Below are 71,284 nucleotides of genomic sequence, written 5' to 3'. Positions count from 1 at the left end.
ATCTCGGCCCATTGGGCCGTGGCAGTTCCCAGCCCACATTCCTGGAAAAGGCTGGACAATGAGTTGAAGACTTGGGCAAGCTTATAAACTAGACACCAAGCCCCTCAACAATCGATGTGAGATTTTTATCCCTTTAACACCTTTTAACACTCCCCCGCACTCGTGGACTGGGTACCAAAGCCCATGACCCAACGAGTGGAAATTTTTTTTATCGGGGACGAGCACACCTGCTCCGATACCATGTAGAAAATCCCACTATGGCACAACCCAAAGCCAGCCTCCCCACCATCTCGGCCCATTGGGCCGTGGTAGTTCCCAGCCCACCTTCCTGGAAAAGGCTGGACAATGAGTTGAAGACTTGGGCAAGCTTATAAACTAGACACCAAACCCCTCAACAATCGATGTGGGATTTTTATCCCTTTAACACCTTTTAACAACTCATTTTCTGCATCATCTTGAGCATGATTGGTTTCTGTTTTTCTGAACAAGGATGGGATAGGGTGTATATAATATATATTCATAATCTATGTTGTGGCAACTCTTGCCAACATAAGCAGAATCACCGACTTCAAGACTCGAATAATATTTAGAGCTCAGATCATAGTATACGGCCATCAGTGTGAAAGGTGCAAGTTGATGTAAAGCAACACAGCATCTCAAATTAGTAAACCTTTCTCATTTTCCTCAATTTAGTGATAAACTCTGAAGTTCTTACTACTTACCAGGCATTTGTGGCAGTGTGAGCGCTTGCCTGTAAAGTCGAGGGATCGATTCTGGCTGTTCCATCTGGGTCTGTGTTTCTTGTCCAACCCATTTCCTTCTCAGGGCCCTGTGAGCCAAACATTGTTTTTCAGGTAATTGTATCTTCTTCCCCTTCTATGGCATCATTTTTCTTCATGCTGTAAAAGGAACAAAAACAGATCATACAAATTGGTAAATCTCTCTCATTCACCATGCCAATAACATACAACATAGTATTAAGCCCTGTAAGGCAAGACAATACATATTCCCATCCAATTAGACTGTCCTTGTTGAAGTACCAGCAATCTACCATATATTAGAAACAGTATGGAAATCACAACAATATCAACTGATACCTTGCAGTTAGACGGCAAGATCATAGCTCCTACAAGTTCTGGATCTTGGGGTTCAGGACTCTTACAGTGGCTTGTGTTCTCTGAGTTAAAAGGGATTAAAGTCCAAGGCAAAGGTATCATTGACGGACAAGGTTCAGTCTGGTGGAATGATTCACCCACATATAATCTCCAGTCAAAGGTAAAGATCCAGGCTAGAAGTACCAAATTTAATAGACAACTTCAACTTTATCTCTCACAACCAACCATGCGCTTCATGCAATTCATGTTCAGGACCCATACAATGAGCTCCGCAGCAAAATGCCAAGCACCAAGCCAACAGTAAGCCTCTTCTTCAAAATGCTAATTTTAACCTTACCACAACGTTTGCAGATGAGATTGATATGCCAATGTTATTTCTGCACGCAGGCACTAAGATTTTATGGAAGTAATGATGTAACAGTCACAGGCATAACACTGCAAAACAGTCCACAGACCCATCTGAAATTTGATGATTGCACAGGTGTCAAGGTTTACAGTACAAGTGTTTCATCTCCTCCTGACAGCCCTAACACAGATGGAATCCACCTACAGAACTCCAAAGATGTGCTCATTTATAGCACCAATCTTGCTTGTGGTAATTCTATAAAAAAAACCAAGTATAACCAGTGAAACCAATATATACATTTTAAACAAAATAGAAGCATACTGCCAGATGCATGATAACATTGTAAAAGACATGAGTTACCTCAAATCTTCACTAAAATTTTAACAGGGGTAATCCAAAAGTACACCTGATATTAAACTTAACAACAATGATAGGAAACAAATTCTATGCATCAACAAAGTTTATGCATTTAGAAACATCGCAGGGTACAGATTTAGAAGCTCAGAACAAGTTATTCAAGAAATCAAAGTTTCCAATTCCATGCATTATAATCAAAGCTACATTAATTCCTATTATATTCTACAGGAGATGATTGTGTATCTATACAGACTGGATGCTCAAACGTATACATACACAATGTCAACTGTGGACCAGGACATGGAATTAGCATTGGGGGGCTAGGCAAAGATAACACAAAGGCTTGTGTTTCAAACATCACTGTCAGAGATGTCACCATGCAGAATACATTAACCGGTGTCAGGATAAAGACGTGGCAGGTATGAACACCATCAACCACTACTTTCATCCTTCTATCTATACAATATACTGCAGAAACCTGTACGTCTATTTCGTCTGCACTTACAGCATATTAGAATCTGAACATTTGCTTGGCGTAAACCATTTAACAGCCTCATTGCTTGACTGCAGGGGGGCTCAGGCTTAGTACAAGGAGTCATGTTCTCTAATATTCAAGTTTCTGAAGTCGAAACTCCAATCATGATTGACCAATACTACTGTGACAAGAGCAAATGCCGTAATGAATCTTCAGCTGTGGCAGTTTCAGGCATAAACTACGCAAATATTAAAGGAACCTACACTGTAAAACCTGTAGACTTCGCTTGCAGTGATAGTGTGCCATGCACAGACATATCTCTAGATACCATACAGCTAAAAGCAGTTCAAGAGAATGAAAATTCCAATAAACCTTTCTGTTGGGAGGTATATGGAGACCTAAGAACTGCAACTGTCCCTCCAATTGACTGTTTAGAGTCAGGCAAGACATCCGTAGCTGGAACTCATAAAACTCAGAACTCCTGCTGAGCTTAGCCAAAGCTTTTATGCATACACTTGATATGAGGATGACACAATTTCTCCAACGCTACACGAAGCATAGCATGTATCAAAGTCTATACCAACTTATGGCGAACCCTAATTGTCTTGACAAAGAGAAATCTTTGCTTGCTAGGGTTGTAGCGGGATAACTATATAAAATAGTAATTTTCAGAAACTATACTACATATGAGAACATTCTAGCAAATTGTGAAACAAATATAAGTCCTGTGGTGCCAAAATTCTCTAGAATGATACTGTGAAAGAAATTTATAACCAATAGGCTTCAAAGGTTCAAGTAACCATATATGAGGCAGCATTCCTAGCTATTTGCTTCCGGATTTTCTTTGGACTGTCTCGTTGTTCCTAGTAGTGTTGGTTTGTTTGTGCCAGACAAAAAAAGAAAAGTAACCATATATGAGGTCATATAAACACCATATATGAGTCTGGCTGAAGGGGATATAACTACACAGTCTTAAATCAAAGTCAAAAAATGAGCACCTAAGAGAGACGTAAATCAAATCCCCCAAATTTTATACAGTTGTTTTCTAATAGGGAAACTTAAATTTGGAAATGCAAGGAGAACAGAGTTACTTATAAGGGCGAAATGTCCTAAGAGACAGCATAAATAAACGAAGTAAAAAACGAATTAGAATTTAGAGCAACTGAACAAACAAGGAGAATAGAAAAACAGAGCCAGTCATGAAGTATGGATCAATTTTCACCAGATAAACTGATGCCAATAATTCAATCGAAGTAATATATAGAGTGAAACTTTGAGGAAGGATTTACTGGTGTTCTGGGAAGCACGGACACTTGCATTGATAGCCAATGGAAGTGTCCGACACTTGATTTTGCACGACGCGTGTCATGCAATTTCTTTTTCTTTTTCAAATTTAAAAATTATTTTGGACACACAATGCATGCGTGTCCGACACTTCAAAACAAATGATCAACTTTGAAGTTGACAATTCCTTGGTCTAACCCTATTGAAAATCAAAACAAATGGTCAACTTTAACGTTGACAATTGCTAACCCTATTGAAAATCGACAAAGAGAAGATTCTAACTTCTAAACACGACGACAATATCAAATGAGTAAACGAAAAACACAAAAGTTTGGATTATATATATTAGCGAAACTTTAAAATATATTAGCTATCTAATTGTAGTGTTTTGTATGTTTGGGTTTTGAATCTTTTGATTGTTATGATGTTATATACTTATATTATTTTGATTTGTAGTTGGATATTTATATAAATTAAATATAAATATTAAAAAATAAATTTGCCGTGTCCTTGATGTGTTGTGTCTTTATAGTTTTGAGAATTGCTGTGTCGGCGTATCTGTCCGTGCTTCCCAGCTGGTGTTCAATCATAGCCAGTAGTATCATAGACGTTAATGGCAGCAATCCCAGCATGGTTCAAGTGATACAATAATGCTCTCAATCTTAAAACGGATATTGAAAATTTTGTTACATCATCCAGTAGAACTTAAAAATGAAACATTAGAGAACTGGCACATGCCCAACAGCAGACAACCAACCATTGATCTAATTATGACTCGCACAGGCAATTAGGTGAATGGTTATAAGTCATAACACGCAAACTCAACTTAAACCTTCAAATCTTTAACTTTGATGTGGAGGAGTTATCAAAATTACTTGGTCATATGATCAAGGAACGGATGCACCAAAAAGGTAAGTAAGACGTGCACAGAAATATATATATAAAGAGAATAGCTTACGAGCAATCCATAAATATCACAATAATGATAAAATTCAGGCCTCTCAGCCAAACCACCACCCCAACAACGGATCATGTTTAAATTCATATCAGCATGAAACTTTATGTCTGTTCTGTGACGAGTATCAGAAAGCCGCAGTAATCCATCTGATAATATCAAATTACCACCACGTATAAAAATAGGCTCCCCATTCACCTTGAACAACCTGTTGATTGGAGATTGACTGTTACCAATGGTAGATGGGAACAAGTTGTTAGGTTAATGACACACTATAACTTGTTCACGGAGCCGTACCTTCCACCAGTGGCACGATCTATATGACTCTCAACAGATTATTGTCACATTGTAAAGGGATTGCTTCCCCATACCATTTGGCCACCATAAATTGGGCTTGTAGAAAAAAAGCTGCCAATTCAGATTGTTAGCACGACAGGAGTATAGGTCACCAAATTAAGTTGATGCAACTTCAAGATGAATGGAACAAATGGATGTATGGAAGACTTGACATTTATTATTACACACAAAAGTTTCTACTTTAGCAGTTTGATGATAGAATTTAATCTAGGCATAATCGTTTATCCTTGTCATCATTTCAGAACTGAAGCACATGCTGCCAAAGAACAACTGTAATAAATCTTAACAATACGTTCTAGGAATATTAGCAATTGAATTTTTTCTAAAAAAGGTGATGAACCTTTTGCAGGTCATGCCCAATATGGGGAACATGTAACTACATAGCTTCCCAAAGACTTTCATCAATTCTCCACGTTATAGCAAAGGCAATCACAATGAAATATACAATTATTTTCAAGATTTTTATTGTTATGAACAATTTGTTTCGGGGATGATAATCGCGAAAAGGCTTAACTTGTTGTCCACGAGCTTGCTTCACATAAGAATAATAGAAAAATCATCAAGAAGGGAAAAAGGTAACACCAAGCAAGTGTTTGCGGCATCTTGTATGGGGTTCCAAACTTAAATGTCCCATACACATACAAAGTGAAGGATTGGGCTTCAAAGCATGACTAACAACCCAGAAATTACTTGTATTTGAGAAAGACAGGGAGCACTAGCTCGAAGCTACCTAAGACTAATGAGACAGAAGATACCCCAAATACAGGTGTTCCAAAAAATTACTCCAGCAAAAGCAAATCATGTGCCACTGTCTTCACATGTTCATGCAATATATAATCCAAATAATAAATTTCATAAACACATGCACATATTACTGAATGGCTTAGATTTCTAAAATACACTACCAACTTGTCGAGTCTCGAGAAATCATTCATCCAAGAAAAATAATGTAGCTTGTATGAGTGGGGTGTATGATGTACAGGAACAACCTTGACAGAATTCACCTATATATGTGTGGGAGTGGGGTCGCTCCTAATGAGAATTTGCGTGAATTCTCAAATAGCACTTATGAATACTGGGATCAACACATGGCCGCAACGTGCTGGCTGTGAAAGCCTATGTTTACACCTGGACTGTCATGTGAGGTGATTTTGGGAGAAGTAACAACTTGAGCCTAAATAGAAACACCCTCTCTTTGCAGCAGCAAAATAGTGAGAAGGCCTTGAGTAGTGGCTCAGGAAGAAGCTGATTATTCAGTAGACAATGGATGCTTGAATGCTTGAAAGCTTTGAACAAAGTTCTCTCTTGATTGCAAATGCTTCTCCAAATGTGAGACGTAAGAGAACCCCTCTTTGGATACAATTGTCTCTTACAAGCTCAGCCGTTGGATTGAACTTAATCTTCAAACTCAGCCATTAATTTGATGCTTACAATCTGGTCCGTTGATGTTACTTGAGAAACAAATCCCACCCTCCATTTAAGTGCCGTTGGGACACCTTCTCAAAGTTGACAACTTTGCTTCTTTGTATAACAGCCATTGGATACACATGAATCTTCAAATTTGATCCTTTAATCCTTCTTTAATTCTCAGCCATGGATGCACATTGTACTATGGCATCTTGTCCCTTCATTTTAGCTCCATGAATCAAGTAAGATCTTCTTTTACTAAGTCTTGTTTGGTTGCAACAAAGGAATCCCCAATAAAGCTCAAGTCTTGAATGAGAGAATGCCAACAAGAAATATAGGTGATGTGACATCTTCTCCTCCAAGTATCTTCATTCTCTCCTTCTTTTCTTGACATTCACGAAAAAGTGCTCCTGCACATGTTTCAATTGATCGGACTTGGTTATCGATTGATTGTTCTCATAAAAGATGAAGTGCTGCCATCCATGTCCGATCGATCGGGAATCCAAACTGATCGATCGGTTTTCTACTCAGGTATAGAATTTTGCACATCTTCATTTCATGCCTTTTTGACTCCAAAGACTGCTTGAATGCCTTCCATATGACCCCAATGCTTAGCCCTAAGCCTCGTTTCGATCATCACTTCGAGTCCTTAGTGGTAAGTTGATGAAAATAGGATTTTCCATAGTTTCCTAGAGCACCAAGCTCATTCTTAGAAACCGGACTTCAAATCTTTTGAACTTACTGAATTCTGAGTTATATGAGGCCACAAAGATGATTAACCTACAAAGATATAGGAGGTAGAACTCTCCAATTGCATGTAAGCTCGAAGAGCTTCATATAGAGTGCATAGGTTAATTACATTTGAAAAACAACCCAGAAAATTCATATTACTACATGATAAATCATTTTATATGTATTAAAATGTCCACATAAAATTTCATAACAATCGGAAATCGTTTGGTCACTCAACCAAGCAAATATGTCACTAATAGTGAAAACCGATATATTCTAATGCTCCATTTGTTTCGAGGAAAATCAATATCTTATGGAAAAGGAAAAACTTATCATGAAAAACAACTAATTTCTAGTGTTTGAACAAAAATGTTGCTAATATTTTCCGGTGTTTATTTGGTGGAAAACATAAATTTAAAAGAAACAAACCAACCGCTACAGCATCATGGATACAAAGTTTACAAACCCTAAAGGTACATATTAGAACTCTAAAATTTGATCAATAAGCAAAAAATATTATATCCAGCATATTAATTAATAAGCACATAAGGTTGCAGTCATGGTGGAAAATACCCTCTTTAAAATGGGATGTTGTTTTCCTTAGGATAGAGTGAATTCTTCATGATGATTTTTAGTTGATTTTCCTTGATCTTATCAATTTCCATCAAACAAACACTGAAAAACGTAAGTACTATTTTTCAAGATTTTATTTTCTGTGAAACAAACGGAGCATAAGTGTAAATTCAATGTCATTTTACAAACTCAGTGTAAATGATAATTTCTCTTGAACTTTACTAAGTCAAATATGTTCATAGTGAATAAACTAAGGTGCACACAAATTTTCATTTAAATTGGAGTTCATTTGGTTCACCACATTCACAAATGAACACATATGCACAAAATTAGGTGAAACCTAGTTTTGGCGGAATTTAAGTATATGACCAAATATATATGTGATGCACTTAATTTCTCATGATTATAGTCCTAGAACATATATTAGACATTCATGTTTCAAGTTTCAAGTCATTTGGACCGAAGTTGGTTAAGATATGATAATTAGAAAATTAATACTCTAACTTAGTCCATTCTAGTTCATTTGCAATTCTGAATTTCCAGCAATATATCAAGCATGAGTACATGTCAAATTCACATAGTATTAGGCAAAAGCCTCATTTAAAGCATGTGATCATGTAAGATAATCAATAAGATATATTCATTTAAATTCTATTAACATAAATCAAATATTGCTTTAATGTTTCAAAATCATTTACAAATGATTTAATATCATCAAAATTAGACATATAGGACCATAGGTCCAACAGAATATTGGTGTATTTTAAAAGATAATTGATAATAAATCATATTTTTAATTTGGATCGACCTATTGCGCGTTCCTGTGGATCCGGGTCGTTCGTGTGCATTACACATGTGGGTGGGTAATTAATGGCATGAGTCGTTATGACTGTTCTGTTACTAGTCATTAGGTGGGATTGTCCATTAGGTGTAATTGATGTACATTTATTGGGCATAATTGATGTGCATTATTGGGACGTTACTACCGTTACAATCTGTAATTGCTAAATCCATTAATAGCCATTAAATGCAACTCAGCCTATATAACCCTCTACCCCAACACTCTAAAAATACACTTCTTACAAAGCTCTCCTCTCTAAGAAAGTCTATCTGGGTAGAGAAAAAGGGTGTTTTTTGTGTGGTGCTTCGCGCTAACCATCCAGTGCAGGTCAAAGTTAGTCATACAACCGAGTCGGGCTGTTGTATCTTAGAGGAGTTGAGCGAAGATAATTCTGCTGCACCATGTTCTGAATCAAAGAACTGTAGAGGGCTCGAATCTCGTTAAAGAGAGCGAGATACCCGTGCCTCAGTCGACTACGTTCGAGTTACATATTCTATATTTTTCTACTATTTGTGTATTCCTACACCAACACCTTGTATTGGTAATTCTCTTGTAATGTTACTGGTTGTAGTCACCATTTCAGTTGGAGCTGCAGTAGCGATTGTTGGACCGGCAACTTATCGTGTTTATGCTGCAAGGAAGAATTCTTCTAGCTGAAGGACTAAATGTGTTGATTGATTGCGCCAAGCTTTTTTTTTTTTTTTTTAATATTTAGCTGCCTTTTTTGTTGGGTTTCTTGGTAAGGCATTTGCGTAATTCAATTTTCCTTTTATTTATGCTGTCATTGACTCTTTATTCATCCCCTGTGTAAGGTTCTAGCCAGTCGGAAATGTTTGTCAAGTTCTGAAAGGAGCTGGGAATAAGTTTCTGTCAATGTTTTATATATATTTAAAATAATATTAATGCATATATTAAACAAGAATTGAAAGGTAGGGCAATGGTTAGAGTTTTGGGAATTGTGCGTTACACCCAAATTCAAATCCCTCTATATTATTATATATGTCAAAAGAGTAAAAATGTACTTTTCATCCTCAATTATAAGACGAATTTCATTTTCCCCTCAACTATTAGAAAATGTCATTTTCGTCCTTCAAGTGAGATTGAGGTGGGAAATGCTTGCGTGACACCTATATGGCACGTCGGAGAAATCTGATCTGACGAACAATAGGATGCCATGTAGGATTCTTCCGTCGTCGAATTTATTCGAGGGACAAATGGGATACTTTCCCATAGTTGGAGGATGAAAAAGGGAGAAAAAAAGCTAAGGGACGGAAATTAAACCTAACCAATAGTTGAGGAATGAAAAGTACCATTTGCCATATCAAAAGATGGATATATTTTTTGTATTGCTGGTAGAGCTGTTTCTTGGAAATCTAAGAAGGAGATTATCCTAGCTCAGTCCACTATGAAGTCTGAACTTATTGCTTTGGCTACTGCTAGTGAAGAAGCTAGTTGGTTGAGAAATTTATTGTCAGATACTCCCTTATGGAAAAGGCCTATGCCGACTGTTCTAATCCACTGTGATAGTACAACGGCTATCTCTAGAGTTCATAATCGATATTACAACGGTAAAAATCGATATATACGTCGAAAACATGACATTGTTAGAGAGTAGCTCTCTACAGGTGTTATAAGAGTGGATTACGTTCAGCCTTGTGAGAATCTTGTCAATCCTTTGACGAAAGGATTAGCATGAGAAAAAGTGTGGAACACTCCGAATGGAATGGGACTAAAGCCAATGGATAAATGAGTCATTAATGATGGTAATCCAATCTGTTGAGTGGAGATCCCACAAAAAGATTCAGTGGAAAAAAAAGTCATTAGTGATATATGTAGAATCATGCAAGTTTATAAGGGATCTTTACTCAAAGTCCATTCCTAGTGCATGATATTGTAGTGATGAAAAAGGTTGAGTTTTTTGAGCTCTTAATGAGGACTATAACAAAAAATTTGTAGAGTGTTTTACTACAGAAACACTCTCGATAGCCTCATCTATGTGTATGTTAATGTGGGCCGCATACTATAAGAATTTGACAAATTCTTTAGAACACACACTAAATTGGGATACAAGAAAACACACACACACACACATATATATATGACGAATCTCTATGAGAGATACAATTTCGAGAAAGACAGAAACAAGTATAACAATTCTTGGTGTTCTTGTGTGTAAAGAATACTTATAGAGGTTGTGTGCTATTTTATCCTGGGGATGATGTTGTCGTATACTGGTAGCACAAAATTCAAAGGCAGAGCCACAAAATTATTTTAAAGAGAGCGAACTAGTTCATGACTCAGCCACATCTCAAATTTGGTTCGATTTTTTTTTATTTGCATATTTTTGGGGTAATATCAATCTGTTTATTGTTACTGCTTCAATAATTTCCGCCTTTAGAATTTTGGTTTTCAATGGAGATCGTGTTGCACCATTCGGGAGAAAACGAAAAATGAAGAATGGAAGTGTGGCTATGCTTTCCTTGAATGGCCATGAAATGAAACTCATAACTCAGCAATTAGTGGTGTCATCTTTGTTCAATCAGCCTCTCTTCCTTGCTTTTTTTAAGCTTAAAGCTAAACTTGCTAAATAATAACCGATAATAAAGTCTTCACTAACAAGTTCTTTAATTTCTCCTATATGAGGCACAAATTAGACCAAATTCTTCTCCATATCCCTTTTTATGATATCAATTACACAAATTATTGTCAATCATGATTTCGGTCGACTTAGATTTAGATATACTTTCAGATCTGTTTGAAGGAGTGTTGAAATGGTATGATATGCTTTGTTCATGTTGTTTTTTCATCTATATTTGTTTAATTCAACGTAGTCCGACAATATCTGATGGAGTTCAGTGTCGTCTGGGGGGTGTGATGAACGATTTTATATTTTTCATTTTTAATTCTCTTTTTGTGGGATGTATTCCATCTTTATGAGTGTCTACGGACCTCAAATTCTATTACCTAATTTATTCGGTAAGAGAATTTTGTCAATTTAGATTCAAGGCTTGCTTTTATTAGATTGCAGTGCAAACGCCGGCCGGCAAATTTGTTCTTTAAACATCAGAGAATTTGGAGGTGTCCACTACTTTTGAGTTGACTCATTTGCAGAAAGAACGTAAATGACGACGATGAAAGTATTTACTGGAAAACCCATTTATTGTCTTCGGGCCCAATGATAGACTAATGGGCCTAACAGGATGTTCTCATTAAATAGACTTCTAATCTTCTACTAATAAGATTTACAAGTGACATACCCACGCTTCGGGCGGTTAGTTTATTATATGCATTATATAATAGAATAATATATGTAATGCTATATTCTTTCAATATTAATTTAAAACGTTCACTTACAATGCTTTTTTTGTACATTTACTTAAATACAAATACGATTATAACATCATGATATTTTTATACATTTACTTAAATATAAATATGATTATAACATCGTCATGATGTGATCTCAGTGCATACCCTTGTATGAAAATTGAATAATAAAGTGTGAGTGTATGAAAATTGAATAATAAAGCTTGAGGTGACCATCAAGGAGACATTTTATTGTTGAATGGATAGAGAGGGTCCTAACTTACCTTTAACATTCTGTTTTGCATATGTCAGGTCATAATAGGGACTTGAGAATTCCACAAAACTTAGAAGCTCTTAATCATACATTCTTATATAAGATGGTTGAAGTAGTGAAAAATGAATTTTGGGTTTTACTATTGACCTCAATTATATAGTATAATTATATCAGATATCGGTCTTAATCAAAAGGCATAATTTTTTTTTAATTTTGTTACTATACAAAATATATATTTAAAGATGGCAAAATATTAGGGCCCTCTCTAATTAGGTATTACATCAATTTTGCATGGCATTATGTAGTTTTTAACCACTTCTGCCTATACAATAACAGCACACCCAAAAGAGCCTTAACATCAATTTTTTATGTCAGCTACATGAATCATTTAGTCAAATACCACATTAAGTACACTAAGCACAGCTCTTTACCATTCAATCATATATAATGCTACACGCCCTACTAATTCTTTTGCAATCCTCGTATATATAATATATGTATGTTGGGGTTTTTTGTCGTCAAGATGAAGAAACGGGGAATACACCAAGAGCATGCTCTAATTTCAATGACATGCACAATCTCAATGAAAATGATTTAGTTGCCAAGCACCAATGACTAATGTATAGGAGCGACAAAGCTGTTGATGACAACATGCTCAATGCCTTGGGCAAAATAATCTGAAACCCCAAATACCTTGCAATGCACAGCAGCAGTCCCGAGATCCTCAGCAGTAACTTCCTCCCCCAGTTGCAGGCTTTAAAAACCTGTCCTTTTAAATATTTATAATATATCCATAAACATTTTTTTTTGAGATCCCTCTTATTGCTTAGGCGAGAAAATAACTCAAGGATTGGGGAAAGAACCCACAATCAATTCATTTTGAATCATATTGACGTGCGTCATAGAGTGATCCTTCAGGTGCAAAAAGCTAACCAATATTGCCGAATATATTCAACTCAACGTTCACTTTGGTCGCCACACTATTATAATCTGATCAGCTGAATATCCAATGTCTAGCAAAACCATTCGTGAAAAGGAAGAAGTTATCTCAAGGAGTATTAATCAGCTATGGAGAGTGAGAGTTCATAATCCCCAGTTGTCCATTCCAAGAGTGAATCAGACAGGAAATTACTCTTTGGAATCAAATTGACATTTGGCAAACACAGTTAAGCTGGAACTTGGAAGAATAAGACCATTCCCTAACACAATTAAAACGAAGAACTTACTATACATAATTAACAAAGCCTAATTAATAAAAAGCCGTCAGTGAAACTTTCCCTAGTGAAACTCGCCATAATTAATGAACTTAACTCGAAGAATTCCTCTACAATTTAAATCATCACCAGCTAATGGTGATAATTTTCATTGACAAATTAATTCGAAAACAAAAATATAACAGTCCTGGTGCAGTTAAACGATTCTATTACAATAATTATAATATATCTCTAGTTGACATACTCTATAAGGTTCAACAAAAGCCATCTATTTTTTTGATATCAAAACTTTATGAGAAGTTACAAACTTATCAATTTTAAAAGGCCTCATCAAAAACACAAGGACCAACGCCAGGTGTGTTTTTTGTTTTTTTGTTTTTTTGTTTTTTTGCACCTGATAAAGGCAAATTAATACCTTAGCCAAGATAATCTGAAACTCCATATGCCTTGCAGCGCACAGAAGCACCCCTGAGATCCTCAGCAGTGACTTCCTCCCAGTTGCAATCTATCAAAACCTATTTTTTTTAAAAGCGGGAAAGCTATTTATAATATCTTCATAAAGATTTTTAAACTTTTGCATGTACATTGTGCAAAGGAAATATACAATAAGCATTTTTTATGACGTTGCAACTCCCTACACAGAGACTCAAGCTTCTCACGAACAACAATAGTCAGAAAAGATAAGAAGAGCGTAAATTTAAGAGTAGCTAATATATTTGTTGAATTATCTAAAAGGATTTAAGAATATCATGTAGTACCTCATAGCAAATAGTTTCTTTTAGAAAAATTAGTGAACTATTAAGTAACATCATCACTGCAGACTGGTATTACTCCAAACCCTTAATCCCAGTACAAACCAATATCAATTCTGCAGCAGAAAAAGTGATCAGAAAGAAACAATTCAGCGTCAGTGTTCACACAAACCGATGGTATAAGTAGGGTAGATATCAACAAAATTAATAATAACAGAATTCCATTTACTAAAATTAAACTCAAATTGTGTAGAGAGAGAATACCTCATTCGAGTTGGTCAGTTGTGAGCTTGTATCGGGCAGAGTAAGAAGACAAAAAACCCTGAAGCAAGGAAAAAACAATGACCACATGCATAGAAAGAAATCAACAAACAACTTATCAACTTATTAGTAACATAAACTAATTGCGATGTATATTCATACAAAAGCAATCCGAGTTGAAGCGGACATCATAGAGACAGAGACGGCAATCAGCGGGTAATAATTGGGATGTAGATTCAAGCTAAGGAAATCCACAAACAAATTACCTTATTATTAATAAGATCACAAAATACCATAATTGGGATCAAGGGCGGAGCCAGGAATTTTGTCCGTCCTGGGCTACCAAGTACCAACCGTATGCACAAAAAATTATCCCACCAAGATCAATCATCAATTCAAAATCATACATAGTAGTAAGGTTCAAAGGTACATAACATATAAGAAAAAAGGAAAACAAAACACACCATTTTAGCTGTAGCCTTCGATGCTTTGTAGAATGGAATTCGTCTATTATTGAATCTGAATCGATATCTTCAACAAGCTCTCGTTCAATGTAAATCATCATGGGATCTGCTAAAAACTCCTCTTCCATTTTATTGCAAAGAGCAGTTTTAACATGCTTCATAACTGAAAATGCTCGTTCTGTCGTGGCAGTGGAAACAAGTAGAGTCAAAACAAGACGAATCAATCTGTCAATCAAATTATAATGCTGCAACTTATTTGTTTCAACTAAATCGCGACACAATTCAGTGATGGTGGACATATTTTGAAAGCTCTTATGATGGAGCACATCAATTTTATAATGCTTTAGCTGACATCTCAAATAATGCATTTCCTGCTCACTGAAATCTTCTGGATAAAATTTCTTGACAAGCTTGCAAATATCATCAACTTTGAATGATTTAAAATTGTCCTTCCACTCTAAAGTAGATCTAAGTATAAAGAGTTCCACTGCTCCATCACTCAATTTGGAATCCCCAAAACCTAAAAGTTCAGAAATTACCTTCAAATTGAAATTCTCAAAACCTAAAAGTAAAGTGAAGTAAAGTTCAGAAATTACCTTCAAATGATCCACTCTCGATGTCGTCGGCGAGCCTTGCTTCCAAGTTCGGAGACTTGGAGTTGTCGAGTTGGTCCGTCGGACGGCTGGAGGACCCACAACAATTGGAGTTGGAGCACGCACTGCAAGTTGCAACAATTAGAGTTGGTGGATCGTGGACATATCATTTGTCCATTTGGGCTCTCTGTTTGTTGGGTTACTTGGGTATTATGTTTTCAGTATTGGGCTGAGCTATTGGAGATATGTAAGTACTAAATATTTGCCAAAAAATTCACCCGGGCTACAGCCCACCCAAGCCCAAACGTGGCTCCGCCCTTGATTGGGATGCATATTCAAAATGATTATAATCACCGATTTACCGTTGCAGACTTTTTCGGCGTTCTCTGCAACACTGGCAGGTATATATGTTTGTTAAATTCATCGTCGACAGACAGCTAAGCTTCGCAGATCCTAAAGCTCTGGAAAATACGCAATATATTTCGTAGATGCATACGCCGAATACACAGTGAACAAATTGCGTATACATTTTCCTTGTTAAATACATTGGTATCCTCCTTCTGTCAATAACAGCCTTAAGAACAACTAAGATTGAATAACAGATCTCCACCAGCGAAGAACTATTTACTCCAATTTATATTTCCCTCAGATCAATAACAAAAGTTTGACAAACAATTGCATAACCTGATTGCTACTACAGTAGAGTTTCAAGACAATTAGGGATCAAGAACTTAATCTAGCATTCATCACAAAGTACATCAATTAGTGTGCACCTTAATCAATGGAACCATGCAATCATATCAATAAATCAGAGAAACATATCATTCAAACAGAAATTGATATTAAAGAATTAAACCAAGTCTCACAAAAACCATAAACCAACTAGAATACCTTGAACCGAACAAAGAAAGTTAGCTGCTCATAGCTTAGGTAAACTCAAGTCTGTAAAAGAAATTCCCCCGAATAAAACCCTTAAAAGACCTATTTATAATACTACCAATAAAAGAATACTCAAAACCCTAGTCTCCAAAAATAGATGAAATTACAAATCTGCCCTTAAAGGGACTGTGCGTAGCCTTAATGCCTGATCCTTGTTGTATATTTAGACGTAAACAATTGTCTAAACGAATGAACACACGTGCGCAGCTACTCTTGATCGACTCCACCAAGTCACTTGTCCATAGCATCTCTATTTAAACACGTAACTTGATGGAAAGAAAACCTCCATAACTTGATTTCCATTCTTTCGCACTCGTCATCTACACAACCTAGGGAATTGATATAACAAGCCATAACTTAGATTAAACACATATAATGCATTACAAATTATGAATAAAATGGCTATTAAAAATAGACATTCAAACAACTATCAAATTCCCCCACACTTAACCTTTGCACGTCCTCGAGCAACTCACTCACAGCTAAACTCAAAGACTCAAATCATAGCAAGAATACCAAGCACAAGTGGTCATGTTAATTTTCAATTAAGCATACCATCCTAACTATCAAAACAAAACACCGGTAGGGTAGACAAGAGTCAGCACATTCATCCCACTTCATCTCAATCCAACGTCATTCTTGATCAGTTATCGTAAACAAGTATTGCACATAACAGATTCATGTATAACTCACCCTTCAACTATCCCCATCGACTATTACAAATTGGGTAACAACCAAAAGTTCTTGCTCTTTGATGTGTCAAATATATACATACATTTGTGCATCGACTAAACCAAAAGTTCATTGCATTTTGAGTTGATTAAGAGTTAATATTGCCTAAGAAAGCTATATTTGCATATTGTAGGTGTCAAGGCAAGAAAGGGAGGAAAAGAGTGCAAAATGAAGACTTGGAGCCCAGGACTAATTTCCGATCGATCGGCCATATTCCCGATCGATCGGACCTGCCAAAACACCTAAAAATATCATCGAGACAGATTGTATTTCCGATCGATCGGACTATTCCCGATCGATCGGACTATTCCCGATCGATCGGAGTACTATTCACAGCACTGCGCAGTTTCGCGAAAAAGACCCGAATTCACGTGTTTCTAAGCCAAAACGACCCCAACTTGTTTTGGAAACGACATAAGAGTTTGAAGAAGTATAAAAGGGCATAAGATAGGGTTTTGGAGGAGAGCTTGGAGGCTGGGGAGCTGGATTTCGTGCTACCTCCATTGGAGAGCTTGGAGGCCACCTTGGAGCTTGGAGAAGAAGAGGATCTACAAGGGGGTTTCCTCTCTCCTTTTCTATCCTAGTTTCTATGGTTGATTTCCTTTGTTTAATGATGTATTTTGCTTCCATGAGTGGCTAGATTTCCTACTAGGGTCTTAATGTAACCAAACCTTGAAGATTCAATAAACTTGATTTCCTTATTTCTTGATTTCTCTTTCTCTCTTGATTGTCTATGGGTGTGATTAATGCTTTTGAGTGTTTGGTCATCATTCAATTGATTTGCTACCTAGATTGAGACCGGAAGGAGATATCTAGGGTTTGCCTCAAGCCATAGATGACATAGGATGCATGAACCATAGGAATATAGGTTTGTGACTTATGCAACCGCTAAATGATTTCCATAGTTCGTAATGGGTTTTTGATATATTAATCCGATTGTTAGGAATAACAGGGATTTATATTGAAAATACGTTTGATGTGTCTAGGAATAGAACATTGAATAGGTTGGGAAATCGATTGTCATTATTGAGAGATGAATTAGGGATTAAGGAATCAAGGGAATTGAATTGGATAGGTGAGGTGAAGTTAAGTACCCTAGTGCTTTCCATCCTTGATTTCATATTTGTGTTTGATTTGTTTTTGTTCTTTTTAATTAGTTTAGTAAAAATCAAAAAACCAATCGCTAATCATTTTCTCCAATTTACATAATTGTAGCTTGTTTGACATTGATTTCTTTTGCCAACACATCCCTAGTGGAAACGATAATTTACTCATCTTTATATTACTTGTGCGATTTGTGCGCTTGCAATTAAATCCATATCAAGTTTTTGGCGCCGTTGCCGGGGATTGAGGCAATTGTTTTTTGTGTCAATTTAGGTTTTAAATTGTGTTAATTGGTTTTTTTTTATTTTTCTGCAGAAATTCTTTCTCTTGTATGAGCTTGGGAACACGTTCTTCTAATCCAGAATTAATTGCTATTGATTTGGAGATTGAAAGAACTCTTCACAATCTTAGACGGGAGCTTATTAATAATCAAATGGAAGACATTGGAGACAACCAAGGAAGGGGGAATGTTGGTGATCTTGGTGGAGCTTTAAATGTGAATGTTGGCAATGGTAATGGTGGAGGTGCTAATGGAAGAAATGGTGGTGATGAAGTTGAAGGCCCTCCTAGGCAATTTGACCCTCGCTCTCTTGAGGATTGTGCTAGGCCTACTTGGGACACAAATCCTTCAAGCATCCGCTATCCTCCTATCAATGCTACTAATTTTGAGATCAAGCCGGCTATCATCAACATTATCTCAAATTCGGTTGTTTTCTATGGTCTTCCTAATGAAGAGCCCAATATCCATCTTCGCTCTTTCTTACATATGTGCACTACTTTTGGGATTAACGGAGCTTCTAAAGATGCTATCTTGTTGAGGTTATTCCCATTTTCTTTGAGGGATAAGGCTAAGGGATGGTTAATGTCCTTGCCTCCCAATTCTATCACCACTTGGGATGAGATGGCGGAGCAATTCTTGACAAAATTCTTTCCTCCGGGCAAGGCGATGCAAATTAGGGCGGATATCATGTCCTTTGCCCAAAAGGATTTTGAATCATTTTATGAGGCTTGGGAGCGCTTTAAAGGAATTATTCGAAGTTGCCCAAATCATGGTCTTCCGGAATGGGTGGTGTACCAAGCTTTCTATAATGGGTTGTGCATGCATACTAAGGAGATTATTGATGCGGCTGCGGGAGGTTCTTTTATGACCAAAAGTCAAGAGGAGGCTAGGGAATTACTTGATAAAGTGGCCAAGACCACTAACTCTTGGTCCTCGGTGAGGGGGAATCCAAAGCAAGGAGGAAGCTTTAGAGATGATGAGGTTATGTCTACCTTGAATATCATGGCGAGGAAGATTGATGCATTGACACTAAATCAAGCTCAAGAAGTACATGCTATGCAAAGCACACCTTCTCATATGTCTTGTGCTTATTGTTGTGGACGCCATCCTACGGGGGAGTGTTTTATTGCTTCTTCATCTAATCCTAGTGAGCAAGTGAATGCCATTGGTGGAGGTAATTTCAATCAACCCGGCAAAGATCCTTATTCCAACTTCTACAATCCGGGATTTAGGAATCACCCCAACTTCTCTTGGAGCAATACTCAAAATGTGCAAAATCCTCAACATCTAGTGCAGCCCCAAGAGAAGAAGAGGGATATTGATGAGATGTTCTCAAAGCTTGCGGGAGGTCTTGATATGCTTACAACGCATACCTCCCAATTTATGACAAGGACGGAGCAATACATGAGTAAAACCGATGCCACTCTACAAGCTCAAGCAACTTTGATGCAAAGCTATGGAACTTCCATCCGGAATCTTGAGGTACAATTGGGGCAAATAGCTAACAATTTGTCATCTAGAGAAAGAGGTACCTTGCCAAGCCAACCGGAATTGAATCCAAGAGGGAAGGATAAAGAGCAATGCATGGCAATCACTCTTCGGACTGGTAAGGTAGCTCAAAATGCTGCTGATCTTGATGCCGAAAAGGCAAAAATTTTGCAGGAAAAGGGGGAGTGCAGCAGAACCAGGGAAAAAGAAGCTGAAAAGTGTTCAGGGGCTATTTCCGATCGATCGGACCCCATCCCGATCGATCGGCCAGCTGCAGTACATGATGAAAAATGCAGAAATGAGAAAGATATGCAGAATCGGTATGCTGTGGAATTGGATTGGCCCGATAGTTCTCTTCCTTCACCTCCAGTCAAACCTTATGTGCCTCCAATTCCATTTCCTCAAAGATTGAAGAGCACTAAGAAGAATGATGATCAATTCTCTAAATTTTTGGAGGTATTCAAGAAGCTTCAAGTGAACATCCCCTTTGCCGAAGCTTTAGAGCAAATTCCTTGCTATGCCAAATTCATGAAGGAGATTTTATCCAAGAAACGGAGATTGAAGGAGCATGAAAAGATACAATTAACCGAAGAGTGTAGTGCCATTGTGCAAAGGAAGCTCCCAATTAAGCAAGATGATCCGGGAAGTTTCACAATTCCGTGCACCATTGGAAGCACCTTGATTGAAAGATCTTTATGTGATCTTGGAGCTAGCATCAATTTGATGCCATTGTCGGTTGCTAAGCAAATTGGGATGAAGGAGATTAGTCCAACCACAGTGTCTTTGCAAATGGCGGATAGATCTATCAAGTATCCTATTGGCATGGTAGAGGATGTCTTAGTGAAGGTGGGTGATCTTATGTTCCCGGTTGATTTTATTATTTTGGATATGGAGGCCAACCCCACTACTCCTATAATCTTGGGAAGACCATTCTTGAGCACTGGGAGAGCTTTGATAGATGTTGAAAAAGGGAAGCTTACTTTGAGAGGTGCGGGAGGTGACCAAATCACTTTTAAAGTGTTTGGAACTAGGAGGCAAGAGGAGATTTCTCAACAATGCCTCCAAGTAGAGCATATTGACATGATCATCCCCGACACTCTTGAGAAGGAAGTTCCATATATTCCGGTGGAAGTTCTTTTAGGCAAAAATTCCAAGGTTGAGCATGAAGTTCCTAAGACAGCCTCCCAAGCTGCAATTGAAGTTCAAAAGCCTCAAATTGAAGATCCCAAGGAGAAGAAAAAGAAGAGCAAGAAAAAGAAGAAGAGGAAGACCAAGAAAATGAAGAAAAATGTCTATCCTAAGGAAATGGTGGTGATGAAAGCTTATTCTCCTTGCATGGAACCTAAGCAATCCAATGTTAATCCTAGGAAGCCATCAAGGGGAGTCTACATCACAACTCTCAAGGATCCCGGTTGAATCCAAAAGGGAAGTCGGGCTGAAGACTTTAAACCAAGCGCTTTTGGGAGGCAACCCAGGTTTTATTGTTCTATCCCTATCTTTTTAGTTTTATTTTCACCTATTCCATGCATTGAGGACATTGCATATTTTAAGTGTGGGGGTGGGAATTTAGGTTTCTAGTTTTTGTTAAATAATAAAATTTTTGACTTCAAATGCCTTATGTCATGCCATTCTTGAGTGTATTTGGATGAATTTTGTGATCCTTGAAGCATTGATGGATCTTGCTATGGACATTCTTTCCAATTGAGTTTTCCTATCTTGAAAATTGTTTTGTCCATTGTGCTTTTGTGAATATGGAACACTTGATTGTGGGGTATGAAATATGACTTGACTTTGGCATTTGTGGTTGTTTGAGATCAATATGATTCTAAGTAGCATTACTTGAGCAATTAAAAAAAAATATAGATATATATATATATATATATATATAAAATAGAAAAGAAAAAAAAAATATTTTGTGTTTGTGAATAAATGATTTCTTTCATAAGTTTTCTGCTGAGTAACCGAGCCTCTTGCCTAGCAAGCAATGAGTTTCGCGTAAAAAGGTAGGAAATGAATGTTAGAGTACCTTGGTGACTAGTTTAACATCGTAGCCTTTTTGACTCGGGTAATTAGATCCGTTGGGGTGTCTTAACACCTAGTGCCCTAAGCCAACTGGATTGGGAGTCATTGGTCGAAAGCTCGTTACATGGGTCATTTAGAAAGCTTAAGGAGGTTGAACATTGCACAAGTCACCTTTGAGAAGAAAAGGAAAGAAAAAATGTGAATAAGAATGAAGTTTGAATAAATGCTCTTTGTATTTGCTTTTTGATTCTTATTGTTCTTGGAAGACTTCATGGCCATTGTTTATGTCACTTTGAAGCCAAATATCAAGTGAAATCCATTATGTGCATCATTTCTTGAATTTATAAGCAAAGTGGATGAGATAAGATTCTTGAAAGAATGCTTTTATTGGTTTGAATGCCCTAATGTTTGGTTTGTTAGTGTGGATAGGGTTGCAATTGTGAGTTCATTTTATACTCTTGTTGATGGCATGAATTTTGGCATTGAAGTTGTTTAATGTTTGTGGGTATCATTCTGGTAAACCCTCAGGAGACACAACTCCTCCTACTAGAGGCACCTAGGGGTTTAAAGGCTTGTGGCACATGCTAAGTGTCATCGTGAGCCCTACGAAAGTGGCATAGATTAGTTGCTTATTTAGAATAGGTCTTAGTTGTTTTATTTTTCATTTGAGCTTAACAGAAAATACTCTTTCCCTCCTTTATTCATTCTCAACTTGCTCGAGGACGAGCAAAGGTTAAGTGTGGGGGTGTTTGATGTGTCAAATATATACATACATTTGTGCATCCTTTACACATAAGTTCATTGCATTTTGAGTTGATTAAGAGTTAATATTGCCTAAGAAAGCTATATTTGCATATTGTAGGTGTCAAGGCAAGAAAGGGAGGAAAAGAGTGCAAAATGAAGACTTGGAGCCCAGGACTAATTTCCGATCGATTGGCCATATTCCCGATCGATTGGACCTGCCAAAACACCTAAAAATATCATCGAGACAGATTGTATTTCCGATCGATCGGACTATTCCCGATCGATCGGAGTACTATTCACAGCACTGCGCAGTTTCGCGGAAAAGACCCGAATTCACGTGTTTCTAAGCCAAAACGACCCCAACTTGTTTTGGAAACGACATAAGAGTTTGAAGAAGTATAAAAGGGCATAAGATAGGGTTTTGGAGGAGAGCTTGGAGGCTGGGGAGCTGGATTTCGTGCTACCTCCATTGGAGAGCTTGGAGGCCACCTTGGAGCTTGGAGAAGAAGAGGATCTACAAGGGGGTTTCCTCTCTCCTTTTCTATCCTAGTTTCTATGGTTGATTTCCTTTGTTTAATGATGTATTTTGCTTCCATGAGTGACTAGATTTCCTACTAGGGTCTTAATGTAACCAAACCTTGAAGATTCAATAAACTTGATTTCCTTATTTCTTGATTTCTCTTTCTCTCTTGATTGTCTATGGGTGTGATTAATGCTTTTGAGTGTTTGGCCATCATTCAATTGATTTGCTACCTAGATTGAGACCGGAAGGAGATATCTAGGGTTTGCCTCAAGCCATAGATGACATAGGATGCATGAACCATAGGAATATAGGTTTGTGACTTATGCAACCGCTAAATGATTTCCATAGTTCGTAATGGGTTTTTGATATATTAATCCGATTGTTAGGAATAACAGAGATTTATATTGAAAATACGTTTGATGTGTCTAGGAATAGAACATTGAATAGGTTGGGAAATCGATTGTCATTATTGAGAGATGAATTAGGGATTAAAGAATCAAGGGAATTGAATTGGATAGGTGAGGTGAAGTTAAGTACCCTAGTGCTTTCCATCCTTGATTTCATATTTGTGTTTGATTTGTTTTTGTTCTTTTTAATTAGTTTAGTAAAAATCAAAAAACCAATCGCTAATCATTTTCTTCAATTTACATAATTGTAGCCTGTTTGACATTGATTTCTTTTGCCAACACATCCCTAGTGGAAACGATAATTTACTCATCTTTATATTACTTGTGCGATTTGTGCGCTTGCAATTAAATCCATATCACTCTTCCGCTTCTTTTTCTTTTCTTCTCTTTTTTTTTCAGCCTTCTTTCCTAAGTTGTCCTAGTCTTTTGACGCGAGAACCAACGTTGGTGATGAAGGTGCCCGGTTACTCAACATAAACAAACTTAGAATGCTTTGCATACTCATAGTTCAAGTCACGGTTTGACGCGAAAATTGACATTGGTGATGAAGATTCCCGGTTACTAAGTAACAACAACTAGCGGAGTAGAATAGGCATAACCAATGCAATTCAAACATAATATCATCATTCAAATAAAAGCATAACCCCAGTTACCTAAACCCAAATTTAGGACTAGTCATAAGGAAAGACAGTCTCTAGATTCATCATACATTCCTTAATCATGCTTTATAACAAGTTTACTCAACTTCGCAAGAAATAATGCTTCAATCGACGAATGGGACTCAATAATGCTCAACTCCATTGTCACCAAACCTATCAACATACTAAGCTAGGTGGTATGCTCAATATCGTTCAAATAAAGACCTCTTGCATGATCGGTATTCAAGCTATGACTCGAAAAATTTTGCTCAAAAACACACACTTTTTTTTTTTAAACAAATATTAACTCCTAAACCACTAAGCCACCAAGCCGCTCCCCCACACTTAAATCATACATTGTCCTCAATGTATAGCACAAGAAATCAAGATAAAAGACAATTAATAATAAAGAGATAAAGAGAGTGAAACAAATCTGGGATGGCATAGTCGTCATTCATGGGTTGCCTCCCACGCAGCGCCTCTTTTTAACGTCGTTGGCCCGACCCAATGATGCTCTTCTAGCTAGAATAAATAGGCTCAACAAGCTGCACCTCTTCAATTGTATAGTCTTGAAATTCAGCATAGAATGGTTTGAGGCGATGTCCATTGACATTGAAAACTTTGTTGGTGGATAAGCTTTTTATTTCAACTGCACCATGAGGAAACACCTTAGTAACTTCAAAAGGTCCAATCCAACGAGAACGTAACTTACCAGGCATTAATTTAAGACGCGAATTGTAAAGAAGCACTTTTTGTCCCACAACAAATTGCTTCCTTGTAATCATCCTATCATGCAATGCCTTGGTCTTGTCCTCATAAATTCGTGAGTTCTCATAGGATTCCAACCGGATTCCCTCCAGCTCTTGCAATTGCAACTTCCTCTCTTGTCCAGCTTTATCCATCTCCATAATGCAGATCTTCACTGCCCAATATGCCTTGTGTTCCAACTCAACAGGCAGATGGCATGGTTTGCCATAGACCAACCTATATGTTTCCTACAGCCATTTGTCTCACCAAAGAAGTTAGATCAGAAATTTGTTTCTCAAGATTAGAAGTACTTACCTCATTCACTTTCTTTGGTGTGTGATCTATTCTCATCCTGAATTGTTGAGAATTTGCAGTCATGTTGGAAATTAATTGTTTCGCAGCAGCTGGTGTTTTGTCAACCAATGCTCCTCCACTAGCTGCATCTATCATACTTCTTTCCATGGGCAGCAATCCTTCATAGAAATATTGAATCAAAATTTGATCACTTATCTGATGGTGTAGGCAGCTATGTTATTTTCTTTTCACTTTAAAAAAAAAAACAAAAGCCTGGTGACTTTGTCCGCTCGAGTGGTACATAGCGATCGAGCGGTTAATTATCAGCCTTCTGGAATAGCAGCTCCGGTTTCTGCCGATCGAGCGGCTACTCCGGGTAAGTGGGTGACATTACTCTACCATATGGGCCTCTCATGGGCCTCGTCCTCTAAAGTTCCCACGCTTGGCCAATTTCCTTCATTCGTACACACACCACAGGCCACCCTGTTCTCCTCTCCTTCACGCACGACACCACCGTCTCCTCCTTGCCGCTATTGTCCTGCACAGCCACTGTTCCCACGGACCAGGTATCGTGTCTTCTTGCCATTGCTTTCTCATGCTACAATCTCTCTGGTATGGCACTGTTCTGTGTATCAATTGGGCATTAGATTTAACTTATGGCATATGAATTCATAGGATTTGAGTACTGATTGTGCAAATGTGTTGCTGTTTCTATACTAGTTTCGCACATCTTTCTCTTCTCTTGTTTTCGCCGAGTGGTGATGCTTCTAATTTGTTTGCTTTCTGTTGCGAATTTTAATTGAGCACAACATGTTTGATAGAATGTCACACCGAACTAGTCTTCATTTTTTATAAGGGATGTTCTCACAATTTATGCACTCACTCTCTAATTTGGAGATTCATTCTTACTAAGTCCTCTTTCGTGTGAAATGTGGTACCTATGCCTTTGTTTTTGGCTACCCAAAGGCCTACCTTGGCTTTGAAATATTTTGCATATTGCATAGCGGAGTGTGCGGGATGGTGTCCATATATGTTGGTGTGCCGTTCAATGTGAGACTTTGTTGATTGTAAATCTATTTTCTTGCTGGTGCTTTATATCAAATGTTCCTTACCGAGCTTGCGTGCTTATGTCATGAGTGGATTTGAAGATTTTTTTGGGGTGTCCGCCACCTCATGTTCTACCTTCCTCGTGATTACTCTCAGGTTGTGTTGTTCCCACTTATGTGCTTTTCTTTGCTTTATCTTTTACGCATTGGGGACACTGTGTTGTTTAAATGCCGGGGGGGGGGGGTGTATTTTTGGATTGCTATTTTATTTCGTTGGACATGTATCCGGATTTCTTATAGTTGTATGTGGTAGTGTCATAGTGTGTTATGTTAATACTTAAAAAAAAATGTGTATTTCGCGGTGTTTTTAGTTCTCCAACTCCTTCACAATGATGAGATTAATTTGAGCTACTTGATTGCTCTAAAGATGATTTGCATGAATTTTTGATTTGGAGAGTAAATAATTCATGAATCGTTAACTTGCATGTGAAGTCGAAAAATTGCATGGTGTCATTCATCACATACAAATTGTGGAGACTTATACCCGGTGAGATTTTGAGCCAATCGATTTATTTTGAGGGATTCTGTTTGTACTCCATGATTTTTTTCTTTTTGTGTTTCAATTTTCTTGAAATATATCTCATATTCCTTGTTTTGATCATTTTACCAAGAATACATCTTTGTGAATTTATGTCTTGATAAGCTTTTCTTATGATGGTCATGTTGATCTTGAGAGATGAAAGTAAGGCCTTCTTTGATTCGTCTGTTTATCCTTCTAGCCTACCGTTACATGTTCCTATCGCTAGTACCCTTTTTGAGCCTCGACACTCACCTTTTTGTTCATAACCCATCAACCTTATCCTATTTGATATAAGGATTCTTTTTACCCAATGATAACTTAATGTTTGTTATCTTTTTGAGAACCATTGGGGGTTTGTGGAATTAAAAGGGAGTTGGTTGTTTGTTGTGTTTTGATAAGTCTATTGGAGTTGTGTTTTGGTTATGACAGAAGGGAGGTTAGTGTGGGATGGTGCAAAGAAGTGAGAGAAAGGAAAAAATGGGAGAAGAAAAAAGAAAAAAAAATTTGCCGAAAGAAGCAAAAGAAAAAAAGAAAAAAAAAACAATGAATCAATGAAGAAAGAATTAAGAGCATGTGTAGAAGAAAAGGGGAAAAAAAAAAGTTTTGTGCTCACATGGTGTAATATTTGGTGATGAGCTTCTAGGAGTTGAACAGTGTCGATGCCATGTAAAATTGGTTGGGAATTAAATATCTGGAGAACGGTCTGGATTGCTATCTGAAACTACTTAGATGGTTCTCTTGAATTTTATGTTCCCTTATTTTTGTTTCACCTACACTATACCCTTCGCCTTACTTTACAAGCCTAAAAAGTCCTACTTGATCTTGAGAATGATTTGGTTTGAATTTGAAGAGTGATTTGAGATATGATTCACAATTCTTGGTAAGTGGTGTCCTTTGACGAGATCTATTTTTTTCGTTTCTTTCATAGCGGTTTTCATTAATTGTATTTGGGATTTTGCTATCTTCCCTACATCATTCCGCCCACATACGCTTGAGAGAGTATTTTTAGCCTACTTCAGTGTGCATTTTATTATGAGTGAATTACTTGTGAGGCTTGAAGTTGAAGCTAAACGTTATGTGATGAATGATTACTTTTGAAATTTTGAGATAGACATGATAGTTCTTGATTCAATTTTTATTGAATTCTCTGAGTTAAGGATTGAGTAGATTGTTTTTGGATGTGATTATAGTTGTATGAATTTCTGAGATAAACGAAGGAATATAAGGACCTACCTTTTTTGTGTTTGATTCTCTCTTGATTTACTCAAGGACGAGCAACAGATAAGTGTGGGGGTATTTGATGTGCATATATTGTACACACTTTTGTGAGTAATTTTCTATTTGTTCTCAATAAATTTAGTGAAATGAGGTTGGTAGTACAATGAATGGTCTGTGTTTTTTATTGTAGGTGAGCTGCACAACAATATGGAGAGATCTGGATGGAATCGCGAGCTAGGAAGGTGCAAAGTGGAGTTGCTATTGTGTAAGGCCACTCGAGCGCTCTTGAAGGATCAAGCGGAAGAGAATTGAGCTGCTCGACCAGAGGCTACTATATTTCTAGATCGTGCGACTATAACCGCTCAAGCGGTACTTGACGGGCAGTCTTCCGAGTTTGACTAAAAGTAAGTTTCTTTTGACTCCTAGGTTTAGTATAAAAGGGAGGCTATGCCTTTAGGGTAAGAAAAAAAATAACAATTTTTCCGTGGTTTCCAAGCAACGGAGCAACTCTTCTCCAAGGCTTTGTAAGGAAGTGAGATTGGAGGCGTGCTATCAACCGGAGTTTCATCAATTCAAGGGGTTTTCATTCATCTCTCTATTTATGTTATCTTTTCCTAGAATTGATTGGATTACTCAAAGAATGAATTGTAACTAAACTCTTTTGCTAGGGCTATGATGTAGCCTAGCTTTTCTCGATTGAAGTCAACGTTTCTATAAATTCCTGAAAATTATTCATTGTTATGTGTTCATGACTATTCTTAATGCTATTAAACATCTGTCCAATGTTTGATTGATTTATTTATCATTGTTTTGTCTGAAAGGAAGTATATGGTAGTGATCGTGTCATGAATACCATAAATTGAATGGATGCCAGACATGGATCCATAATTTATGTAGTGTTTTATTGGTTCTCCACTGATCTTAATGCGCTTTTGATTTCCTAACTCGTGCTTGAAAGAGACGGGTGTTGATTAGAAGTATCCTCTTTTTGTGCCTGTTTGGGAGGGCGTTTAGCCCAGCTTAAGAGCTAGCGAGACCGCTAGCGGTATCATCCCTACCAAACGCGTCATTTAAGCTAGCAATATCGCCCTCAAAACGCCAATGATACCGCTCAAAAAATTATTCTCTAAAACCGAGCTTTTGTCAAGCGGTTTACTTGTTCTTGATAAAGCTGTTTGGCTCAGTTTTTCTCTCTCTCTTCACGCGTTCAACAGATTGAGAAAGCTCGGTTTCTCTCTCTCTCATCACCCACCAGCACAGTTGAGAGGTATTGGTTGTTCGATTTGGGTATTGGTTGTTCGATTTGGGTATTGCTTATTCGATTTGGGTTTGGGATGTTTTTTCCCCTTTGCTTCGATTTGCTTCGATTTTCTTCGATTTCTCTTTTGCTGATCTTGTCTAAAACAAGACACCCAAAAATATCAATCAAAGTGAGATATACTTCTGTCTCCGTCTCTACTCGGGTCAGTATAAAATACAGAACAATCTACTGCTTCTTCTCTCTCTCGCTCTCTCTCATCCTTTAGCGTTCTATTGGATCAATATTGACTCTAAAGTTGTTTTCCTTACTGCTGCATTTTTTTGACCATTTTTTTTTCCTTATTTTGTGTGAATCTTGAAGCCTCTGATATCAAAATTGGATTTATTCATTGGTTTTCATGTCTATTGATCGTCTGTAGTTATTATGCTGAGATGGGTTTTGCTTTTTAGATCATTGCCTGGGAGCTCTATTAACTAGTTTATGGCCATTTATTCTCTTGGATTTTGTGCAACTATTAGTGGCCATTTCTGCAACTGTTATCCATCATATCTATTGTTAGTGTTCCATCAATAACTGTTTTATGTATTTGTTTTATACTTATGTTTTATAACTAATTCTGCATATATGTCATTTTTGCTCTTAATGTAAAAATTTTATGATATGCATTGTTCATTTTTGTTCTTATTTTAATTGTATTTCTGATATGCATTGTTGAGATAATGTTGTTTATCCCATTGATTATCTGGTTTACAATACTGATCCTGTCAAGTTATTAACCCAAGAACAACTCATTTTTATGGTTTATATTTATCTCTTGTTTGTCTTTTACATGTACACCATGTTTAGACATGTCACGGAAAGGGAAAGATAAAATAGCGTCATATGAGGGTAGCCTAAATGAGTGAATTAAATGGGATGACGATAATACTCGTGTCTTGGTGGAGATATGTGTTGCTTTTATGAAATCTGCTAAGCGAGTCCCTGGCACTCGTATCCCAAAACTAGAATGGGAAGAACTTGTGGTCCAATTCAATGCAAAAACAGGTCTTAAATACCCAAAACAATCTTTAAAAAACAAATGGGATTTGCTCAGAAAGGATTGGACCTTATGGGTGAAGATGACTGCAAAGGATACGGGTATCAGATGGAATGCTTTAACGCAAACAGTAACTGCCAGTGATGAATGGTGGGAGGAGAAAATTAAGGTATATGTATTCATTTTTATAAGTACATTTGTATGATGCAGTTGTTATTACAAAATCCATGCATTTTTTATAAACTGAACCTTTTCTATACTTTGCAGGAGAACAAAGAATATGCCAAGTTCCGTAAACATGGGTTCAAGCATAAGGCAGACCTCGAATTCTGTTTTACTGGTACATATGCTACTGGTTCATCAACATTAGCACCTTCAAGTGGATACATCCCACCACCAAAATACTCTGCTACTGAGGGTAATCAAAATACCCAATCTCAAAATGACTTGGAGACTTGGTTCGGAGAAGGATATGTGCTAGAGCCACCCAACACATGCAGTGATCCACCTAATGAAGTAAACCTTGGTGAATCACCAGTAAGAGCAACTGAAGATGATCTTGTGCTAGTTCACCTACTAAAGGTGTTATGGTGACACCATTGCACACATCCGGATCATTAGGAAAGAGATCATTAGGAAAGAGATCATTCGACGGATCAGTTACCAAGAACTCAAGTAAGAAGTGATCGGTCACTAGAGCTGATGAACATGAGATAATAGCGAGATTGGTAAATGTTGTGGAGTCCCATGTGTCTGTTAGTAACTCAGTGGCAGCACCTAGGGTCAGCAATGTCAACAACATCACTATGGCCATGGATATTCTTAGTCAGATGAGGAGGGAGCATGAAATTTCTAATAATCTAATTCTGTTTGCAGCTGACTTGTTTGCTGATAGTCGTGCCAAAGCAGACATGTTTTGTAGACTGGACCCTGATTTGAGACTGCCATATCTGGAGAAGAAATATTTGGAGAGCATGAATATGGGTGGTGTGTGATGACTTCGGCCGCATTATTAACTAGACATGTAGCATGTTATTAAGTATATGTTAATGCTATTATTAACTTGACATGTAGCATGTTATTAAGTATTATGTTAATGATAGTATTAACTTGACAGGAAGCATGTTATGGATTGTACTTATTTTAAATGGATGATATGTTTATAATTAATATGTGAAGGAGAAATACTCTTATTTTATACCAGGTGTTATTTATAATATTTTGAGCAAAACTCATGTATTTCCTTTTACTTCAGGCAACGAGCTAGCCATATGGATGATGATGAGTATGATGATACGGGTGCTGATGAGTATGACGATGAATGGGAAATGAATCGTAAAAGGGATGACGACTTTATACTCCTAGTGTTTATAACTGCAGTTGCAATTTATACTCAAAGAAGACGTGCAGCCTATTTTGATAAGCTACCATGCAGGACATCTACTTTACAAGGTGCTAAATGGGTATCCGAAATCTTATGTGGACACCCAGATATATGCTACCAGACCTTTAGGATGTAGAAAGAAATTTTTCGAGATCTATGTTGTCAACTGAGGGACAAGTACATGTTACGAACAACTAACTACATACAAATACCGGAAATGGTTGGTATGTTCCTCTTCATACTGGGGCATTGTGCTGGTAATAGATTGGTGCAGGAATGTTTTCAGCATTCTGGAGAAACAGTTAGCAGGATGTTTTATGAGGTATTACATAGTGTGTACTTGTTGTCATTGGACATCATTAAATCGAGGGAGAACAAGTTCGAAGAAGTCCCAGTTAAGATTAGGGGTGACCGGAAATATGTCCCTTTTAAAAATTGTGTTCGTGCGATCGATGGAACACATATTCCAGCTGTGATTCCTAAGTCTGACAGAGGTCGATTCATTGGGAGGAAAGGCACAACGACACAGAATGTGATGGCAACGTGTGACTTTGATATGTTTTACATTTTTTTGTCGGCTGGCTGGGAGGGATCAGCACATGATGCACGTGTCTTCTAGGGTGCAATTTCGAGACCGGAATTACATTTTCCAATGCCACCTCAAGGTTAATATTACTTTATCGAGTTATTATTGTTTTTAATACATAATTTATTGAATAAAAAATTTATTTTTATTTTTATTTGCAACAGGAAAGTATTATCTAGTTGATGCGGGGTATCCTAATAGGACCGGTTTTCTTACACCCTATAAAGGTGAGAGGTATCATTTATCTCAATTCGATAATGGTTGCCGAGCAACAGGTCCTCGTGAGGTGTTCAATCACACACACTCGCCTCTCCAAAGCGTAATTGAAAGAATTTTTGTGGTGACTAAAAATAGGTTTCCAATATTGAGAAAGATGTCATCTTTCCCATATGAAACACAGCTTTAAATTGTGATTGCGTGCATGGCACTTCACAACTTCATTCGGTTGTGGGTGACGAATGACGAAGAGTTTACAGAAACTGATGAAGGGTCAAGTAGTTCATATTAGGAACCACCTACTGAAGATGTTGTTGTTGGGGTTGATGATTTGCGCGATGATAGGACCATGTCCTTTGTTCGGGATAAAATTGCAGATCAACTTGTACGTAGGAGGCAGAGGCAGAAGTAGTGATTGCTTAGAGTTGTATTAAAAATCCATATGTGACATCAATATAATTAGCAAGACCCAAACATTTTAATTAATGTTTTAGTATTAAAATTTTCATGTGGACATTTATGTTTATTTGTATGGAAAAAAATTCCCAATTTATTCTCTTATGGTATTCTAAAAATGATAACTCCTTTATTTGTCAATTAACCAAACAATGCATAATTCAGTACAACTTATAAGCTTTAAAGAGTTTTTGGTTTTACCAAACACCTCACAACTTATTTCACAGCTTTAAGCTTAGCTTTTTATTCACAGCTTAACAGTTAGCGTTGAAAATCAACACAACCGCTCTACCAAACGGAGCCGTAGTTTTGATACAGCCTGGAAGGGTGTGAAGTAAATTAGGGAAACCCATTGATAACAAGAATAATTGTCCAAGGTTTATTCAAACTGAGGTTCAATTGAGATAGCTACGGTGAAATCACATGCTCTAGTGCCTTTTAAATCTTTACTTTTATCCCACTTACTAGTTTGCTATTGATTAGTGTTCGTTCTTTTATTCTTTTGATATTCAAACTCAATTTGGTATCCAGGTACTGTTTGTGATTAAATTGATAGCCGTAGTTGATTGAATGAGAGAGTTCTTGAGGGTTCGATATCCGATCTTTGATCACTGTATTACTTGTTTGCGATTTCGTGCGCTTGCGAATAATTTTTCCAACAAACCTCAGCAGGTTTTGTTGACGAAGATGATGAATGAATAAGGGAAACCCGGACTTGCCCAATATAGCATCTCCGTTAATTGTATTGAGCTAATCGGAGCACCGAGAAGTCACTCACGTCCGAAGCCTGCCGGAGGGAGGTTCGTACAAAACACAGTGTCTCATTAGCAAAAAAAAAGAAAAGAAAAAACCCACCAATTCTAACCACATTATTAGCTGCTCATCAGCTTCTTCATAATTTTCATATTCAACCACTTGGCAGCTGGAATTATGTAAAACTTGACATCCTCCTCAACATTGTCTCTACTTTCCAACAGATTTGATTCTTCTGACTGATCAAATTTTTCAAAAGTTGGGGTTTGAACTGAACCTTCTGAAGCTTGATCTAATATTGACTGCAGGTTTAGCTTAGCCATGAGTTCGGCATGCTCTTTTACGGCATTGGGTTCGGCATGCTGTTTTAAGTACACAAATTTCCGCATTTCCGAAGCATAACTTGTAGTAAGACCTTCTCGCCAAGGCTCGTACCTAGGAATAGCTTTGTATCGAAACGTCATTGTCCTTAACTAAATGCCATGCAAAAGAAAACAAAAAAAGTTAAATCTTTTCTTAACACGAGTATATAAACTGTGAACATAGATAGAAACAAGAATTCGTGGATCAGTGGTTTGTCTTTTAAAAAATTGTTAGATTTAGATTGATCATAAAACAGAAACTAGAATAAATTTTTAACTGTGAACAATAGGAAATTGGAATAACATAAATGAAATGAAACCCAATCTGACATTAATGTAAACGGAGAATTGAATAAAATACAATACAATATAATATAATAATTAACTTGAGCAAATTAAAGAAGCACTCATTTAATTAAAACAATTAATAAATATTACCATCCATAGGGACTCCACCAAGGGATATGAAATCCCCGTCATATATTTGAAGAGGTTTTCCTTTGCTCAACTTCTGCTCATTGGCAAACATGTAAAATCTCTCAACAGGCGTGTCCTTTGAGCGATTGACATAAATGTCAAATGTGCTAAGCAAACAATCAGAATTAACAGTCAATAACATGTATGGATTATATATTACTCCCTCCGTCCCACTTCTATAGTCCGATAGTTATTTACACAGATTAAGAAAGTATGGTTAATTTAGTTTAAAGTTGGTTCTTTTCCTAATATACCCTCATTAAATGTAATGCACTTTTCAAACCATCTTTAACGCTATTTGCAAGATTTAAGGCAATTAAAAATGTCAACAAGCCTAATGTGAATATCTATACCTATATATAAAGCAGAGGCTCTACCAACTGCTCCTATTTTTTTGACATCTGGCCTTCTAAAACTCCCTATTTCTTCCTACGTGGACACTCTACAATTCCTTTATTTGTTTTTCACACGCTCTCAGCTCTCTCCTATTTCTCCAATACACTTTCCCTCCAAACGTCTCTAGCGGCAATAAAAGAAGCAGAAAAAAAACGGACAATCTGAAAGCCGTTTTTCGTTCTACATCTTCTGCTCCCCTTCTCTATTTCCATCTCCCAATTAAACATGTCCGTTTCCATATCCCACAAACCAAATCGGCAGGATCTGTGGAATCTGAACGGATCAGATCCGATTGGATTTGATCGTAGAGCTGTTGTTCGTTTGTTGTTTACGTGCTTCATCTCCATTCCCGTCAACTCCACATCTCGATTCCGATTTCGTTTCTCCTCATATCTTGTATGGTTTGGCGATTGACTCTTCTCCTCTGATTGTTGTTAAATTTAATTTAACTTAATGTTTATTTTATTTAACAAACCTGGATAGTCATTATGTATTGATTGAAAAACAGAAGAAGCGACGCTTTCGATTATTGTTCTGATGCATGTATTGGCCGAAGTATATAATAGTCGGAGCCGAATCGAAGGCAACATTCATTCCTTCTCTTATCTAACTTGAATCCGCGTTTCTGGTCATCTGTCAGCAGAGTATCTAAGTTGATGTGGCGTCTTTGTTTTGGACAAAGTAATCTGCTTCAAACGGTGTCAAAATTCAAGTGGATGAGAGTCTCTTATTGAGCCTGAGGTTATAGGTTGCTGGCCAGTGAAGTCTTGAATAAATAACTTTTGGGAGTTCAAGGTTAGTTTTTTTCTTATTTTGTTTTGGGAATGGATTTGCGGTTCTTTTTCAAATCTATAGTTTTTGATGCGAATTTCGAATCGCTTATTGGATTTGAACCTCAGGCCAAATAAGTTGCATATACATAACTGAATTTTCTGAATGTCATTTGTTCAAGTCTCTGATGCACCCAATCATGTTAAATGAATAAGTTTATTATTAAACTTCCATGTATTTAAATTGAGTTGATTTTAGTGTTAAAAGATTCATTGTTTGTATTAGGATGTATAAATTTATTTGGAAACACTTTAGTTGAAATTTTTGTGCGAAATTCTTCGTGTTTTGGTAGTGAGGACTGAAAAAAAAGAATTTTTAACAGAATGAGATGTTAAATCGAATAAAGTTTGTGGTGATGCTAAATGATTCAAGTAGTCTAAACTTAGAAGTTTTTCAGTTTTTTCAGTTGCTTGGGGGACATACTTCTTTAATATTAACCTTTCTCTAATCCAACATTTTTTTATAAACTACTATGGTACAGCTGTAGCAATACTGCACTATAATTCATTTGACTCAGTATGTAAAAGTTTAAAGCCACAAAAAAATTGGTTCAAGTAGTCTAAACTTAGAAGTTTTTAAGTTGCTTGGGGGACATACTTCTTCAATATTAACCTTTCTTTAATCCAACATTTTTTTATAAACTACTATGGTACAGCTGTAGCAATACTGCACTATAATTCATTTGACTCAGTATGTAAAAGTTTAAAGCCACAAAAAAATTGGTTCAAGTAGTCTAAACTTAAAAGTTTTTAAGTTGCTTGGGGGACATACTTCTTCAATATTAAGCTTTCTTTAATCCAACATTTTTTTATAAACTACTATGGTACAGCTGTAGCAATACTGTACTATAATTCATTTGACTCAGTTTGTAAAAGTTTAAAGCCACAACAAAATTTTATTAACGTAAATAATTAGAGTCCCAGACAACCATTAACCAAAAACATCTTAGCACTATGCCATATTCTAATTGGGCATAATTGTGCATAGTTGCTGTATTGTTAGTTGCCAATTGGTTATTGAAACTTATTCATGGCAGGTTTTGATAAAACATATTGACATGGTTTCAAACACTTTGATATGTCTGCAGGTTTTGAACTTTAATAATATCTTTCTTTACATTATATAGTGTTTTCAAATGGAGTGCACCCAAGAATGAGATACAAGGTAACACTCTAATATTAGAAAACTCTTGATGATGTCTATGTGCTTATTTTGTTATTTTATATATTTGACGTTTCCTAATGTTAGTTGCTAGATATGTGGTTTTTAAAAGTACACGAATGTTATCTTTATACCTTATAAAAATTTAAATGCTTTCAATAAAAAGATTGTATTATTTGTGGTGAGTGATATTTGCATTGTTGTTTTTGAATCGATATTTTTTTTTCATTTCGATATATGTTGTTGATGGGTTAAGTCCTATATTTGTGTATTTCAGATTTTCTGTTGCCGTGTGTTCTGCAGTTCGGCAACATAGGCATGCAAGATTGTTTAGGAGATTTAAGTTACAACTTACAACAACATAGATTAAGAAGGTTTGGATGGATGTCCCTCCACTTTTGTTTTTTGCTGTTGTACTACAAAATTTAGTTATGGTTTTTTTAATATGTTTTTTGCAGGACCATTTTGGGGATCGCCGTTGAGCAGAGGTTTAAATTTGCTAGGTATAAGAGAAGTATTTCTGAGGCAAATAAGGTCTGGTCGTGCCCTTCATTTTGGAGGTATTTTTTTATGTTTTGCGTTGTGAAATGGTCTTTCATGTTCTGTCTTATTTTATGTGTATTTGTTTGTTATTTTCAAATAATAAATTCTAGGAATTGGTTTTTCAAGTTTAAGTTTATAATTTTGCAATTGTTTTTCAAATTAAATTTTATATATATAGTTTATTGTGAGATATTTGATTTTTTTATTTTTTTCCCTGTATTTTTTGTATTTTTTAAATCTCCAAAATTAAATTAATTTCTAAAATGTATATTGTGAAAGAGAGGGAAAGGGACATTCTTGAGATGATATTGGAAATGGCTTTTCATGGATTGAGTGGATGGTCGTGTCTTGGATGTTTGCTGTCTGAATCACCTGCCTATGTATTTCATGGAGGTATTTTTCTTGGTGAAATTCAATGTTCTTTGTTGTACAAACTTTACCCCTATTAAATACTAATGCATTTACCATGCTTTTGTGTACTTTTCGAAGAACATCTTTCTCCTAGCTGTATTGGACTTCAAAATCATATTCCCAATAATTTACATCTACAACATTTGAGGCAAAAATACCGGGATGCGAGACATAAAAGAATTTCGATATTGCATCAGAAAAGGTTGCGATTATTGGCTTCAGTATCTCATACTACTCTATCTAATAGTTCTGTAGGTAAGTTTTTTTTTTTGTTTGTAGAAATTGTATTTATATATGTTTTTCTTGTAATGCCTGTTAATTATTTATGAGTTAGTGTATTACGAATGATATTGATTAATATATATTTTTTTCCAGAAGAAGGTCAACATGTACAACATGTAAGGTTACAATACAGAAATTCGCGATTTCAAAGACTTTCAATGTTGTGCCAGAAGAGGCCGCAATTATTGGCTTCAAATTCTGTCCTTGGGTATCCTGCATCGGGTGCTGGTGTGCCAGTGTCAATTACTCTGATTTTTGGGCTTCATGGTTCTACTTACAGTTTTGTACCAAGTTCTTCGATTCTTATCAGACCTAACACCATATTTGTGCAGTCAATAAAGGTAATTTGCTTTGCCACTTTGTGAAGTTTAATTATACACAGTTTGTTAAACGTGCTTTGGTAACCTCATATTTGCTTTTATTAAGTTGAAGAGTTAAGTGAAATAAGGCCTGGGTTAACATTGTATGGATTGTATATATCTCCACCTCTTGATGCTGTATCTACTTGGTCCAAAACTATAAATGCCTCTGTTCCCGCAGTTTCTCAAAAGGCAAGTTTGATTTATGAGAATAATATCATTGTCTTCCGAGTTTTTCCTTGAGCTTAGATTTGATTTAGTCGATAAATTTGAGTTCATGATTTTCTCTATTCAGGAGTTAATATATTTTCTTAATTAGGAATCTCTAGCAAATATCAAATACTGTGTCAAATCTGATAACTCTATTTACCTCATTATTGCCCAAGGTATGGTGACAAGCTTCTATATCAATATTCACTAGCGAAATATGTCTTTGTCACCTTTAAGAGGTCTTATATATCTGGGTATGCATGAAAGTTCTACGAACTCATGGAATTTCTTTCTCTCCAAGTATCATTGGAGTTGTCAAAATCAAAGCAATTGTAAGAAAGATCACTGTGTCATGGGCCCTAAAGAGGGTGCAGTATAAATCATTTAGTTGTGTACCTGTCAACTATAATGGCCTCTGTACCTAATATAGTTGTGTGAAAAAAAAGATTGATTTGCAGCACTGCCTGTACAGTTTAATCCAATGATTAGAATGCAACTGTTAGGCAAACACAAATGGTATTTGTGAACCAAAACTCATACTCATAGATTGATGTAGGCATTATAGGACACACACACACATGAGAACTTGAGCAGTAAATTGTCCATTGATGATGCCTCCCTCCCTTTCCCCTTATCCTCTCTTGTGATATTGCAAATGCGAGATATTTTTTATATCAGTAGTTAAATGTGCAATTGAATTGTTTTCCTACTCAATATTGCTTAATATCCTATTACGGAGAACAATAACTTTAGTTTTGATCTGTATCTAATATTACGATGAATTTTTTTTTTAGATAAACACAGTTATTATGGTATGCTAGATTTGATATTAGAATTATAATATTTTGAGCTTTCAGTAATGTTTCAAGAAAGCTGGGATAAAACTTTGCTACTGGACCATCAGTGGTTAAGGTGAATTTTTTAAAAAATCAATGGTTAAACTTAAATGTACAATTGAACTGCTCAATATTGCTTTTCTTCTTCTTATAACTTCTGAATTACATAATTCTTTTTAGGGATCAACTAAAATAAGGAGCAAATTGATGTTGAAGGACACATGGCCTATGATGATGCATAATTTATTCAGTGATTTATTGATATAAGATATTGTATTTGGCATAAAGGCATGGAATTTATATATGTGGATACTTGTGTGCTTTTAGCTGTGGAGGATGTTAGTCGGGCGAATGAAAGTGATTGTAATTTATGTTTGGATTAGCATGCATCATTCAAGAATTCAATGATAATGTTTTGCCAGGTTTCATTCTACTCTCAGTTTTTTGAATTGTTCCCCATGTTGTGCATTTTCAAAAGCTGAGTTTATCAATAGCCGTTAGTATTGGAATTTGGTCTTGGACGTTAACAATAATATCTTTTATATATGAGATCTCCTATATTAGTTTTTTGAGTTGCTCCCGATGTTGTGCATAGTTCATACTAATTTTTTTTTCTTGAGGCTGAGTTTATCAATAGCCATTAGTTTTGGAATTCGGTATGAGACATTAGCAAAAGGATCTTTTACATATGAGATCTCTGATATATGCATGGTTTTCCTTTTGTAACAACTGATTTCTTAGGTCTATAATTATAAAGGATGTCGAAATGAAGGGCACCACTCGGTTTCATTCGGCAGCTATGGCGGTTGGGTTTGCCAAAACCTCATTTACCTTGATCGTAATATTTGTTACTGGTAAATTGGGTAGGACGTCATTGCTTTATATCAGCACTGTTGGAATGAATATCTGCTTATTTGGTCTGATCCTTACTCTTTCTTCCCTGGGGAATGGTAAACTCGGAACTCGGGGCTGGCCTGGCAATTTTAACAGTTTGTGGCAATGATTCTTTCTTCTCCAATTTTAGCAGTTTCAACAGTCATTTTTTTTTAATCGACACACCAATACACGACCCACGAACCCATTGATACCTGGGTTCCTCATTCAGGTTTAGTAGGTTATTCGATGAACCATTGTTTCAAGTATTGGTTGTATATGCATATTGACAAATCAGTAGATCACTTATTGATATCCGTACCCCTTATTGATATCCGTAGACCCTAATGTACCCATAAAAAGTAACAGGGGTGGTGTTTTGTTAGCATTAATGTTTGGGACAACTTGGAATTTCGGTTGAGAATTAAAGAGTTTACTGCCTACAATGAAGTAATCGAGACAGTTTGAGGTTTGACTTCATATGAAATCTACAGCGTCTTGACTTTGTTAGTTAGTTTCATATGTTTTTATTTTCTTATGTTTGTTATAGAGCTTCTCTGTTGTGAAAAATTAGTTAGTTTCATATGTTCTTATTTTCTTACGTTTGTTATAGTCTCTGTTGTGAAAAATATAATTTGTGTTATTTTCTTATTTTCTCAAGTTCTAATGTTCGTTATGGTAACAAAATATTAACAAATTATCGGTAATCTTTATTTCCCAAATAAAGTTAATGCCGCGCTTTGCGCGGGTGTACGACTAGTAATAGTACTAATGTGAATACTTTTTAATTCTACATACAAGCATTTAATAATTTTTTGAGAATATAGAATTTAGAAAATTGTGGTCAGAAAAGGTGTATTAAGTGAGGGTATAATAGTAAAATAATGACTTAATTTAAAGTAAGTAGACTATTATTTGGAACGTCCAAAAATGGTCTAATGGACTATAGAAATGACACGGAGGGAGTATTTAATAATATTTTGGGAAAAATAATTTACCTAGTGTCTCGCAAGAAGACATCTGGAAAATAGTTGCGGGTGTCGTCATTCTCAACTCTGGTGATATATATTCCATAGTTGTTGGAGGTGTCTTCATTCTCAACGCTGGTGATATATATTCCATAGTTATTGCAGACGACGGTGGTCTCTTCGTTGTTCGAAAAAAAGGGATTTAGCTTCAGTACTAGGCCAATGCATTGCTCGGTCATCCTCAAGAAAATAACTCCCTAATTAATTAGGATAATACATATAGTTGGATATGGTTACTTCAATTCATATTCATTGATAGTACTAGTAACTAAACTAGTAACTAGACGCAAAACAAACAAAGATATCAAACATATATATAATTATTGAAAATCACAAGAACAAGAACCAAACAGATGAGATCGAATACCTACCTGGCGTCTCCCGTTAAGCAGATCAAAGTTGGTGACAGGAGTAAGTATGCCCATTGTATATCATGTTTAAATATCTCTTATCTCACAATGGATAGCTGTATACCATTGTCAGTACTTTACTGTTCGCTCTCATGTCTCTGTTATGACCGTTGAACCTTTCTTCTATTTAGGTTGTATTGATCTTTTGAATAGAGAGCCATAAGCTTCCAATATAAGACTCTCGTTTGCCCCAATAAAACCTTTTGATGTTCCCTTGTTTAGTAGCTAAAAGAAATAGTTGGTACTGCCCTGGTGGATTATGCCTTTCAAGGTCAATTGGTGACCCAAATGTGGGAGAGTTCATCGTCCCAATACCACATGTCAAACAAGTAGAGGTGAGATTGTAGCTCGAATAGATGATGCTTTTACTTATTTTTCTGCCAACCACATTCTCATGCTAGATAGTTCCTTTCGTTTAGCTTTCAACTGCTGGAGGAAGGCTTATTGGCATCTGGGATACTCTATCCTCTGATGTGGCTGCCAACCAAGTCTTGTCGGGGTTTACCTGCTGAGCTTGCTGCAAAGCTGGTAGTTAAGGTGGTGTCTAGTCTGGCTTCCCTGTAAAATTCATAGATTAATGCATACATTTCTAATTGTTTTATCATATTAATACTGGTTATCTTTCTATGTTTTAGGAGGCTCTAAGATCAAGGGGCCTAAAGGATGATACATAGGGATGGCAACGGGGCGGGTCAGGGTTGCCCCGCCCCCGCCCCGAACCTCCAGGTGGTGCCCCGCGCCCCTCCCCGCCTTTATTCAAGATCTTTGAAAATTACAAAATTAAATTGCACATTCTAGGATTCGAACCTGAGACTTCTAAATGGAAAAGTAATGAACTAACCAACAAACCAAAACTATTTTCATGTTACACTTGTCAACTAATTAAATTATTACCTTTACATACCACCTATTATATTTTTAACACCATTAAATAATTTTAGTTTTACTTAATGGTATTGATTTTAAATTTTATATTATACACATCTATAGTTTTAAATTGTTTAATTTTATACTTTATTTTATAGAATCTTAGGGGCTTAAAGATTTTATCAACATTAATGAGTAGAGGGCCATATTATGGCTTTAGGGTTTAGTGCTTAGGTTTAGGGTTCAAGGCCTTTAGGGTTTAGGGTCTTTAGGGTTTTGGGGTTTAGGGTTTAAGGCCTTTAGGGTTTAGAAGTTTAGGGTCTTTAGGGATTTGGGGTTTGGGGTTTAGGACCTTTAGGGTTTTGGAGATTAAGTTTTAGGAGTATAGGGTCATATTTAACTTAAGATTTTTATATTTTTATCAATATCAATTCAATTGACTTAGGGTCTAGGGATTATTTATATTGGATTATTTATATGGTTTAGGGTTTAGCGCTCAGGTTTAGGGGTTAGGGTTTATGAATTATTTAGTACTTAGGTTTAGGGGTTTAGAGTTTATGGATTATTTAGTGCTTAGGGTTTAGGGATTATTTATATTGGATTAAAACTAAGCATTCAAATCTCTATTTTGACATTATTAGTTTATTACTATATTAGAATCAATGTGTTCAAATCAAGTCAATTTAAGTTGGGGTTTAGGGATCTTAAATTATTTTTTATCAACATCACTTCAATTGAAGTAGGAGTAGACTATATTTAATTTAAGATTTAGGTTTTATGTTTTTATCAATATTTATTCAATAATCAATCTAATTAAGAGTATAGGAGTATTGTAAATATTATGTATAGGGTTTTAATGTTTAAGTTAAAGAAGTTTAGGGGTTACTTTGATTTTAATAATAATATCAAATTAATATATGTTTACATAAACAAATATATATATATATATATATATATATATATATATTATGTACATAAACATGTATTGCGGGGCGGGTTGGGTCGGAGCGGGAGGCATACCCGCCCCCGCGCGGGTTGAAAATTTTTGCCCCAATCCCCACCCCGCACAAGTCTCGGATCGGAGAAAATCCGTGCGGATCAGAGCGGGTCGGGCATAAATTGTCATCCCTAATGATACAACCTGCCTGGTTGTTGACATAATACCATCTGATTACCTTGTTTCACCTGCAACACTGAGGAAAAAACAAAATGTGCTTTAGTTCACTTATCTTTGGGAAGAGGCCTCAGAAATCTTTAAATAAAACAAATAAGATGTCTGCTTTTGGTGTCGTGGAGGAGCTGTTTGAGGAGGGCTCTGCCATGCTTGTGGAAAGGTTTGTTTTTCATACATATCTTTGATATCAAAAGGCTTGAGAAATGGTTGGTTGACACCAGATGTTTACTTGTATACAATTTTTTGAGCAGGAAAAAAGAAAATGTTTATTATGTACAATCAGTCACCCTTTCGATTAATTGTTGAACCTAATTGACCAACTAAGGTCATAAAATGGATGGTTTCTTTGGATGTTGACATGAATAATTATTTATACTAGGCGACTCCCGCGCTTTGCAGCGGTGTGCTGTATATTATTTGTATAAATATTCCCCTACAAGGAATGTATTTGAATCCTTCTATACACGTCAGAAATTGCACAATTTGTTTCATGAAAATAGTGATGAAATGAAATTGCTAAACAAATCAGAGGGACAAAATGAAATGGCTAAATATCAGAAAAATCAGCACTCTAGTCAATAAAAATAGTTCATCAAGGGCAATTAGATATATGGAAGTAACTGTCATGTGAGCGTTTCCTTCCAAAATCCCACCACAAAAAAATGGGATGGGATCCCACCCTTTTTTTTGTTTTGTTTTTTTTTTTTTTGACTCTTCAAGAGATAATAATGTATTAACACCTTGATAATCTGTGTTAAAATCAACAATTGTGGAAGGAGTGGGATGAGGGTGGGACGAAATTGGGGTGAGTTACTCCAAGAAACCAAGAGCATAAACAGCAATACCAACAGAACATTTCAATAACATGACAGTGTTATGACTGGAAATGTTGAAAGGCAAGTTATCATCAAGACTTAATCCCCCGACGATTAGATCAGAAGAGCAACACGTGTTTTGTGGTACTTGTGGAGGACTAATAACAAGCAGCTTATAAGTGCTTGGAGTAATGCTTGGGATCTGATAGTAAAGACGATCGGCTGACAGGAATATGGGGTTTAACAATTGCAAAGGGACAGAAGTTTGGCTTTCACCGATCATCACACTCTTCTTGTTTGAAAACTAAAAAATAGGTATTAACTGTAGCATTCCCTTCATTTCCATAGCATATATTCACATGTCCAGCGACATAGAAAAAACAAAAAGTTTTCAGTCCAATCTCTGTGAAATGAAGTTGGTGGAACTTTTTATTATTTGAAACAATCAGACTGACTCAAGGTAGCTTTGGCTTTGCCTTATTATTCACTGAAAAATAGCAAATACTAATTAAATATTCAATCATCACAAGCATGTGTTTAATTAATTAATAATAGTTACTTTTTTAATAGGTAAGTCATGAGCATACGTCTTAAGCACCCAATTTGAATACATGCCTTAACCACCTCAGCTTAGGGTTATTGGAAATAGTTACTAAAATATATAAAACTAAAAGCTAATTCAAGTATTGTGACAATAAAGGTGAATTGGAAGTCCTTTGACAGGCCTTGGCATTGGATCAACAACAGTCTTTTCATCATGAACCAATTTCTCCCATCGGAACCTTTTCACAAGGTTGTGCATGAACACTAGTATTTCCAGTCGAGCATACTCTTTTCCTGGGCACATTCTTGGACCTCCTCCAAATGGAGCATATGTGTAAGGAGCCGGTCCAACTCCTTCGAATCTGCTCGGGTCGAATTTATCGGGTTCCGGGAAGTATTCGGGGTGTTTATGGGTTGTGTGTACACTCCAATACAACTACAAAAGATAATTAAAACTCTTGTTGATGAATCAAGATTTGAAAATTAAATGGGTTTGAGCCTACCATAACATTGATATTCTTAAAAAAATATGGGACTCCAAGTATTCGGGGGTCCTGGGCGGTTGATATGTTAATGAAGTATCAATAAAGAATTATGTACCTTCCAGCCTTTGGGGATGAAGAAGCCGTTGAAAACAAAGTCATTGATGGCTTCCCTGAATGTACCTTGGAGAGGTGGTGTGAGTCTTAGTACTTCACACGCTACGTTCCATGAATACTTCATTCTTTGAAGATCCTTCCAATTCAATAGCTCTCCGGGTGCTTTGCTTTTGGCAACCTCCATTTGCTCTATTTGAAGGTAAAATCAAGAAAAACCAAGCAATTAGCAATCATAAGAATATTGTTGTTTCTGTGATTGCTTAAATTCTAGGTTGAGACGTACCTTTATACACTCTGTCGTAAATATCAGGCAGCTCCGCGAGATACTTGACAATGAAAGTACATGAAATACTGGCAGTATCATATCCTCCTACCAACAACCCTAGAATCTTATCAGCAATATCCAACTCCTTCATGTACTGCCCATCTTCAGTGCACGTTAACATCATGTGTGACAATATATCCTGATCTGGCAATGCTTTACCATCAGCCAAATCAATCTTTCTTTCCTGAATTATCTTCAACAGACCATTCCTAATATACTTGGATGCTTTAATACCGCGATTAAACGTCGTTCCAGGCATGTTAATTGGAACAGAAAATAGACCAGCAACCAAAATATTAAACGACTCCATGAATTTAACAATGTATTGAGGATCATCAATACTCATGAACACCTTACAAGCTAGCCAAAATGTGTAACACTTCGCGAGAGGATACACAACAACTTCCTCTTTATTTTCCCAATATAATTTAAAATGTCGTTGAGCAATTATATCCATGAATCCAATATACTGCTGCAAGGATTCAGGTTTAAAAAACTTGCTAAGCAATTTGCGCATCTTCTTCGACTCATCCTTGATGGATGTTTCGAGAGAAGAAGGGAATATTTGGTTAAAATGGCGGGGCCACCATACGTTAACAAGTTTGTTTTCATTAGAAAACAAAAATTTGTTCCCCTCATGGCCACATAACACTGCGGTAGGCTCAAAGTTAAGGCTAGTTTTGAATATTAAGGAGGAAAACTTAGTCACCCTATCATGGATGAACTTTTCCGGATGACCACGCCATCCGCAAGAGAGGAATTGGATGGTCTCGCCAAGGAATGGGAGGCCGGTCTTGCCCGGAGGAAGATTAGGGTGAGAGAAATGGGATTTGTGTTTGTAGAAGAGGATGATGAGGGAGAGGGTAGCCAAGGAGACAAAAAGAATGAGATATATGCACACCATTCTGTTTGTGTTTGTTTTATGATATATGGGATTGTATGTTTTATCAAAAGATCAAAGCAAGAACCAGAGGAGAGAATTAATTACCTCTGGCCGAAATACTCACCTATTTGTAGTCAGCGGAGAGAATTTGATGCAAACGGAATCCAGTTATCGCAACTGGATTGATTTACTAAGAACAATGGTAAGATAAACACAAGGGATAGAGAATCACTCTCTGAATATAAAGATGAGAATCACTCTCACAAAGGATCGGAATCACTTCAAGAATAACACAATTTCTCATTACCAAATATGCTAGCTTAACAACATAGTAAGATAGGACTTAAATAAGAAGAATGAAATAGGGCTTGATTATAGTGCTATAATAGGGAAGACGTGATTTCACTCTTCCTATTTAAGTCCTATCTTACTATGTTGTTAAGCTAGCATATTTGGTAATGAGAAATTGTGTTATTCTTGAAGTGATTCCTTTGTGAGAGTGATTCTCATCTTTATATTCAGAGAGTGATTCTCTATCCCTTGTGTTTATCTTACCATTATTGTTCTTAGTAAATCAATCCAGTTGCGATAATTGGATTCTGTTTGCATCAGAATTGCCTCTGCTGCTTCCTTCCAACAAGACTCCTAATTACTCCTCAACTTCTACCAACCAACAAACTTTTACCAACAAATTCTCATATATTATCCATGCCCCAACAAAAAACCACCATATTGTGGTTGGTCTTACCAGCTCTTACCATTGCCGCTTATAGATATAGATATAGATGGGACGTAGGCAAAGGTAACTTCCTTCTCTTCTCCTAGTCTACCAAGCTGGTACGTGCCAAGGCATTGGATGCCACGTCAACAAGAGTTGGGACCCTGGCTTGTGTTTTGGCTACTGTTAGTGTATTTCAGTGGTGGATATATTGCTTGTATTAGTTTGGTAATTAAGGGTTAATCTAGGGACTTCTACGTTATTTGGGCATTGTGTATTTAGCTCTAATTGTTCCTGTGTTAGAGGAGTCAATGATTATGAATATTGTGTAATCTTTTTCGTAGAAAGAGTTGTAAGGATCGATCTTTGAAGGATCGTTCCATGAGCTCAATAAACTTACATAATCTATGTGGCAAGTCAGATATGCATGTGACATAGATTAAAAAAATAAATTAACTTTATTAAAAAAGCCACATAGGCATACCATATGTTTATGTAAATTCACTACAACAATCTCACTCTTTTGCGGCGACTGTTGTCATCGTAAAAGATATCAAATGTCGTCACATTAGCCTTTTGTGACGACAAAATTTTGTCGCCGTTAGTTGCCGCAAAAGGCGTTGTCGCAAAAGGTTTATACAGCGACAATGTGTGTCGTCGTAAAATGGTTCGTCTATCGTGGCGACAACCAAATTGCCACTAAATCATATATCCTTTTGCGACGATTTTTTTTGTCGCCACAAAATGGTACTTCAAGTTTTGAGGCTTATTGCATAAAAAATTATCAGTTGAGAAAGATATAAATAACGTCAAAACAGAGCATAAATTAAAGAATAAGAACAATTAGATGATTAGATCAAGAACATTACATAGATAGCAGGCCAATCAAGGACTGGACGGCATCCCTTGCACTAAAAGCCCCGGAATTGCCTCTAATTTGACCAGCCAAACATGTCATTAAAAGACATTAGCCGAGACCAAAATGGCAACAACACAAAAACTTTTGAGAAAGCTTGACAGATAAAATAGGTACCTAAAGGAAGAAATGTTCAGAAAATGACTCATATCAACTATGAATTTCAAGAGAAATAGAAGCTCTCTCACAAGTAATTCAATGGGGAATAGTAGATGTGATCCTTCCATTCAAAAACATCAAAGATATCTCGTATCTGTTGTTGTTGATCATCAAATTGACTCATAAATTGAAATGGGTTGAAGCCAAAATCAATCAAACATAACATTAAAATAATGTCCAAAACTCAGTAGCAAAAACAAATCACAATGTCCCACTGTGAATGGAAAAAAAAAAAAGTTTTGAAAAAGAAAGTTTAGTGGTGCAGTCCTTTCCTTCAGTATTACATCAACCAAGTCTTGACACGCAAAAACTATAATTACAAATACAAAATTATAGAAAATTTTGAGTTACTGTTGTTGTAAACAAAAGTAAGAAGTTTCAAAGTCACTGGAATAGTCTTTCACTCCATCTTCTTCTCCAATAGAAAATCTGAATCAACAAACACAACCATTAGCTGATTCTATATTTCTTGAATGTTCAATTGCTAAGGTCAGGAAAATCATGGGCAACCAAAATAGTAAAGCATGTTCAATAATTGCTGATCTCTATTGATCATTTGATCTTAAAGAGTGAAAAATAATAATAGATAAGTACAACAACTCAATAGAAAGTTAAGAAATTCAATATTATAGTAAAGCAATCGTTTCAATCTACATATCCTTTACATATAATCAATTTAAAATTCACAGAAAAGGCAATTGTAAGCTTACAATCAAGGGCAAGGGTAACATAGTGCAGTGCCTTACAGTACCATTTGTAGTTTTGAGCTCCACAAAATTCTCTTCCTCTTTTCCAAAGATGCTAAAAATACCCAAACCAAGAGAAAATTTGAAAGCAGAGAAGAAACACAAAATCAAAACAATAAATATAAAACTGACAAGATTAGGGAAAATTGAAAAAGAAAGTAGCATACAACAGCGCCATGAGATGCTCTATCTTTTTTCTCCAGTTTCTTATCAGAACATAGTGAGGAGTGGATGACAAAGAGGACTTGAAGAATTAATTGAAATTGTCACTGCGAATGAAAACATATGGAAGTGACCTGATGCCGGTGGTTGTGATTTTGTAGAACTTGGAGTGGAATCATTGGGAAATGAGTTCTTCTACCGGATCTGTTGTGTTGGATCAGTGTTTGTTGATATTCCTGTGAGTGTATGGGTTGTGCAGTTTCTGTACATTAATTCGCTCAAATCTGAAATGGATTTTACAGGTGGACCAAAGAGTGCATAGCATAGTAGGAGAAAGAGTGTCTCATATTGCAGGGGAAGTTGTTTCACGACTACCACTAACCTCAGCTGCCTCATCAGAAACAATCGATGAGTGACGCGAGACATCGGCTGACCCAATCTATGATTGACACCAAACCCCTGCATAAAATCAAACACAGTAACGATACAAAGAACAATGAAGCTCTCAATTTTAGTTTTCGCAAGATGCTGAGCGGCCAAGTGCCAATAACGCCCATCAATCTCTGTTTGAAGAAAGATTAATATATATGTTATCTTATTTTTTGTGATTTTTTTGGATTTTATGATTGTATTCATGAACATATTATGGTAGATAATGAAATTCTGGATTGTTGAATATATATGTTATCTGTAAATTTTTAGGCAGGTGAAACTGACTTGGTTTAATTTTGTTATATTTTTTAGACAGATTTCATTTGAAAATTTATGACAAATGAAACAAATAATATTTTGGAGAAACATATAAAATTTCAACAGATCCAAAAGTGATAATATATAAACAGATCCATCATAACCAGAATCAGAAGAAAAAAATACAAAAAATGAAGAAGGATTATGCGCCTTATCATATGTAATTGCAGCATATGCAAAACAGATATAATAGTAGCAGCTCCAAAACAGATAAAATATTAGATCTGGTGATGACAATCGAATGACAACTTTGTCATTTTCGTTCTCTATTGCTCTCTCTAGATCAAGAGCTCTGCTTTCTAGATCTGTCTTTGTCCCAGGCGAAGGAAAAAGAAGAAATCTCAATTTTAGTCGCAAGAAAGAAGAAGAATAAACGCCGATTTATGTCGTAAGCAAAGGAAAAAAGAGAGAAGAAGCAATGAATGAAGAAGAGAGGAGGCACCGATTAAGGAAGAAGAACGTGGAAGAAAGAAGAAGAGTATTTGTTACAAAAAAAAAAAAAGCGAAAGGAAAAAAAGAAAAGAAAAAAGAATGTACGTATATATTGGGACATTTAATCACATAATATCATCTGTTCTCTTCTATAAACTTTTTTCCTGCGGTTTGTCCTTATTGAAGTTCAAGTATTGTATTTTGACTATCAAATTTCCCCTATCATCAAAGACTCTTAGCATTTCATTTTACTTCTCAACAACGACCATGAGCTGTTTGGATTCAGAATAATACAAGGGCCTGCAGCCGGATCATCAACCCATTAAACTTAACGAATATCAATTGCTCATTCTACAACATTCCTTCAAATTCTAAAAAAAACATAACATGGAAACTAAATTCCCACGAATAAACCAAGCTATCCTCTCCAACAAAACCAAATACCTTTCATAATTACCTAAACCAAAACATCAAATCCATTCATTAAAACCCACAAATCATGTCTTCAAAAAACTGTCAGTACATGAATTATACTGACAGAATATACACATGTAAGATGGAGATGAAAAACACTAAAAACAGCTCTAAGGCCAAGATCAAAAACAGGAAAAAGAACTTCATCACACATAACTTTTAACCATAGAATAAGATAATACAAATCTCCCAAAGAACATTACCTCCATCGATCCATCCAAGAAATTCTGGAGCTTCTTAACTGCCTTGCCTTCTAACTCATACTCTTCAACAAGATATGTAACTCAATACTCACAACAAAGATCTGCAATGATATATCTACATATTTATTATATTTCTTCTTCTTTCAGCAAAATTATGAAAGAAAATGTTGTCGACAACCTTTAGACAAAAGTTGCAGCCCAACAATCTATCAGACAACCAGATCAAAGAGGCCATTATAGACCTCATATGGCTGGGTATTCAAATAGAAAGGGTGGCAACAAATACATCAGATCCATCAGATGGAAGATTAGAGCTACTTATTCAAGTATCTAAAGACATAAATCAGCAAAAAGATACTTTGATACAAAGTCTTGAGTTGCGCCTTCAATCTAATGAAAAATCCAACAGTGTTTACATCACTCATGACCAGCAACTTCAGCCACCATGCAAGGAAAACGAAGATGTAAACAAATTGATGAAGAAAATTATTATGCTACACATAGCAATGCTTTCAGACTCCAATGGAGACAAGGAACAAGATTTCTATCTACCGGAGATTAAAGAAATCTATGAACATTGAGACTCTCTATGGAAAGCCTCACAACAGCAGAACAACGTACTACAAATGCAATCACATACGTGGATCAAATACACACAATGGTAAGACACATTGACTGGTGTAGGCTTCAACAACCGTTACTCACTTTAAACGCGGTTAGGAAGCTCAAAAATAACATACACATGTGGAGCACAAAAAGAACAAATGATGGATACAGAGACTCCAAATCACACAGAAGAGAAGCCAAATCCTGAACCACATCAGAAGATCACAACAAAACCAAACCATATCTGTCTCATACCATATCTTTCTGACATTATAAGCATTGGAAGAATGGTCGACATGATTGCTGCCAAGATAGAGAGCTTGGGAGTGAATGCCATGCAATAAAAGACAAACGATAGGTATGAAAAGTCCATCCCATTAATTTCACTATCCAATATTCATGTCATAACACTATTCATGATTCCACAGGGCTTCATATGTATGCATATTTTGAAGAAGCCAGCGAGACCAGAAACAGCTGACAACAAAACCCGTGACATCTTCTGTAAAAAAAGGTACTTAAAAAATCAGGTGACTTTTTGTGTAACCTATTGTCGAAATCACACCTGATGTAGCAAAAAGACCTCATGGTACTTTTGGAGGAAAAAAATCTCAAATTGCTGCTGATTGTAAATAGTGAGTAGAAAAGCCTTTGTACATACATAACAAAGTGCATGAAAAATCCCTGGTTGTATGCAATGAATGAAGCATGGCAGTTCATAATTATTGGGGTTTGCGATAGCACTTCAATTCTTAGCCTACTTGTTAACTTCATATGCCTCTGTTTAATAGAATTTGAATGCTCCAGTGAGTTTATAATAATTTTAGTGAAGTTACTGTTTCTCTGCTGCTACCCAAAGTATGGGAAGAAATTGTTGCTCACTTGAAATCATTGCTGACTTTAATATATGGGTGTTACTATACCATGACAATTGGTACGCTGTGTCGTATAATAAAAGCAGCTCAACAACTTGGCCTCGACGGAAGTAATGATGGATATGTTATGGGTAATTTTAAAGTACCAAATTCACACTTTCGAAGGACATTGGTTGCCAACCTTCACGTCATGTTGTTGCCTACCAAACCTCTGTTCGCTTCAATTAATATGTGCCCGCAGAACAATGATAAGGGATATTAAGCATGTATCCATCCTCTCCATGTGAAAATAAGATTGGGTATTGCATAGCCATAAAGGAAGGATGCAAATCATTGATAGGCTTCAATAATCAGATTGGTATTCAACAATTATATCACATCCTTCATCTGTGGCTCCCAGATCTCCCATAAGTAAGCCAACCATTTCAGGAGCAGCCGCTGCATTATACTACAATGTATCTCCTATATGCTTCTCACATAGTCTCGAAGATATAGAATGCATCTCTCCACTTCAAAACCAATCTCTTGCCATTAGAAATGATTTCACCAACACATTCACCCTATCAAACATATGGATCAGCTGCAATACAACATCTTCATTGACTTCAGTTTGTGCAAACAGATTCCCAAGGACAGCAATCCTATCAGCAATCTCATTCTCTGTGTCATAGATGTAAAGCTGAGCAAATTGTGGTCATAGCAATGATCCAATCATGTGATGATTTTGACCATTAAGTTTGAATATATACAGACCCTGACCATTGTTTACAGTGTTGCCGATTTTCCCACCGGTAGAGGTGAATGCAAACATTGAATTGTATGCTCTTAGGTTATGATGAAATAGCCTCGAAATTTCACCACCATTATAGTCCAACAAACGGTTTAATAGTTTAGGAGGTTCCCTTATGAAGGGAAGCTTTATTCTACCTTGTCTACAATAGAGAGGGTATACCGGCACTCGTGAGGAAGGAGTTTATAGTCGCTCTGCAAACCAAAAGATAGCCCCACAGTACTAACAGCTATAATCTGGACTGCCAAGAGAGTGACAAACAACATTTTCACACCCCAGAACATTGGCATCAACAGAGTTTGGAACCTCATCATGTCCACTGTCATTCACTACGCGCTGCTTTCTAGTAGGAGAAACACATAATGACGAGGTCTGGAGAGAACCTTGTGAATGACATGAGCCTCTCTGATTTCTCGTAAATTGTTTCCGTGCAATTCTACTCTCCCTACTCGATTCCCTTTTCTCCATCCTAATTTGATACAAGCAATAATAATACAACAGTAAAAAAATTTGCTAGACAAAACATTTGAGCAAAACGAAGGACCATTATCATGAATAACAACAAAGAAATAATAGGAATCATAGAAGGAAGCATATATATGAAATAGGAGGAACCACATAGCAACATAGCAATTATAGACTTCAAAAATAACATGTTAATGCAACAGAAACAAAAAATTAAAAAATAACCTACGAAACAAAAAAAAATACTGCAACAAACAGGCAAAAAAAAAACAATGGAAAAAATACTTCAGAATCATAAATTACCTTAACTGAGAATTACGAAGCAAGCAAACCCTAGCAGATGATGAACACAAAATTCAAACTCGTTGAAACTTTACCTATTTGTAATGAAGCTCAATGATGTGCTTTTAGTTAAAGAACATTACTAGATAAATGCGGTGTAATTACCTGTTAGTTTGATGTCATTGATGTGTAGTTAGTCTGAATATTTATTTGAGCTCAATGGCAGGTAACAATCTGATTATTTGAGCTAAATGATGTGTATCTAGTTTGGAGTTTATTATATCAATTCCATGTATTTAATACTATGGTTTTAGCTCAATAATGTGTATTTAGCTACAAATGTCTTGTGTATCAATGCCGTGTAATTACCTGTTAGTTTGATGTCATTGATGTGTAGTTAGTCTGAATATTTGTTTGAGCTCAATGGCAGGTAACAATCTGATTATTTGACCTAAATGATGTGTATCTAGTTTGGAGTTTGTTATATCAATTCCATGTATTTAATACTATGGTTTTAGCTCAATAATGTGTATTTAGCTACAAATGTCTTGTGTATCAATGCCGTGTAATTACCTGTTAGTTTGATGTCATTGATGTGTAGTTAGTCTGAATATTTATTTGAGCTCAATGGTAGGTAACAATCTGATTATTTGAGCTAAATGATGTGTATTTAGTTTGGAGTTTATTATATAAATTCCATGTATTTAATACTATGGTTTTAGCTCAATAATGTGTATTTAGCTACAAATGTCTTGTGTATCTGTAACACCCCAAATTCTTTACCATAGGTAGTTACACGGCACGGTAACTATTCGTGTTTTCCCAGATACTCGGGTCCACACAATTAGCATACCGTAAGCCTTAATTATCGGATTACATCATCCTAACATCAAAGTTTCCAAATTTCTTAATAATCCATACAATCGTCCCATAGCAAATACATACTTATGGACCTAATACCGATAAAAGTTCTTACATCTGTTTATGAGGTTCTAAATTTATTACAAAACCATGAACCGTATTATGCCTGGATCCCTTCACTTAGCACTTCCGAATATCTACATGTATGAAAGACATGTAGGAGGGTTAACCAAGCTAATCATAGAACATATATATATAGTCATTTAATTTCTTTAACTTTCGAGAAATTTTAACAAATATATAAGATCACTCATAATAGGAAGAACCAAATCAATATGCATGTAGTCTAACAGGAAAACAACATAATATAAAAGACGAAATGTCATTTTATAGAAACGTAACTCAAATTCACAAGTCAAAAAAAAAAACATTCCCTGTCTGACATTCCAATTGTATAGTAATTCACGTATTCCCAAGTACGATTTTTCCGGATTCGTCAATTCGGTTAGTAAATGGGAACTCCACCGGTATGCTTTCCCGTCGGAAAGATCGTGGCGAAATGTTTCAAGGGTGTGGGAGTATAATCGCTCCAACCACACACCACCCTAGTCGCACCACGGGACTAGTTGCAAACCCACAACCGAGCCAAGGTTGAGGTGGCCATGTGCACAGGCATGCAATGCTTATATCCGTTAATTCCGAGTAACGAGGAACGCAGTACAGGGAGTTTGAAATCATATTGTCACTAGTATCAATCAACGGATTTAATGACATTCAACACCTCATAAATTTCTTAGCACAACATCCCTTTTAATCAAAGCATGGCATGCAGGTGCATTCACAACTCAATTCATTTGTAACTCTAGTTACGAAATCGTCAATCTATACAAGCTTGGATTCAAATTCTGAAATGTCGTGCACATATAAAGATATGTATAGCGAAATTTCGTATCATTTTTTTTTTTCATGGTTCTCAATCGGCATCTATGACACATAATAATTGGACACATATCAAATAATGTATTTCCGTATAATCATAATAGGAAAAACTTGCAAATCACGTCAAAATATTTTAGACATAGTAGCGACGACAAACCTTACATAATCACATCAAGTAGTAAATATATTCACTTAAAATCTTTTTAATATTTTAGCAACGGCAACCCTCACCTTTGCCGACAATTCAAGTTTGAGCAGGGCCTTTCCCTTTTCTTTTATCGTAAACAAGGCTTGGTCCAACGTCTTCCGTTCCTAGTCAAATCATTTGCTTTTACTTCAACAAGTGCACAAGCTTAATGAACATATTAAGTATATTGCTACTTGTATGATATGAGTTTATTAAGCTTTAAGATTTTGTTCAGTGACCGTATATTCCTAGTTTTGAAAACAACGAATTTCGCCTGACTTGACTATATCATGATCTTAAGCCTAATCTTGTTATACTCGGTTTACCACACATTTATATCCAAAATAGATAGAGCTATGTTAGTCAACATTTTTATATACTAATAGTATATCATTCATCATATCTATATTTCCTATTCCCGTTTATGCAGGTTATTGGGTACAAGGCTTCTAGATTATTTCATGCATGTGATAATTTGTTTAAGGTCACATGATTCATGAAATACATGTATGCAAATACCAATAATTAGTGTCTCCATTTATGATCGTTACTCTTAAAGAGACATCACTTCATCCTGACTAGTATTCTATAACCTCCAAATTTTATCATGCATCTTGGGACCCACACATTCCCTCAAAAAAAAATCAACATGTAGGTTCAGTTACTTGGTTTCTAACTCATATTTCGGTTAAACTACTTGAAAGATGATCAAGTCCTTGGTTTCCTGCACGATTTCTTCGTGTATTTCATTATATAAGAATTAGTTTGATATTCTAAATTCCCCGGCAGTCCTGCATGCAATCCTTATTTCCATCCGATCTACACATGCATGCCATGATCCCATCTAAATGCATCATGTCCCTATATTGATTCGTATAACATCAATGATTTTGAGTGTCTTTACCTTTAACCTCTCGCTTTCTCCTTGTGCACGAACTCCTCTTCGTTCACTGGGTTCTCCTAACCAGAGATTTTATTAATACTTATCAGAGCCTCGGTTGTAAGCTCCTAACTAACCAAAACAGGAATGGACTCTTTCTTACCTTGATTGTTTTTCTTCTTTTCTTTTCTTTTCTTTTTCTTTTTCTCTCAGTACTACGCTTGAGTTCTTCCAAATCCTAGCAAGGAAATATTTTACACCTTCAGTGGCTCATCCACATAATTTTTATCAAATTTTTAACAGGAAAGAAACTTACCTGCACTCCTGAGTATTACTACAACTTGACTCTTCTTCTTCTCGGGTGTTGCTTTCACTCTTACTCTTACTCTATCATTCTTTCATTCTCTCTCTTTCTTGCTAGGTCTCATATGCTTGTGTACGAATGGGTATCTCACTTCCTCTTCTCCTTTTTAATCTCTATTTGGTCTTCGTCCAAGTGACAGTTGGCGATCATGCAGCCTCCTAATCGATTACTCTGTGTAATTTCACTTCTCTATACACGGCAACCCACTCTCCCATGTCTATCACTTCAGATTTTTCTTATTTTTGGTCTTATCCCCATTTGTTCTCATGTGAGGCTTACTAATTTGTCTTATTAGGAACTAGTTACCTATAACATTCCTTTATGCAAATCCAAAGTCTATATTTGCTACCATTATTTTTCGTAACCTTATATGTTCATGCATGCATATATATTATATAAGCTTAACGTACATTTTTAATTTATTCTCATATATGCATGATAACATACTCCTAATTTAATTATTCAATTATCAATATTATATATATGTGCATATATTTTCGACACGTATGTAAGATTCTTTTTTTTTTTTTTTTTTTAACACGTACTTGGTAAAAATTTCCATATGTTACAGTATCAATGCCGTGTAATTCCCTGTTAGTTTGATGTCATTGATGTGTAGTTAGTCTAAATATTTATTTGAGCTCAATTGCAGGTAACAATCTGATTATTTGAGCTAAATGATGTGTATTTAGTTTGGAATTTATTATATCAATTCCATGTATTTAATACTATGGTTTTAGCTCAATAATGTGTATTTAGCTACAAATATCTTGTGTATCAATGCCGTGTAATTACCTGTTAGTTTGATGTCATTGATGTGTAGTTAGTCTGAATATTTATTTGAGCTCAATGGCAGGTAACAATCTGAATATTTGAGCTAAATGATGTGTATTTAGTTTGGAGTTTATTATATCAATTCCATGTATTTAATAGTACGGTTTTAGCTCAATAATGAGTATTTAGCTGGAAATATTGTACACATTGATGTGGATTTAGGTAAAAAATTTGCATCGCATGATGTGTATTTATTCCATATAAAAACACTATGCTTATTTTCAAATGTAGGATGACTAAAATGAGGGCACATCGGCTCATGAACTCACACATTGAATCAACTACGAAGGACCCTGCATCAACAAAAGAAAGAAAAAGGAAATCTAATCCACTACAGTAAAGATCAAACCTGCTTGGAATACAATCCTTACTCACAGGTCTTAAGTTGAAGAGTGGGCATAAAAAGTGTCCTAGAAAGACACCATTCTGGATTTTGTTCAATAAGTTCATAAAAGTGGATCAGCTGGATGTCAAGACGAGGAAGCATGAGCAGATAATATGTGATATTATAAGCACATATGATGACAGCAGGGGGGCATTTGTATTGGGGAAGAAGAGAGTTTGTCTGACTGACATTGACATTACACTAATTTTTGGAGTTGTCTCAGGTGACAGACGGGTAAAAATTGGAAGGATGAAGAAATGTTAGTAAGATAAAGTCAATGAACAGAAAAGGTGCAATATATGAGGCATTAGAAGGAAACATAGCTGATGATGCGGATGATATTGCACGGTTGATGGTTTTATACAGTTGTTTGGCATTGTTCTTCTCAACCAGAGCTGATTTTTTACCATGGGCTTTCATAAAGTTTGTGGAGTACTTGGACTACATTAAGAATTACAACTGGTCGAAGGCCATTGCAGATAACTTGATGGACTTAATCAAAAAGTACAAAGACAGACCAACAAAGGTGACAGGATGTCTATCTTTGATGTCGGTAAGGATGCATTTTAAATTTTTGTTGAAATTTTTAAAATTGATTTATTAGTTCAAATACTAATACAAAACTTTTTTCCGTGTATATGTAGTACTGGTTCTGTGAACACACTATTGTGTTCAACCCCATACATTCTACCATCTTTCCTAGGTTCTTGAAATGGGACCTAAAAGGATGGTCACATGACTTTAAGAACAAATACATGAGAAAATTTAGGGGAGAACAGGTATGTAACTGGATTGATGACTTATTACATATTTATGATTGCTAATTACACATGTATTGTTTTTTATTACGCATTTATATTATTTATTACATTTTATTAGTTATAAATATTTGAGCTAGAATTACAAACAATAAACTACCTATTACACATTTGTGGCTTTTAGGTCATCGAAGGTGTCTTAATTATGTCTGATATGGAGCAAGAAACCCTTGTGAAGGAACATCCAATTTCAGATTTCGACGACTCTGATGATAGTCCTAGTAGTGAATCTGGCAGTTCTGAGTCTGCAAGCCATGCTTCAAAGTCTAGTGGTACGCCAATCTGTACCAAAGATAACACTCCACTGATTGAATTGATATCATTTGGTGAAACAATTGTCAACAAACATGAGGAGAGAAAAAAGAAGTTAGCTAAAGCCTTGGACAGGGTTAAAATGCTTGAGGAAGAGAGGGCCAGAATAATTGAAGAGGCTGCAAATTTGAAGCAAGAAAATATAATCCACTTAAGAGAAAGAGAGAAGAAGCAAATTGAATATGAATTGCTAGATGGGGAGGTCCAAGAAGTAGTCAGAGCTAAGGTCAACTTGGAGAATCAGAATAAAAGTATTATGGAAGAACTCCATTCATTACGTTCACTCGTAGATACACATGCAACCAAGGGCATTGAGGAGAAAAAAACTGATCCTGAACCAAGACGGACTTCCATGGTTAGGGGGATCAAAACGAAAAATCGCGGACAAAAAGAAGACCCAGACTTTGGGTATGGAATTTACAAAACGAAAGATGTCAAGAAAAAGACAAAAATGAATGAGGGGGTTGAAGTTTTAGTTATTGGGGAAGTTGATGCATTTGCGGGCAGTCACAAGACAATTGAAAAGAAACAAATTCAAACAAGCTCATATACATACAAGTTCGTTACTCTAGAAGACAAGAGCAAATTAATTGACATTGCAAAATCTGAAAAGAATGACTGAGTAAAATTTTACCAAGAATTTTAATTAATTATTTATATATTACAATGTGTTTGGATCATATGAATACGTAATTGTGTTTGTCTATTGTGTTTACATATCAATTGATCTCATTGATGTGTATTTAATGTGAATTTTTTGTGAGCTCAATGGCATGTTACAATATGATTATCTAAGCTAAATGATGTGTATTTAGTTTGAAGTTTATGATATCAATGTCGTGTATTTAACACTGTTTTTTAGCTCAATCATGTGCATTTAGCTCAATAATTTGGATTTAATGGGGAACTTTTATGATGTCAATACTGTGTAAATATGTGCTTATTAGAGGTCAACCGACTTTCATATACCCATTTCTCAATTAAACTAAATACACATCATTAATCTCTTAAAAATTCATAACTGATCCACATCATTAAACACAACTATCAACTGAGTTTATTAGTCCAATGATGTTTATTGAACCAATAATCATCTAAAAAATACTCTCTACAAACAGAATACGAAAAGTGAAGTTTCGAAGCTATTTACCTCGTTCTTCCTTTCGAATAACTCTGTACAGCTAAAATCGATTTTCGAATCAAACCCCCGGCAAAGTCAGCAGCGCTTACTACCAAACCACTAATCGAAATCACGTTTCCCTCTCGTCTTCTCTACTGAAAAATCACAGGTTTAGGGTTTACAAAATGGGTTTGGGTGGGAGAAGGTGAGTGTATGGGTATTTGAGCTACAGCAGGTGTTTCTATGTTTCGGGATGTGTGAATGTGTGTTAGAGAAGCTCCCGCTTATTCATATAATAAAGGAAAAGAAAATTTTTTTTGAAATTGTTTAATCAGCTATCCTATGTGGATGCCACATATATATGGATGTTTACGGATAATATAATTATGTATGATAAGTGTTGCCGATCTTTTCCTTAGTGCTCTTTTATATTTTGAATTTGACCCAGTAAATCCAGTAATTGGTTTACATTATATATTTTCAATGGAGCTATCAATTTTTCATTATATATTTTTCTCAGCAAGTTCAAAAGATTGATTACTTAAGAACTTAATTCTTCGAAAGGATCTTGGATTTTGGAAATTCAATTTTGCTTACAGGCAATGGAATTAAAAAATCTGACATATTTCTACTGAAATGGAACCCTTTATTCTAATTAAGCAACAAAGTACAAAGGAAAGAAACCAAACAGAATCATAGTAATCAAATTATTCAAACCCAATCATAAATCCCAAACTGACAATTAATATGTAGACAAATAAACCAAATAATCGAAGGAACAAAGGCCTCAAAACCATCAAACCATGAAGGACAAACCCACACCAAATAGCTATAACCAAAAAACAACATCAATGACAAATTTCAAGTGTATATCAATGACCATAATCAATAAGACAAAGCAACAGCCAAATCGCCAATCACCCGCAGCAAACAGACGAAATCAAATGACGAAGTTGAGCACGCATCTGATCATAAGGATGAACACACCGAAACTGTCGAGCTGAGTATGTGATGTAGGACGAGTTTAATAGTTTTATAATAATTAGAAGACTTAGTTTAATTATTTGTTTGTCTTGTTAGAAGTCTATTTCTAATTTTATTGGCAAAAGAGTACTTTTCATCCCTTAACTACTGGTCGGGTTTCATTTTCGTCCCTTAGCTCTTTTGTTTCCCTTTTTCATCCCTCAACTATGGGAAAGTACCATGTTTATCCCTCGAATAAATCCGGCCATTGAAAAATCCTACGTGGCATCATATTGTTCGTCAGATCAGGTTTTTCCCAACTTCAATCTCACTTAAAAGGACGAAAATGATACTTTTCAATAGTTGAGGGACGCAAATAGGAGGAAAAAAAGCTTAGGGACAAAAATGAAACTCACCCCATAATTGAGGGACGAAAAGTATCTTTTTGCCTTTTATTATTAGTACCTTTTGATAATTTCATATCTATTAGGGTTTTATAGTTTTAGTATTTATAGGGCTGTAAGACGTCAGGCTAAGGGACCTTTGAATTTTTAAAATAAAATACGTCTACGTTTTATTGAGTTTTCTCAATTTTCTTGGTGGATTCCAAGTTATGTTAACTTAATCGTGAACTAGTAAATCGATCCGTTCTTCCGCACCACGTCAATATGCTCTGGAAAGAAGACAACGAAAATAAGGTCAGAAAGATTGGCATCAGCAGGTGCATGAACTATACCTGCCAGCTCAGATTCGAGAAAGACCTTCAATAGAGCAAAGCAACATCTGGATCCATTGTTTGTGCAAAACGACAAAGCAAAAGCCAAGCTCAAGCATCAAACGGAGAAGGTAAATCTCAAACGGTGGACATCATCACATACCCAACAAATCAAACGGCTCTCCTGCATCCCAAACGAAGCCACACTCTCGAGGGCGAAAACTGTGTGGAAGTCGCCACAGGAAGGCCCGAAATCTTCCAGTTTTAGATAACATTAGGTAGGAACCCCGTGCGTTGCAGCGGGCAAATTTGTTAACAATATGTCAACTTATTCGAACCCTTTCACAGATAGACATAAACATCAACTAAGATGTAGAATGGATTCTACCTTCATTCAAATAGTCAAATAGGTAAATATTAAGAAATCCAAGTATGGTTCTTCGTAGGAATAGTATGCTAAAGGCCAATATTTTATGTAATATTCAAACTTGATTTATTTATTTGAATAAAATATATTTAGCATTTAAAATGAGAAAAGACATATTGGAATCAGTGTCTTTTATTCTATATGGTATATGAATTGGTGTGTAGAGTCTGGGCTTGCACACGGAAGATCAATTCATAAGTTCCTATCGAATATAAGTAAGCGATCACAGCTAAGACGGAATTGGACAAACCGTCGGCTTGGCTGTGGTATAGTATTTCAGTATACCTATATTAGTTACGGAGAGCGGCAAAGCTTGAACTTACTATACCAGTACACTTGGAGTGTATTGATCAGGACTACTTGTGAGTCAATTTTCCTGGTCTGACTATACGAAAAATTGTACACTCACACAGACGTTATAGAATTGTTCATATTCTTAATTTATTAAAGATTATTAGTACATGTGCATTTAATGTACAGGACTTTGATTTACTAAAGGGTGAGGTCTTTTTGTACAGGCCAACAAACACCAAGTGAGTTGGGTCACCGCATTAATTGTACGATGGAAAAAAATATGTTAATAAAATTCACGTTCAATTATGGATTGATGATACCCTCTTGAGAATGCTTATAGGATTTGAGATTGTGTCAAAACCCTGCAGGTGGATTTTAATTAATCCGACACATTCAAATAAGTTAAGCGGTAAGATTAAGGAAATATTTAAAGATGTCAATTAAATATTATATGTCAGTGGCATATTTAATTGACGGGTATCTGTAACTTAACGTAAGGAATTTTATGAACAAGTATAACGAAAGGCTCAGATTTAATTTGAGATAAAACGGGGAGTGCAATTATAATATTTTAGTGGAATATATTATAATTTATGAATTATAATTATGTCCATGGGTTTGGGCTGATAATTAAATTCGTAGGAAGCCCACGTTTTATTTTTCCTAGTTAGTCCCCACTGTAGCCCAGAAGCCCAATACTAGAAGATACAGGAAAACTAAAACGGATCGGAATTAGGAAAGGGAGAGGCTTAGGGGCCGGCCCACCTAGGGAGAAAACCCTAGGTGTGGCCGAACCCTATAAATACACACATAGTGTGTGTTTTGTTAACACAAGTTTTTGAGACACCAGTTGGCCTCACTACTCTCTAATTGTTTCCACTAGTTTTGGTTTGTGTTCTTCAGGTTCTTGGAGAAAAGAGACCACCCTCTCAATCCAAGTTTGGGAATTGGTGCATACGGTGGAAGATCCGCAGGTTTGAGCTTAGTATCAAACTCGCTGACTCCATCCTTCGTTCCTGATTATTAGAGATCAAATCAGAGAGATCTCAAGGTATATAATCTTCTTGCAATTAATTGATATATGGTTTGTGCTATGGTGATTAGTATTTGATAAGAAATTTTTGAAACTTGTCTAGTTATCGTTTATGTCTATGAGGTCCTTATACGCTTCCGCGAGTTGCATGTTTCCAACAATTGGTATCAGAGACGGTCATAGATACGTAATCGATGCTAAACAAAATCAAAAATTTATCAAATTTAATTTGTTAGCATAATCTATGTTTTTCAGAGTTATTGCTTACTTGTTTTTGCAGACTGAAATTCTGGCTATCCTGGTCTGGTTTTTTTTTAATTTTGATTTTAGAATTGTTCACTCCGAATAAAGGAGTAGGAATTTTTGTAAATCGAATTTTTAGATTGTGAACTCCGGTTTGAAGGAGGCTAGGATTTTTTTTGTAAAAATAGATGAAGAAACGAAGAGACGAAGGGCACCAGCAGCCTTGCTGTAGCGCGTCCGACAGCCAGCGGTCACCACCGGAAGCTGCCAGACAGATGTGGGCGGCAGGGGGCAGATCGAGCAGCGGGTGCGAGGCAGTCCGGGCTGCAGTGTTTCTTGCAGTTTCCAAACAGGGATTCCTAATCGAGTAGAGATTCGGGCTTGATTGAAGACCATGATAGCTAGGACTCTTGATTGATTTGGTTTCCTATTTTAACTATGTCTCCTATTTTAATTGCATGTATGACTGTAATTAAATGTCATGCTAGATTAGGATTCCTATTTATTTATGGATGTTATCTAAACATGAAATTAAAATATTTATCACCCGAAAATAAAATATTAAGTGGGAGAAGGGTTGCACATCACCATACGGTCCCATCATTGGTTCAAAGAAAAATATGTAATAATAAAATTCGGAAAGTTGAGATATTAAATGTGACTACGGTATTATTTTGGGAAAATCCGTTTTTAACTTAAGATTCTTTTCGGAACCAAAGTGTGTAATTCGGACCCATGCATTTAAGTATTCTAATTTAAGATTAACAATGCAATGTCTAGAAAGTTCTGTCAAGGATTGAGGTTACTTAATTGCGCGCCATTTTTCGGAAAGCCCCCTCTTTCCTGGGAACGACCTGGTTGCTAGATTTGTTAATCGTTAAATTGAAAACCTATGGTGCTGCGATAACGGTTTCACTTCATGGAGAAAATCCTTAACGAATCTCAGTTTTGGGCGGTGATACCAAAATGCATAAATTCCGGTCAATGCATTTTTTTAAGATATCTCAATTCCAGGAGTTTTGGAATTACAGAAATATTTTTTAAAGTTTGGATTATTGGTAAGAAAATATAATAGAGATGTAATTGAAAATATGTGTTGGCTTAGACCTTCCTCCCTATCGGAAATTTTCCATTACAGATATCTCAGATTATTAGTTTTCTTGATAGTCATAATGAGTAGTCATTTATTATAAAATTATTTCCCCATCGGAATAAATTTTATGAAGATGGTGAGATTATGATCAAGTGATGGTTATACACTTAACTATAAATTATGGAAATATTTCCCATTGAAATCAATACCATTATTTATACGACCAAAGCAAGTTAACTAATTAAATTTACATTTGACACGGCGTGTTGTCTAGATAATGAAAATTAATGTGAACTAAATTGCATGGAATTTATTCTCCCATCGAGATAGGAAATTTCATGCTAAAGTGTTTTGATTGTTAACGAATTATATGATTGATTATGGGTGCAATCTTAGATAATTCAAATCATGTATGCCATAAATTAATTTCTGAATATGTCATTTTTCAGTTTTTCCAAATGTCTTCATTCAACCCATTATCTGTTATACTGAAAGACCATAAGTTGGATGGAACAAACTATCCCAACTGGAAAAGAAATCTGGATATTGTGCTCACCTCTGAAGAGTATAAATTTGTGTTGACTGAAGTATGCCCTGAATTGCCTGAGGAGGGTGCCACTGAAGAGCAAATCAGTGCTCACAAGAAGTGGAAGAAGGCTGATGAAATGGCTAGATGCTACATGTTAGCATCAATGTCAGACGTGTTGCAAACACAACACCAGAATATGACAAGTGCCTATGACATCATTTATAGCCTAAAGGAGATGTTTGGTGATCAAGGCAGAGCTGCAAGACAGACTGCCATGAAAACACTCCTAAACACCCAGATGAGGGAAGGAGCCAATGTAAGTGAGCATACTCTTAAGATGATTAGTCATTTGAATGAGCTCGAAATACTTGGTGCTGATATTGATGGTGAAAGCCAAATTGATATCGTACTTCAAGCTCTTCCTGATAGCTGTGAGAATTTTCGGCTGAACTATAACATGAATAAAAGGCTTTATACCTTGCCGGAACTTCTCAATGAGCTTAAAGGAGTAGAAAAACTTCAACCTAAGCAAGCTAAGGTCAATCTGAATGAGAAAGGATCTTCTACTATACCGAAAGGTAAGAAGAAGGAAAAGACTCAAAAGAAGAATAAGTCAGTCAACTCCAAGGGTATTCAAGGTGGAGTGAAAAAGCCGAAAGGCAAGTGTTTTCACTGTGGCCAGAAGGGACATTGGAAAAAGCAATGTCAAACATGGCTAAGCAAGAATACTCAAGGTAACTATCTTTTATTTGTTGTCGAAACACAATTAGCGGTTGTGTCTACTGGATCTTGGTGTGTAGACACTGGAGCCACTAATCATGTTTGCAATTCGTTGCAGGGGTTCCAAGAAACCAGGCGACCAAATAAGGAAGAGAGTTACGTGTTTTTGGGAGATGCGACAAAACTAAGAGTAGAAGCAGTAGGCGTTTTTCATTTGAGTTTTAGTAGTGATAGGACTTTAGTTTTGAACGATTGTCTTTACGTACCAGCTATGAGACGAAATTTTACTTTCAGTTCCATCTTTAGCTTTGAATGGATGTTGTTTTGAGTTTGATAGCTCTATTGTTATCAGGTACAATAAACATTTTATCTGTTCTGGTACTTTGGTTGATAATCTTTACATTATAAGTCCAAATTCTGCTATATGTAATGAATTGAATAACTCAACAATTTTGCCATCTAAGATAAAGGAACATTCGAAACCAAATCAAACTTATCTTTGGCATCTACGCTTAGGTCATATAAATCTAAACAGGATTACTAGACTAGTACGAGATGGACCTTTGAGTTCATTAGAAGTTGAGAAACTTCCAGTCTGTGAATCATGTTTGGAAGGTAAGATGACTAAGAGGCCATTTTCTGCCAAGGGGTATAGAGCCAAAGAATGTTTGGAGTTGGTACATTCTGATGTGTGTGGTCCAATGACTATCCAAGCGAGAGGAGGTTATGAGTACTTCGTCACTTTCATAGACGATTACTCAAGGTATGGATACATTTTTCTAATGCACCGTAAGTCTGAAACTTTTGAGATGTTCAAAAGCTACAAGGCAGTTACGGAGATGCGTTTAGGAAAGAGTATCAAAACACTACGATCTGATCGTGGTTATGAATACCTCTCGGTTATGGAATACTTAAATATAGAGGGGATTTCATCCCAACTGACTGCGCCAGGCACACCACAACAAAATGGTGTGGTAGAAAGGAGGAATAGGACTCTTATGGAAATGGTAAGATCGATGATGAGTTTTTCTGAGTTGCTTAATTTCTTCTGGGGCTATGCCCTGGAAACAGCTGCCTACATTCTGAACTTAGTTCCTTCTAAGTCAGTACCAACTACTCCTACTAAATTATGGACAGGGCGAAAGCCCAGCTTGGCCCATATACGGATATGGGGTAGTCCGGCCCATGTGTTGGTAGGGAACACTGGGAAGTTGGAATCACGAACAGAAGTATGTTTTTTCGTTGGATACCCTCGAGGTACCAAAGGTGGCTTGTGTTTATAGTCCTAAGGATCAGAAGGTCATTGTCAGCACCAATGCCCGATTCTTAGAAGAAGACTATATGATGAATCACAAACCCAAAAGTAAGATTGTTCTTGAAGAATTAAGAAGGGAAACACAAGGAAACCAAACAACTCAAGAAACATCAATTGAGGATAACGATCCAATACCACATAACAGTGGAATCCCAAATTGATTCTGTTCAGAGGGATGATCAGGACATGCTGGGGAATCAACCAGATCAGCGTGAAGATCCTGATACAAATCGAACAGAATCATCACACCAAAATACTCCAAACGAACAAATAGAGACTCGTCGTAGTGGGAGGGTAACTAGATTACCTAGTCGGTATGCTCTATTGGGTGAAGTGTATGAAATGATCCCAACTGAACAAGATACTGATCCCAGTAACTACAAAGAAGCTCTCGAAGATAAAGATGCAATATCTTGGAAGAAAGCTATGAAATCTGATATGGAGTCCATGTACTCAAATCAAGTCTGGGAACTTGTAGAACCACCGAATGGTGTAAAACCCATTGGTTGCAAGTGGATCTACAAGAGAAAGAAGATGGTGGATGGGAAGGTTGAAACCTTCAAAGCTAGGCTTGTTGCAAAAGGGTATACTCAGAAAGAAGGGATCGATTATGAGGAAACCTTTTCGTCGGTAGCAATGCTTAAATCTATCCGGATACTTTTATCCATTGCAGCATATTATGATTATGAAATATGGCAAATCGATGTCAAGATAGCTTTCCTAAATGGAAGTCTTGACGAAAGCATCTATATGGTGCAACCAGATGGATTTGTAGCGAGAAACCAAGAGCACCTGTTGTGCAAGCTTAAGAGATCCATTTATGGACTCAAGCAGGCATCTAGGTCTTGGAATGTAAGATTCGACCAAGCCATAAAATCCTATGGATTTGAGCAATGTCCTGATGAACCTTGTGTCTATCGGAGGAACAATGAAAGTATGGTGGTATTCTTAGTACTTTATGTAGATGATATATTACTCATCGGAAACGATGTAGCTATATTATCTACTGTTAAAGTCTGGTTGAGTAGTCGATTCGAAATGAAAGATTTGGGAGAAGCCGACCACATTCTTGGGATCAAACTACTAAGAAATCGGAAACAAAGAATGTTGGGCCTTTCTCAGGGAGTCTACATTGACACCATCCTGGCAAGATTCGGCGTGAAAGATTCCAAGAAAGGATATCTTCCTTATAGATATGGAGTCACTTCATCTCGAGATTAGTGTCCTAAGGATGCTGATGAGATAAAGAAAATGAGTCAAGTACCATATGCTTCGGCAGTGGGAAGCCTCATGTATGCCATGATGTGTACTAGACCGGACATATGTTATATGGTTGGTCTAGTTAGCAGATATCAGTCTAATCCAGGTATGGAACATTGGATTGCTGTAAAACACATACTCAAGTACCTAAGGAGAACGAGAGATTATGTGCTAGTTTACAAGTCTGATGAGCTTATACCCACTGGGTGTACAGATTTAGATTTTCAGTCAGACAAAGATCCAAGGAAATCAACTTCAGGGTATGTTTTCACATTGGGAGGTGGAGCCATTAGTTGGAGAAGTGTCAAGCAATCTTGTATTGTTGACTCCACTATGGAAGCTGAATATGTAGCAGCCTCTAAGGCAGCTAAAGACTCAGTGTGGCTCCGGAACTTTCTTATAGACTTGAATGTGGTGCCTACAGCTCTGTCGCCTATTACACTTTACTGTGATAATAGCGGAGCAGTTGCAAATTCAAAGGAACTAAGGGCTCATTCAAAAGGAAAACATATTGAACGCAAGTATCACTTGATACGAGAGATCGAATGGAGAGGTGACGTCGTAGTGACGAAGATAGCATCAAAGGATAACCTGGTGGATCCATTCACCAAGTGCTTACCAACAAAACAATTTGAGGGACACTTGGAGGGCCTGGCAATAAGATGTGTATCGTCATGGCCTTAAGCAGAAGTGAGAGATTGATAGGAATAATATGCCAAAGGCCAATATTTTATGTAATATTCAAACTCGATTTATTTATTTGAATAAAATATATTTAGCATTTAAAATGAGAAAATACATATTGGCATCAATGTCTTTTATTCTATATGGTATATGAATTGGTGTGTAGAGTCTGAGCTTGCACACGGAAGATCAATTCATAAGTTCCTATCGAATATAAGTAAGCGATCACAGCTAAGACGGAATTGGACAAACCGTCGGCTTGGCTGTGGTATAGTATTTCAGTATACCTATCTTGGTTACGAAGAGCGGCAAAGCTTGCACTTCCTATACCAGTACACTCGGAGTGTATTGATCAGGACTACTTGAGAGTCAATTTTCCCAGTCTGACTATATGGAAAATTGTACACTCACACAGACGTTATAGAATTGTTCATATTCTTAATTTATTAAAGATTATTACTAAAGGGTGAGGTCTTTTTGTACAGGCCAACAAACACCAAGTGAGTTGGGTCACCGTATTAATTGTACGATGGAAAATAATCTGTTAATAAAATTCACGTCCAATTATGGATTGATGATACCGTC

At 36.3% G+C, this 71,284-nt stretch overlaps 5 protein-coding genes, 5 long non-coding RNA genes, 1 other non-coding gene and 1 pseudogene across 20 annotated transcripts; 7 read left to right on the top strand and 5 right to left on the bottom strand.

Moving 5' to 3' along the window:
• LOC120008566 overlaps positions 1-3,119 on the top strand; it is an 8,373-nt pseudogene extending 5,254 nt beyond the window's left edge.
• A 9,361-nt stretch (positions 3,120-12,480) lies between these two features.
• On the bottom strand, positions 12,481-15,430 carry LOC120009818. 4 transcript variants are annotated; one of them, XR_005470750.1, is made up of 5 exons: positions 15,310-15,430; positions 14,253-14,891; positions 13,995-14,104; positions 13,652-13,741; positions 12,481-13,221 (listed from the first exon to the last, which is right to left on the bottom strand). It is a non-coding gene; the product is annotated as an uncharacterized LOC120009818 (long non-coding RNA). The 4 variants fall into 4 exon arrangements; XR_005470747.1 differs by lacking the exon at positions 15,310-15,430 and having other exon boundaries at positions 14,253-15,299; XR_005470749.1 differs by lacking the exon at positions 15,310-15,430 and having other exon boundaries at positions 12,481-13,035; positions 14,253-15,299.
• Positions 15,431-19,031: 3,601 nt separating this feature from the next.
• Positions 19,032-19,137, bottom strand: LOC120009994. The gene has a single exon (XR_005470784.1). It is a non-coding gene; the product is annotated as a small nucleolar RNA R71 (small nucleolar RNA).
• Positions 19,138-25,568: 6,431 nt separating this feature from the next.
• Positions 25,569-28,805, top strand: LOC120009464. Its single transcript, XR_005470696.1, has 2 exons — positions 25,569-25,790; positions 28,259-28,805. It is a non-coding gene; the product is annotated as an uncharacterized LOC120009464 (long non-coding RNA).
• An 872-nt stretch (positions 28,806-29,677) lies between these two features.
• LOC120009143 (L10-interacting MYB domain-containing protein-like) lies at positions 29,678-31,532 on the top strand. The gene is made up of 2 exons (XM_038859602.1): positions 29,678-30,534; positions 30,633-31,532. The coding sequence occupies exons 1-2, from the start codon at positions 30,289-30,291 to the stop codon at positions 30,957-30,959; spliced, it is 573 nt and encodes a 190-aa protein (XP_038715530.1). The 5' UTR covers positions 29,678-30,288; the 3' UTR covers positions 30,960-31,532.
• A 2,561-nt stretch (positions 31,533-34,093) lies between these two features.
• LOC120008685 lies at positions 34,094-41,954 on the bottom strand. Its single transcript, XM_038859069.1, has 4 exons — positions 41,901-41,954; positions 41,500-41,726; positions 34,561-34,706; positions 34,094-34,233 (listed from the first exon to the last, which is right to left on the bottom strand). Exons 1-4 carry the CDS (start codon positions 41,952-41,954, stop codon positions 34,196-34,198), a joined length of 465 nt encoding a protein of 154 aa, XP_038714997.1. The 3' UTR covers positions 34,094-34,195.
• On the top strand, positions 35,113-37,892 carry LOC120009053. Of its 2 annotated transcripts, none has more exons than XR_005470593.1 (6): positions 35,113-35,391; positions 35,639-35,790; positions 36,914-36,990; positions 37,265-37,361; positions 37,446-37,547; positions 37,810-37,892. It is a non-coding gene; the product is annotated as an uncharacterized LOC120009053 (long non-coding RNA). The 2 variants fall into 2 exon arrangements; XR_005470594.1 differs by having other exon boundaries at positions 35,636-35,790.
• LOC120009052 lies at positions 37,894-41,245 on the top strand. 2 transcript variants are annotated; one of them, XR_005470591.1, is made up of 4 exons: positions 37,894-37,923; positions 38,020-38,196; positions 38,317-38,564; positions 40,370-41,245. It is a non-coding gene; the product is annotated as an uncharacterized LOC120009052 (long non-coding RNA). The 2 variants fall into 2 exon arrangements; XR_005470592.1 differs by lacking the exon at positions 40,370-41,245 and adding an exon at positions 39,809-40,192.
• Positions 41,955-42,179: 225 nt separating the features above from the next.
• Positions 42,180-42,597, top strand: LOC120008628. Its single transcript, XR_005470541.1, has 3 exons — positions 42,180-42,274; positions 42,359-42,476; positions 42,575-42,597. It is a non-coding gene; the product is annotated as an uncharacterized LOC120008628 (long non-coding RNA).
• A 2,709-nt stretch (positions 42,598-45,306) lies between these two features.
• On the bottom strand, positions 45,307-47,288 carry LOC120008479 (beta-amyrin 28-monooxygenase-like). The gene is made up of 3 exons (XM_038858809.1): positions 46,221-47,288; positions 45,939-46,126; positions 45,307-45,774 (listed from the first exon to the last, which is right to left on the bottom strand). Exons 1-3 carry the CDS (start codon positions 47,164-47,166, stop codon positions 45,475-45,477), a joined length of 1,434 nt encoding a protein of 477 aa, XP_038714737.1. The 5' UTR covers positions 47,167-47,288; the 3' UTR covers positions 45,307-45,474.
• A 1,014-nt stretch (positions 47,289-48,302) lies between these two features.
• Positions 48,303-51,168, bottom strand: LOC120008480. 5 transcript variants are annotated; one of them, XR_005470515.1, is made up of 3 exons: positions 50,229-51,168; positions 49,649-49,739; positions 48,303-49,367 (listed from the first exon to the last, which is right to left on the bottom strand). XR_005470515.1 is itself a non-coding variant. In XM_038858810.1 (3 exons), exons 1-3 carry the CDS (start codon positions 50,486-50,488, stop codon positions 48,831-48,833), a joined length of 417 nt encoding a protein of 138 aa, XP_038714738.1. In that variant the 5' UTR covers positions 50,489-51,168; the 3' UTR covers positions 48,303-48,830. The 5 variants fall into 5 exon arrangements, 1 of the variants encoding a protein (XP_038714738.1); XR_005470513.1 differs by having other exon boundaries at positions 49,852-51,040; XR_005470514.1 differs by having other exon boundaries at positions 48,303-48,896; positions 49,852-51,040.
• Positions 51,169-66,649: 15,481 nt separating this feature from the next.
• LOC120008684 lies at positions 66,650-67,628 on the top strand. Its single transcript, XM_038859068.1, has 2 exons — positions 66,650-67,320; positions 67,559-67,628. Exons 1-2 carry the CDS (start codon positions 66,650-66,652, stop codon positions 67,626-67,628), a joined length of 741 nt encoding a protein of 246 aa, XP_038714996.1.
• Positions 67,629-71,284: the final 3,656 nt, after the last annotated feature.

This window comes from Tripterygium wilfordii, chromosome 11 (assembly GCF_013401445.1).
Source record: "Tripterygium wilfordii isolate XIE 37 chromosome 11, ASM1340144v1, whole genome shotgun sequence".
Classification (NCBI taxonomy): Eukaryota; Viridiplantae; Streptophyta; class Magnoliopsida; order Celastrales; family Celastraceae; genus Tripterygium; species Tripterygium wilfordii.
This window is presented reverse-complemented; position numbering and strand designations above follow the sequence as displayed.

Coding starts and splice junctions, on each gene's coding strand:
- LOC120008684 (XM_038859068.1), top strand. CDS start 66,650: ATGTCTTCATTCAACCCATTATCTGTTATACTGAAAGACCATAAGTTG. Junction 67,321..67,558: donor AAGAAGAAGGAAAAGACTCA/AAAGAAGAATAA, acceptor AATTCGTTGCAG/GGGTTCCAAGAAACCAGGCG.
- LOC120008685 (XM_038859069.1), bottom strand. CDS start 41,954: ATGGGCATACTTACTCCTGTCACCAACTTTGATCTGCTTAACGGGAGA. Junction 41,727..41,900: donor TGCTTAACGGGAGACGCCAG/GTAGGTATTCGA, acceptor CTAATTAATTAG/GGAGTTATTTTCTTGAGGAT. Junction 34,707..41,499: donor GTCTTCTTGCGAGACACTAG/GTAAATTATTTT, acceptor TTGTTTGCTTAG/CACATTTGACATTTATGTCA.
- LOC120008479 (XM_038858809.1), bottom strand. CDS start 47,166: ATGGTGTGCATATATCTCATTCTTTTTGTCTCCTTGGCTACCCTCTCC. Junction 46,127..46,220: donor TTACGACAGAGTGTATAAAG/GTACGTCTCAAC, acceptor ACCTTCAAATAG/AGCAAATGGAGGTTGCCAAA. Junction 45,775..45,938: donor TCATCCCCAAAGGCTGGAAG/GTACATAATTCT, acceptor TATCTTTTGTAG/TTGTATTGGAGTGTACACAC.
- LOC120008480 (XM_038858810.1), bottom strand. CDS start 50,488: ATGTTCATGAATACAATCATAAAATCCAAAAAAATCACAAAAAATAAG. Junction 49,740..50,228: donor TTTCTGATGAGGCAGCTGAG/GTTAGTGGTAGT, acceptor GGGTATTTTTAG/CATCTTTGGAAAAGAGGAAG. Junction 48,897..49,648: donor TGTTACCCTTGCCCTTGATT/GTAAGCTTACAA, acceptor TTCTTCCTTTAG/GTACCTATTTTATCTGTCAA.
- LOC120009143 (XM_038859602.1), top strand. CDS start 30,289: ATGAAATCTGCTAAGCGAGTCCCTGGCACTCGTATCCCAAAACTAGAA. Junction 30,535..30,632: donor GGTGGGAGGAGAAAATTAAG/GTATATGTATTC, acceptor TATACTTTGCAG/GAGAACAAAGAATATGCCAA.